General features: G+C 40.4%; 8 protein-coding genes and 1 long non-coding RNA gene across 13 annotated transcripts; 5 read left to right on the top strand and 4 right to left on the bottom strand.

Annotated features, from left to right (window-relative positions):
* Positions 1-4,133: 4,133 nt before the first annotated feature.
* LOC135633921 (putative invertase inhibitor) lies at positions 4,134-5,280 on the bottom strand. The gene is made up of 2 exons (XM_065143926.1): positions 5,179-5,280; positions 4,134-4,635 (listed from the first exon to the last, which is right to left on the bottom strand). The coding sequence occupies exons 1-2, from the start codon at positions 5,278-5,280 to the stop codon at positions 4,135-4,137; spliced, it is 603 nt and encodes a 200-aa protein (XP_064999998.1). The 3' UTR covers position 4,134.
* A 4,588-nt stretch (positions 5,281-9,868) lies between these two features.
* On the top strand, positions 9,869-15,878 carry LOC135632872 (uncharacterized). Its single transcript, XM_065141710.1, has 8 exons — positions 9,869-10,241; positions 10,338-11,184; positions 11,325-11,389; positions 11,517-11,572; positions 13,422-13,525; positions 14,565-14,637; positions 14,720-14,900; positions 15,398-15,878. The coding sequence occupies exons 1-8, from the start codon at positions 10,028-10,030 to the stop codon at positions 15,481-15,483; spliced, it is 1,626 nt and encodes a 541-aa protein (XP_064997782.1). The 5' UTR covers positions 9,869-10,027; the 3' UTR covers positions 15,484-15,878.
* A 931-nt stretch (positions 15,879-16,809) lies between these two features.
* LOC135632873 (uncharacterized) lies at positions 16,810-21,780 on the top strand. Its single transcript, XR_010494843.1, has 2 exons — positions 16,810-17,928; positions 21,062-21,780. It is a non-coding gene; the product is annotated as an uncharacterized LOC135632873 (long non-coding RNA).
* On the bottom strand, positions 19,174-20,167 carry LOC135633145 (haloacid dehalogenase-like hydrolase domain-containing protein Sgpp). The gene is made up of 4 exons (XM_065142267.1): positions 20,108-20,167; positions 19,889-20,020; positions 19,651-19,805; positions 19,174-19,531 (listed from the first exon to the last, which is right to left on the bottom strand). The coding sequence occupies exons 1-4, from the start codon at positions 20,165-20,167 to the stop codon at positions 19,174-19,176; spliced, it is 705 nt and encodes a 234-aa protein (XP_064998339.1).
* On the bottom strand, positions 20,844-27,196 carry LOC103973089 (phragmoplastin DRP1E). Of its 2 annotated transcripts, none has more exons than XM_009387556.3 (15): positions 26,931-27,196; positions 26,785-26,848; positions 26,585-26,692; positions 26,088-26,189; positions 24,987-25,037; positions 24,844-24,905; positions 23,990-24,080; positions 23,722-23,786; positions 23,445-23,639; positions 23,234-23,353; positions 23,093-23,163; positions 21,954-22,179; positions 21,767-21,817; positions 21,267-21,680; positions 20,844-21,177 (listed from the first exon to the last, which is right to left on the bottom strand). In XM_009387556.3, exons 1-15 carry the CDS (start codon positions 27,069-27,071, stop codon positions 21,049-21,051), a joined length of 1,890 nt encoding a protein of 629 aa, XP_009385831.2. In that variant the 5' UTR covers positions 27,072-27,196; the 3' UTR covers positions 20,844-21,048. The 2 variants fall into 2 exon arrangements, with proteins under 2 accessions (XP_009385831.2, XP_064997783.1); XM_065141711.1 differs by having other exon boundaries at positions 26,785-26,853; positions 26,931-27,082.
* Positions 27,197-29,467: 2,271 nt separating this feature from the next.
* On the top strand, positions 29,468-33,927 carry LOC135633359 (vesicle transport protein GOT1-like). 3 transcript variants are annotated; one of them, XM_065142740.1, is made up of 7 exons: positions 29,468-29,533; positions 30,809-30,869; positions 32,702-32,793; positions 32,888-32,968; positions 33,043-33,140; positions 33,240-33,321; positions 33,413-33,927. In XM_065142740.1, exons 2-7 carry the CDS (start codon positions 30,839-30,841, stop codon positions 33,449-33,451), a joined length of 423 nt encoding a protein of 140 aa, XP_064998812.1. In that variant the 5' UTR covers positions 29,468-29,533; positions 30,809-30,838; the 3' UTR covers positions 33,452-33,927. The 3 variants fall into 3 exon arrangements, with proteins under 3 accessions (XP_064998812.1, XP_064998811.1, XP_064998813.1); XM_065142739.1 differs by lacking the exon at positions 29,468-29,533 and adding an exon at positions 29,614-29,727; XM_065142741.1 differs by lacking the exon at positions 29,468-29,533 and adding an exon at positions 29,778-30,083.
* Positions 33,928-34,328: 401 nt separating this feature from the next.
* Positions 34,329-35,120, bottom strand: LOC103973091 (putative invertase inhibitor). Its single transcript, XM_009387561.3, has one exon. The coding sequence runs from the start codon at positions 34,974-34,976 to the stop codon at positions 34,419-34,421; it is 558 nt and encodes a 185-aa protein (XP_009385836.2). The 5' UTR covers positions 34,977-35,120; the 3' UTR covers positions 34,329-34,418.
* Positions 35,121-59,912: 24,792 nt separating this feature from the next.
* LOC135632477 (peroxidase 60-like) lies at positions 59,913-61,394 on the top strand. The gene is made up of 4 exons (XM_065141080.1): positions 59,913-60,167; positions 60,244-60,423; positions 60,495-60,666; positions 60,748-61,394. Exons 1-4 carry the CDS (start codon positions 59,949-59,951, stop codon positions 61,155-61,157), a joined length of 981 nt encoding a protein of 326 aa, XP_064997152.1. The 5' UTR covers positions 59,913-59,948; the 3' UTR covers positions 61,158-61,394.
* Positions 61,395-62,525: 1,131 nt separating this feature from the next.
* Positions 62,526-65,938, top strand: LOC135634122 (protein NTM1-like 9). Of its 2 annotated transcripts, none has more exons than XM_065144354.1 (7): positions 62,526-62,960; positions 63,079-63,365; positions 63,763-64,116; positions 64,199-64,555; positions 64,639-65,298; positions 65,380-65,470; positions 65,575-65,938. In XM_065144354.1, exons 1-7 carry the CDS (start codon positions 62,792-62,794, stop codon positions 65,811-65,813), a joined length of 2,157 nt encoding a protein of 718 aa, XP_065000426.1. In that variant the 5' UTR covers positions 62,526-62,791; the 3' UTR covers positions 65,814-65,938. The 2 variants fall into 2 exon arrangements, with proteins under 2 accessions (XP_065000426.1, XP_065000427.1); XM_065144355.1 differs by having other exon boundaries at positions 62,650-62,960; positions 65,581-65,938.
* Positions 65,939-68,916: the final 2,978 nt, after the last annotated feature.

Here is a 68,916-nt window from a genome sequence, read left to right as displayed (position 1 = left end):
TATGATCATTTGAATTCAATTTTCTCATAATATTTTAAAATGACATATAGATAGGTGAAGTTTGGTTAAAACTCTATCATCAATTGATTATCGTCATAAAAAAGTAGATTATTAAATATCATATTTTAATGATGAAATCAATTGATTAGTTTATGAACTAATATGCTTTTAAGATAAGTAACGTAGAAGATACTTCATTCACAGACTCGAACTATCTAAAGGCAAATTGTCGAAGCAAGAGAATCAAATGTGCCGGGAAAAATATCGTGTCAAAAATTGGGCATTGAGCTAGAGGATTGGTCGACCTATTAAAGATTATACTTTATGCTATAAGTTCGAGCATTATGCTAGAAGAATCAAGTATTTTATTAAAATATAGGATGTCATGCAAAAGTCAACATGTCGATAGATTAGACGATATACCGAAGGAAAGGATAATGTGCTGAAGGTTTGGATGAAGTGCCAAAAGATCGAATGATATACCAAAATAACATACAATGTGTTGAAAGCTTTATAATTATGCAGGATATGTGGTTGGATTTTAAAAGTCTTGATCAAGATCTTTTTAGGTCAAATTGAGTTGGTATTGGGTTGAAACCATGCCAACTTGTCAAAAAACTCATTGGGCTTAAATCAAGGTTGAATTGGGCCTATTAGAAGGCTAAATTAATGACCTAAGATAGGCCTAGGCAATGGTACCGCTAGGCACTGTTTGTGCTTTTTTTGGTGGTTTTAATGGTAGTACCACCCTGGTCGATAGTAGTACCACCAGAGCCTTTATTTGTGGTCCCATTACAGTAGTAGTACTGCCCAATGCTGACGGTAGTACTGCTATTACCTTGAAAATTCAGGGATTTAAATTTTTGGCTTAATTCTTGAAACCTTTTGGGGACTATAAATACCCCACTCATGCTTGCTTGATGGATCATAAATTCTTGAGTACAAAAGTGTTATAAACTATTTTTTTGAGATGTATTTGAGTATCTTCCTTCTTGAGTTTAGAGGTGATTTCAAGTTGTCGGAGGTGAAAGATCTTGTAAAAGAGAGAGCGTAAAGGTTTTCTCCTAAGCCTATTAAAAGGAGAAAAGCTATTACAAGGGTAGTTGATCTTCACCTATTAGAAAGAAGATCAATAGTGAAAGTCGGTGGCTTTATGGGAAGAAGAATCATGGGTGGACATAGGTCAGGAATACCGAACCATTGTAAATCGGTTTGCATCTCTTTTCTTGCCTTTGTTTTGTTATTGCTTACTGATTTACTTCACTCGCTACCTTTACTGACACTTTTGATTAAACATATTTTTGATATGGATTTATTGATCTAAACTTAAAATTGCTATAGTACTATTTCACCCCCCACCCCACCCCCCCCTCATTGTGTCATTACGATCCTAATAGTAAAAACATTATTAGTCTTACATCTCATGACAACTTAATTCCTTGAAGCTCCTAGTTGTTGATGTTTAGATTGTCTACTCTTGCCCTTCTTTGAAGGTCAATAATATAACCTCCATGTGTAGTTGGTGCAATACTAAAAAGCTACTTTTAGTCCGTTGCAATTCATTATCTAATTTTTTTACCATCAGAGCTTGATTAAATACTATAGCATATGTTAGTAAAATTAATACGATAATAGATTTTTTAATTAGTAGACAAATTCATCTCTCAAAGTGATGAGCTCTTTGATGTTCATTAAAGACAATATATAGAGAAAACTGAACCAACTTAGTAAAATAATGATCATACTCCATCACAATCCCACTTCCCTAGTGGATGCTAAAGAACTCCTATTGTTTCTAGAAGTAGATTGAATCAGGGAAAAAAATTATTCATATAATTCATTTTTAAATTGCTCTCAAGTCGCTACATTGCCTCTTGCATCCAACATCCTTTTTTTTGAGGTCTAATAAGTATTTGTCTTTTCTTTCAAAATGAAAGAAGCGAAGGACACCTTCTGATTTTCTCTACATTCAATAACTTCAAATATTTTGTCCACTTGATGGATCCAATATTTAACAAATATTAGATCTAGCTTGCCCTTAAAAATAAATGATTCCAAACTCTCAATTGGAATCTAGTCTAGTGCTACTAGGAGATTGTTTGAAAAATCAAAAATAAAATAAAAACTTTTAGCAATACTGAGTCGGAACTTTTATAATTTAATTATAAAATAAATATATATTCAAAGTCAATCATTTCGCTAGTGTATATCAAATAACTGAAAAAGCACTCCTCCAACAACAGATAAAGAGACTTTACCCTATAAGATGAGTTTATATTCTCTCAACAATGGATAGAGACAAACCTATATCACACTCCCAACAACACATAGTGTAATTTCCCTCACTCGTCAAAGTGATGATGTGTTTTTCCCAAGAGTGCCTTGAGGAATCATCTAGTCATCACATCTGATAGCACATTAATCCCCAAAGAGAATCGACCTACCTACCATCGATAGAAAAACAAAATCATCTCATTCAGATAATATATATATATCGGGATGAAATAATATAATGAAACATCTTAATTTGTTTTTGGAATATCATTATTCTCAAATAATATCAATTAGTAGTCAATTGACTTAAACTTAACTCAATCAATAAAATTGAACTCGATTTAACTAGAACTTAATTGAATTAATCTTTAATCCTCATTTAATCAATTTGGAACCATCATAGATTAGTATAATTTAAGCTAGATTAAAACATAATAAATAGTAGTTGATTAAAAAGATGAAATTACATAAGAAATAAAATAATATTTTTAATAACCTATTATTTAAATCTTATTAAAATTAAGTATTACAAATAGCATCATGCTTGCAAGATATTACTTAATAAATATTAATGGGTGAGGGATTTCACTTCATTCACTATTTATAGTGTGATATAGGTTTGTCTACATCCGCGCTTAGGAGAATATAAATTATTTCCGAAGGATAAAACTTCTTTATCCATTGTTACAGGAGTGTTCCTTTTGATATATACTAGTAGGATGATTAACTTTTGGATGTGTATTTGTTTTACAATTGACTTATATAAGTTTCTAACCAACATCGTTGAAATTTCTTGGTTTTATTTTTTATTTTCAAAACAGGCTCCTATTAATACTAAATTGGATTCCAATAAAGAGTAGACCTTCATTTACTAATGGGTTAGAGCTAGTTGAATTTTATTTTTGAGTTGATATCACTATGTTTCTCGAGGATTATTTTTTATTTATATTTTAATTAATAAATAATTTATAATAAATATTTATAATTTATTTATATTAATTATAATAAAAAAAATTATAATTAATTAAGTGATGTTTATTTACTTGACTCTTTATGCACTCATATATTATAATCTTATGAAAAAAAAAAAAAAAAAGGAGATGACAAGTCAAGCCTTTACCTCCATCTTCCCTCACTGTGTGTCTTTTTTCCGGTATTGATCTTGGGATTTTTTGTTTCTTTTTGCCGAACAATTTGCCATTCTTGAATGTAGGTGCAAGGGCGAAGAATGTAGGTGTGGCCTATTCATCTTGCCATTCATTTTCCCTCCATCTTGCCATTCATTTTTTTGGTCTATTCTTGAAAGGATTCAGTGGTGCAAGGGCGAAGAATGTAGGTGTGGCCATCAATTAAGCAACACCTTGATTCATTTGATCACTTCAATTGTGACATTGAAATAATCAACTAATGACATCATCATCTACCAGTACTAACATAGCTTTTTCTTAAGCAAGACATGAACTAACTCCTCTAAGCTTAGTTTATTTTACATGTAAGTTTTTAGTTTTTGAAACATTACCCTAAAACTATTAAAACTAAGGATAGCAATGGGTGTTCAAAATCTCTATGACCCACATAAGCATTATCATATATTTTTATTGGGTTTGAAATAGTTTTAGATAGAAACAGAAACTAATCATATTTAATTCACATATGAGAAACTAATCAATTCATCAGGTAAACAATTTTACTCTAAAATCAACATGATTTTATTTTATTTGATTGCATGTAATTAAAAAGAATCCTCTTCTTACAATATTACTAATAATTATACCACTCGAAAAAGAAAATTTTATTTTTTTTGGAAGAGGAGCTTCACATCAAAGCTATAACTAACGGAAAGGCGTAACGGCAGGAAAGTCACCCCAGCATATTGGTGAAGGCTAAAGCAATAGTGCACATCTGCGTCAAGTCGGAGTCCTCCTTGGTCAAGGGCGAGGGGACCTTCAGCTCCTTGAAACCGTCCTCGCAGGTGTCGGGCGCGTCCACAGCGGCGCTAAGATAGGTCTTGGCGTCGACCAGGCGACCCTCCTTGATGGCCGGGATGGACGTGTTGAGGTCGGAGAACAGGTCCTCGTAGACGCTCCCGCAAGACTCCAAGCCCTGCTTCGTCTTTGGATCACTCGTTCTGGCTAGCAAACTCTTGACCTTAGCGCTGGCGCTGGTGGTTTTGTCCTTCGCCAAGGTAGCCGCGATCACCGTCAGCGACTTCTGGTCCGCCGACCCGCTCCCCGGGTACGGGAGGAGTTCCGCCACGCAGAAGTCATACTTGATATTGGGGCTGCTATTCGCCGCGTCCCTGCACGCCTTCTCAACCGATGCCTCCACCCCGGGGAGGAGGTGGTGGTGGAAAATTATGAGCTTTTTAATAGGTGGAAAACTTTATCTACGTGGAAATGCTAAAGAAACCAAGAATTCCAAATTCCCTACATCATATTCTACAAGAAAAATATATGTTATGACGAATGAATTTACTAAATATATGTGCAACGCAAAGAAATTTAAACAGAATAGTAATCCAAAGAAAATGACAAGGTGATCAGTCTCTTTCTTTTCTTCACGTGATAGTAAGCTCAGAAGAATTCCTTTAAACTCTGAAATCATCGTTTGTCATGCATCTAATTCGAAAGTTCAGGTAATTTGTTCAAGCTGCTACCAACCAAATGTTCTAACAAATCTCCTCTCATCTTTTGGTGAACTTAGATGCATTATCTACCTATCAGCCTGGGCAAGCTTATTTGCTTCTCATACCATTTATAATTTACCGATGTGGATTCTAAGATACCAAGAGCATAGAGCCTTCTTTTAAAAAAAATCTTATTACGAAGTAACTTGGCTTCATATAATGTTTGTTAAAGTATTCTAGATCTCCTTTATTGTTGTCTTTTCTATGATACTGTTTACCAAAGTATTCTGGATCTCCTTTAGTGTTATCTTTTCTACGATGCTGGATAGAACTTTATCCGCCGATATTAGGTGTAAGTTGGTGATTGCATTGTCATCCATTTTCTATAACTTTTTATTATTTATAAAATTTTAGAGTCTATCTCTAATTTACTAGTCAAAGATGTCTTGCAAGTCAATTATATGAGTGATAACACCTATGATATGATACATACTCTTTTTTCTTATTATTTATTTGATATTTTTTTTACTTTATATTGTCTATTACATATATTGTGATGTCCATGGATCTATACAATAAAAATTGGATCATGATAAGATCACGATAATGAGACCGATTCGTCCTTAAACACAGAACCTAAATAATCCTAGTCATAGGTCACTCTAGAGGGACATTGAGATGACCAGATAGATTAGTGTGTTGTATACTCATCCATATAATAGATGTGGCTGGTCTCATAGCTGCTCGTATAGGGACACTAGGGGTATCGCGTAGGTGCTTATTAAAGAATGAGTTCACTAATTGATCCGCTCACGGAATACTAGATGGTTGATGATACCTCATTGTCAAACATCGATTTCATCGTCCCAATAGTATATTTGATCCTTAGACTTGAGACACCAAAGATATTCTGTATGAGTACTCCACTCTTTGATATCGAACTTATAGACCTAAAAGTTCCAAATCTAGCATAACTGGTCATCGGGAGTGGTAGCCGACCTTACGAGGGCTATTGAGTATCGAAAGAGGATTATCCACTCTCAATATCATGAAAAGAATATCTCATGTGTTTTCGCTTAAGCAAATCCCTATCTAGGGTCATTCGGATTAAGAGAGAAAGAGTTCTCTAAGAGAATCTGATTAGAGTAAGACTTGAGTATATTTCTTATGAGCTTGATAGCACCATGCCCAGTAAATAAGCTTTGGGATATTAGATGGATGATGGACTATAAATATATAATAACTAATGATAAACAAGTCCAATGGATTATATTCCCCTGTATTGTCTGGGAACTACGACGTAATGACCTAGTACATCCATAGTCGATAAGTCAAGTAAATTATTATGGGGATAATAATTCACTAATCCATAAGAAGTTCTAATATGTATGACTTACAACCAACTCGATATTGGCCTATAGAATCACACACATATAGTTGGTGTTTCGACAAGTATATGTTCAGATATGAGATATCCGTTGGAGCCCCTTTCTTATTGGATATCCAATAAACCCCTAAATTATTAGATCCTATGGATAGGATCATATGGATGATATCCAATTAGAGTTAATAAGAGATTATTAAGTAGAGACTTACTAATCTAAGATGCTTGGATAGTTGGATAGAGATCCAATACCCAATATGGTAGGATTCATTAGGGTTAAGTTGATAGGGGGCCTCTATAAATAGGAGGGAACCAAAAGGTCATAGGCTAGAACCTCTTTTGGCTGTCATCTCCTATTCTCCTCTCTCCTTCTCCTCCTCAACCAACAACCTCTATTTGGGGCATGTGGACAACAAGAAGAACTGGCACCTTCTTAATTACAAGGTGCGCGTAGCAATGAGATTTGGACAGTAATTTGATAAGCATCTTTGCAGCTCCTACTATGTGGATCACCGTTAGAGAGGAGGACACTTGACCTCCCTCATCCTCTCCCACAGATCTATAGGATTTCAGGGATATACGATCTCCTTAGGGGACACACCCCTTAATATGCTTGGTTTTTAGTTTCGTGAGTTTTGCACACCAATATTCGCATAACGATAAAATCTTTTTTGTAAAAATATAAGATCTTCCTTTCTATTCCTCTAATGTCGCCCTAAGATTTTCCAATAGTGGTATCAGAGCTAGGTTAGTTCGTGTGAAAGATTGATTTTTAAATTGTATGTATTGTGTTTTAGAAAGGCTTTTGACATCAAAATTGTTGATGCAAAAGGCGAGAAAGTGCAGTAACTATTGCTGCCCTCATAAGTTGGCCAAAGGCTGCTTGTAGCCCTACAGTAGGCTACCTATGGGCAGGGGTTGCAGGCGGTCGACGACCATCTACCCATAGGCAAGCAGCTTGCATGCAGGGGTGACGCCCGTTAGCAGGCTGCCTGCACGCAGAGGTGGCCGCCCTTGGATAATGTGGTGGCCTATGCGTAAGATGGCAATTGCTTGAAAGGTGACGATTATATCGCCACGCTACCACAAGGGTGGCGCCTACAAGCCCAACGCCCATGGGCAAGCCACCTATGGGTAGAGGCGGTGGCCGACAGGTGGCAACGGTCGCAACGCAAGAGGGGTAGGTTTTTAGACAACAGATAATTTTACCCCTCTCGATTTTAGAAATTTCAATGTTTGTCCTTTCTATCCAAATTACATAAACACCCTTCATAAATCAAAAAATCCCTATATATCCTGAATTTTAGAAAAAATATTACTTAATTAAAAGATTTAATTAACTATTATTATTTATCTAGTAGTCTTATATAATGATATATACATATGATGTATAATGTAAACAGATGGTCATGGACCGTATGATATGATGTATATATGTGATGTGATTATTATTATTATTATTGAGGCCTATGAGCCCCCATTTTTTCTCATTTATTGTTAGGTATGCATACTTGTGATTATGTTATGATTACACGAGGAGGCGTGGTGGGAGCATGGAGTGACGACGAGACCCATAAGGCCGATGATTAAGACACATGGAGATGCCCAGAGATGCCGATGGAACCAATGATGATGAGATAGAGGATCACAGGGCATGGAGATACGCCATTACACATATAGATCGTGATGTGAGTGAATAAGCCCACTAGCTCGAGCCTGATCAATTAAGCTGTGGTTCATGAGCATCTGATGTGATTGCTCATATGACGTATGATTGACTATACACCTACTAGATATGTATATACATTTGTATGCGATATACATATATATTAAATATGTATATGTGTGATTAGGAGACCAAATCAAAATCCTCTCTCTATAATATTAAGTCGGTAAACGTGAGGTAATTAGATTGACCCACGTGGCCTTCCATCATTATGTTGAATCTCGGATTTTGATGATGAAACTAATTGATAGAGTTTATGATCTAAACGTAGGACTAGCTTCAATCATGAAAAGACAATTAAAGTATGCAGAATCAATATTGGGCCGGAGTGAAATATGTCAAAAGATTGGATGTCGAGCCGGAGAATCGGTTGATGTATCAGCAGAAGGCTTTGTGCCATAAGTTCGGGCATAGGGCCTAAAAGAGTGGACATTACGCCAAGGAGATCAAAATTGCGGAGGTCAACATGCCGATTAGGTAAAAGGTTGCAAAAGAGGACAATGCGCCGAAGGATTGGATGAAGCACCAATGAACTAATGACATGCCAAAAAATATTTTATTAATGCTTTATAATAATTGTTAATGAGTCAAGTGAACTATTATGGAGATAATAATTCATTAAGCTAAAAAGAGTTCTAATAGGTATAATTCATGGCCAGCTTTATATTGGGCCTAGAGGGTCACACATATACGGTAGGCATTGCGATAAGTGGATGTTCAGATTTGAGATATTCATCGGAGCCCCTATCTTATTGATCGCTAAGAGGAGGATGCTTGACCTCCTTCATCCTCTTTTACAAATTTGGAGTAATTCAGGGATATACGATCTTCTTAGGTAATACAACTATCTCTGGATTTAAGTTTCATAGGTTTTTGTGGATCAATCTTCGCACTAAAACGAACACCTTTTTGGGAAGTTTAGAGTTTTTATTTTCTATTTTTCCACTGTGCATGTGATGTCACCCCTAGATTTCCCAAATAGTCGAGTGAATTATTATAGAGATAATAATTCACTTATTTAGAAGGAGTTCTGACTGGTATGTCTCACGACTAGCTCGATATTAGGCCTAGAAGGTCACACACATATTGTAAATGTTACGACGAATATTTTTATAAGTATTTTATTTTTATAATTTAAAAAATAAAAAATAAATTTCTAAAAAATTTATAATACATCCACTTTTCAAAGTGAAACTTTAATCAAAATTTTCAAATAAAAAATAAATATTTTACTATTTAAAACTATTTTTAATTTAAAATTATTTTTTTAAAAAATATATACATAAGAAATTAGAATGAAACCAATAAGTTTGTTCTCCAAACATCTGAAACCGAAATCACTTGGCAATCAAATTTGATTTGAGTTTGCTCTTCAAAAATTTGAAATCGAAATCGTCGATTCTAAAATCGGAATCCCACCAATCAAAATCAACAAGTTTCTTCAAACATTTATTTGCCTTCGATTTAAACATGAAAACCGAAACATAGCCTAATTCTTGCCTCATCGTGGTGCACCGTCGCGATGCCAACGGCGATGGGGGAGGAGAGATCGGGGATTAGATTTTACCGTGAGAAGGGAGAAAGGTTTCGATTTCTTTCTCGGACCTATCGATCACTATGATCGAGAAATTGGATCTAAAGAAAAGATCCATGTCCAGAATTTGGGGTCTAAAATACGGACCGGTCTAGGCGGATCCGGTCTATAATGTAGGCCGATTCAATTTTGATCCGGTTAAGACCGGTGTTTAATTGGGCAGACATAGTTGCGATCCACATTCGATTATGATAGGATCCGATAACGGGTCGGGTCGGTCATCTCCTACCCGTTAATCAGTTAAGAACGCAGCCGACTTAAGTCCGAGGTAATTTGATGCCCCCTTACCAAATTCGAAGCACCATCCATGTCGTTGGAGCTCCGCCCTCATCCACGATTGGGGTTTCCTCTCGCATAGCCCCTGGTTGAGATCTTGTTCTTTGCTTGTTCCCCAGATCCAAAGCCCTCTCTGTCTCGGCTCGAATGGCGGCCGTGCCCACCTCGAAGTCTTCTGCGCTCTCCCTCAAAGATTACCTCAGGCGGTACGAAACCGGCGCCGACGACCAGAAGAAAAAGAGAAACAAGAAGAAGAAGGACAAGCCCCAGTCCCGTACGGTTGGAGGCATTCTTGTAGTGGACGAAGACCCCGTGTGGCAAAAGCCCGTCCAGATTGAACAAGAAGAGTCCGAGCCTTCTGGTAAACCTAGGAAATGATGTATCATCTCTAATTCGAACCTTTGTTTTTCTTATATTTGATTCTTGTCTTTTTATGGGTTGGGATTTTTGGGTGTAGGCGATGAAAAACCCCAAATCGAGGAGGATATCGAGGTCAAACGAATGAAGAGGTTGGACGCGATTCGAGCACGGAAGCCCTACCACGCCATTTCGGAAGATGGGAGCGGTTGGGTCTCGATCTCGGACCCATCGAAGACTTCGAAGTCTGCGGCAATCGGCCGTGATATTTGCCCGCCGCGTCAAGGCCGTGCACGGTTCGACACGCCTTCTCCAGAGCCCAAGGAGAAGCCTTCGGGTTCTCAAAACTCGGATCTCTCCCCGCCACGGCAGAGGCGTGCAGACACACCATCCCCGGAACCTGAGAAAGCGGTTGCTGGTGATGGAACAGCTGATATTTCGTCACCTTGGAGACGGTCGCGCGATGATAATTCCCCGCCAAGAAGAACCAGACGGACCCATAGCCCTGTCCCCGATCTTTCTCCCCCCAGGAGAAGCCAAAAGGACCTGTCCGATGATCCGAAGGTATCTAGCCGCCAACAAGATCCGGTCGACCTTTCTCCTCCAAGGAGGCGTCAGAGGGTTTCGTCCCCTGACATGTCCCTACCACGTCGGACCCGTCGCCTTTCCCCAGGTGCCGGGGGCCCACGAGCTTCTGACGATGCAGATCTTTCTCCCCCAAGAAAAAGCAGTAAGTGCCTGTCTGATGACCTTTCTCCACCACGGCGGATTCATCCACAGTCACCTGAAGCTATTAGACGTCAGAGTTCCCCTGTGGCTGACCTTTCTCCACCAAGGAAGAGCAGAAAGGAGGCACCTTCTGCAAAGGAGTCAAGAAGGGCTGGATTGTTTTCGGCTAAAGAAATTAAAGAAGAGATCGAAAAGAAGAAGAAAGAGGATACGTCTAGGTGATTATTGAACCATGAGAACTTCAAATTAAGAATGGCAATATTACCTTGCAAGTTCGATCTGATACATCTGAGTCTTTATTCAGCACATGAATTCTTCTGACAATATTGCTGACACGTTTAGTAAATTTTGCTTCCAGGTTTGCTTCTATGGATCCCTTTTTGAGTGGCAGAGGTGCAGAGCCAGTATTTCGTGACAAGGAAGGTTAGTTTCTCTTCCCCAATCATGATATTTGAATTGATTTTTAGCAGCATTTGGGAGTTCAGAATATGTTGCTTATTGAAATCACAGAGGTTTGCATGATGTTGAATGATTGGAAATATTTCTGTAGGAAAACGTATTTCAAAGGAGGAGATGTTGAAGACACAGGAAAAAGAGAAGCCTAAGGTACCTGTTTGCATTTCATGGTTGTTTTTGGAGAGTATTTTATCTTTTTGTTTCTTTGTTTTGTTTTATGTGCATTTTAGGCACTCACCCAGAGATATGTTTTTACTTTTTTTTTGGTTGGAGATCATGGTTTCACCATACCAACTGGTTTTTACTGGACCAAGCAAGGATATGGTTAGGTAGTGGATCACTAAGACACAAAAAATGTATACTTGGTAATTGGTATAAGGATCTGAGGCATAATGTATGAATAGAAGATATCCAGAAAGGCACCTTGCAAGTGTTACTGGTTGTGTTATCCTCCCTCTTCTCTTTTTTCAAAGTTTCCTAAGTACAAAATGCTTCCTTTGTCATTTGTCAAAGGTATAGATAATTTAGTAGCCAACAATTTACCATGTGGCTTAAGCTTTTTCTACAGTTCCTCTCTTCTGCTGCTTATTCAGATGACGAACTTATTAATTGGTAGGTACCAAATGACACTTGTAGGAGTGTCATTGCACCAATGGAAGGTGGTTCAAGAAAACATAGTAGACAACTGATCTCCTTGGTCATTAAATAATCACTTCATTATGCGCCTTAACACTGTTGGAAGTTAACAAAATAAAATACTTACAACAGAATCATTCAAATGGACCTTAGTAGTATAGAGTTTCCATATACTCAATAGAATTCATAATAGTAGAAGTCATGTTGATATATTGACCTTAATAAAGGTAAATGCCAGTTGTGTTTGGTTACTTCAATGAGGATCTGAGTGTCCAGAGGTGTGCATCAATGGGAAACATGATTAGAAGTTGAAGACATGTTTTTAGTGTTTACTGTTACTTTTAAAACCACAAGAGGCAAAGAATGCTATCTTACTGCTGTGAAACAGGGGGAAATTTTTGATGGGAAATGCATGCCTTCCCAGTTATGTTGGTTGAGATTTGTCATACAGGCCAAAAAAAGTAAAATGGAAGAATAAATACAAATGGTTAGTTGGATGAAGTGACGAAACAATATTCTCACATTTCAGTTTTTGTTATCTTCAATAATAATCCGAGTTAAAAAAGAAAATGTTCAGTGATTTAAAAAGGCGCTTGGGTGAGGGGAGGTGAGGCCTGAGTGCCTTGCACAATACTCGGACGATGTTCTTCAGTGAAGCGTCGCTTAGGCGCTCACCAGAACTCGGGCGCCTTGAGCGAGCACCCAGTTGAAGCAAATTAACCAAACCAGATGGTTAACACTGATGCAGTTGAGCAGTAGCTTAGTTGGTTTGATTGAATCAACTAATCAAATCACCCACTAGGGCATTGGCGCCTCTTGGCACCTAGCGCTTTTTAAAACACTGGTGTAGTTTAAACAAGGAACTAAACTAATTATATCCTTTGGTCAAGAGATATACATAGTTAAATCACAAGTACATCATCTATTTATATGACTTATAGTGTGGCCAAAGATGTATGTTAATTTGGCTACAATGATCAGAAAGCCCATAAACTTTATCCCCTATCAGTGAGTGTCATGTATCTGGGTTATCCAAACAGTAGTAATGATGAAATGTTTTCAGCCAATTAAATATGATGTAATGTGCATTAGCATTGTTACCTTTTATATGATTTGGTAATGCTATCTGCTCATTCTGTTTCTTACGAAAATTCGGAGTTCATTTCAGATTCAGTTTCTGTCATATGATTGCTTCTTATTGATGCTAGATGGTTATTTCTTTTATTTGCTGGGCTACTTCTATTGTTTCTTGCTGAATTTAAGTATTTACTTTCCTTCACTTATATGGTCTTTCGCAATATTGCAAGTGGCACTTCCTTTTGTGCCTGTTTTTTGAACTTAATATCTTTTTATGCATATTTAGGAAAAAAAGTTGGAATGGGGTAAAGGCTTAGCACAGAAGCGAGAAGCTGAAGCTAATGCAAAAGAGTTAGAACTTGAGAGAGAGAAACCTTTTGCTCGTACAAGGTATGTTCATCTTACTCACACAAGATTGTTCATAGTTACTCATGCATAGGATGATTTCTTTGTATTATGAATTTGATATTGAAAGGAAATATACGATTCACTTGCTTTTGATTGTCTGTTTTTGTCATGATCACTAAATTATGTTGGAATGGTTTCTTCCATGTTTTACATGTCAATATAAACTATTTGCTTTTGTTAGCATGTTCAGGGAGAATCTAAAAACTTGCATCAATAAAGTACTTAATGGTGTCATTGATTGTGTTGTAATTTTGTTAGTTTGTTGATCAAATAAACTGTTTTAAATTAATGAGAATGTGGTTATAGGAATGATTTGTAGATACTGTCAGGAAAACACACTGCAGTACAGCGTTTGAGAAGGAGTTGAGATAATAGGCTGCTTGAATTTCAAATGTTTTATTCAGATTAGAATATTTATTAAATTCTAAATAATAATTAGTGACAATTTTTGTATAGAACTTGATGACGTGTATTTGTAATTCTAAGATGTGGCTTGTGCTTACATGTGTGGATGCAGCCAATAAATAACACCACATATATGCCACTTATGTGGCTGCCTTTGTGGAGTGAGCTGGTAGTCGAGCCAAGTTAATCTAGCGGATTGATTTCACTTGTGGCTCATGTGTTCGCAATTTTTCCCATTTGCAATGTCAACAATTATTACCCCATGATTTGTAATTTTAGTGCCATGGTTAGAGATTCAAAAGTTCTTATCTAATTCCTTCATCGAGCATGGCATGTTTTCTTTGACATTGTTTAAGCATTATGAAATAGGTAGGATGAGATGGCTAGTTGTTTCTTGTATGTTTTATATATTTGTGTAAACAGAGCCCTCACTTTCACATGCATTTAGCATATGCCCTAAGTGATGAATAGCTTTTCTTGCATTAAGCTGGATGCTTTATTCATTGTATTGTTAAATTTTTTGCTGATAAAAAACTCTTGTTCATGTGAACTTTCGTATATCCTGCATATAGGATTATCTATGAAATGTTATTCATTTGCTTATATCTGCTATCAGGGATGATCCCGAGCTTGATAAAATGTTAAAGGAGAGGATTAGATGGGGTGATCCAATGGCACATGTGGTCAAGGTATGCATAAAATCTAGAGCGAGAACATTTATTACCAGATGGTGACACTGAACTGAAATTTTTTCTTATGTGTATGGTTTAGAGGAAGAGCTCAGACCTAATTTTGGAAGATTTTGGTGACAATGAGAAAATGAAGGAGTCTGGATTTATAATCCCTCAGACAATTCCCAGTCACAGCTGGCTAAAACGAGGAATAGATTTTCCCCCAAATCGTTATGGGACCAAGCCTGGTCGGCATTGGGATGGAGTAGATCGTAGTAATGGTATGTTAGTCTTGATTTCTCCCCCTTTTTTACTTTCTATTTATTTTTTCTTCCTGATCAGTTGTTTTTTTTATTACATCCCAGTCACAATGTAGCGCATGATGATTTCTTGTTGTGTGCCTTTATCACCTTCATTTGATAGAGTGCCATTATTTTCTCATTTAATATGCATAGTTAGATTATGACTTTATTTTCTTCCAGTTGTTTGAACCTATAATTTTAGAATTTTCTTTTCTATGCTAGTCAGATCAACAAAAATGCTTCTGTTGAGTTGTCTAGTAGGTTCATCAATTTTGAGCGCAAGACTGGAGGATGACCTTTCTGCAATCTGATGATTGAAACACACTCATCTTGCCTCCCATTTGATAACCTTTCCATCATTCCGCTTCCTTTCTAAAACTCATTGCATCAATTGTCGTGTTGTTATAGCAGTCAATGAACATAAACATCTTGCAGTTAAGCAAGTATATATGTTTTGCTTTTGCTGGTGGTTGAAGGATTCGAGAAGGAATTGTTCAAGAGGCAGAATGAGAAGCGAGCCACAGAGCGAGAAGCGTATCTATGGTCGGTCTCTGACATGTGAAGACTTGTTTACTGATATGTAGCACACTAAATCTTTCCCATGTACACTAAGAGTTGCATATCCCCGACAGTGCACTGTGCCTGGCCAGTTGTCATGCAACAATCATCGCATTGTGTCCATGTGCAATGAGGAGGTTGTTTTTGTGTCCTGTGATGGGAGCGATGAACTCCTACAGGCAAGATAGTTGCAAGCTGCTTTGCTTCGAAAGTTTAGTTTCAGGGACATCCGATGGGCATACGTTGCAGGCGAATTTGGGCGAGAAGCCTGTTAAAAACTCTGAAACAAATAAATCCATTGTTGGTTGCTTGCAGAGTTTGCTATCGAGGTTAATGTGCGCCAAACTTGTACTTGAAATTTATTGACTCATCGATGATAAGTGTGGCAGGGTTGTGACATCTGGTGCTGCCATCGTTTTATTACCAAATCATTAGTACATAATTCAAGGGGTTAATTGTAAATTATTTTTTGTAGTTAGTTATTTTTAGTGTTTTAGTCGTTATGTTTTAAAATATTGTATTGATATTTTATAGTTACTAAAGTAAAATAATTAGGTTTATTTATTGATGAAAAAATAAAAATAAAAGATAAAAAGATAATTTTAATGTTTGGTGGTGGACGATGACATTGTTGGCATCGGTGGTGGTGGACCTCTCTTATTTTGTATATGTGTCGATATTGATGCAAATGTTGAGCGATCGTTTTCTGTCCATTAATGTTTCCTCAATAAGTTCTGTATTGTCTTCGTTCATCTCATTGGTGAGTGGTCACTATTGTTGGACGAGACCATCACCTTCTCGCATTGATAGAGTCACTTCTCTGCCTTGACCATTATGTATGCTATTTTGATGTTCAATAATGATGTTAGCTTCTCGTTGGATGCTTTGTTCCTAGATGACTTGGGGTCTTTACCAGAGTTCCGCTCCTCTTGCATGGAGCAAACATCTCGTTGGTGGAGTAGGGCTCCTCCTTTTGCACAGAGTAGATCCATCGAGGGATGTAGAAGGTGGTTTACTCCATGTAGGAGGAGTGGAATGACTCCAGCGAGGATCTCAAGTCGTCTGGGAACAAAGCATCTAAGGTGATGGTCTCATTCGACAACAATGACCATTCGTTGGGAAAGTGGTCGGACACGGTACAAAACTTATCGAGAGAATATAGATCGGAGGGTGACGGTTACTTGACATATGCATTAACGGTTACTTGACATATGCATTAACGTTGACACGTATGCAAAGTGGGAGGGGGTCGCTCATCACCAACGCCAATGGCGTCGTCATTCGCCACTGAACATTAAAATTTTTTTATAGTTTTTGATAAAATTAATATCGTTAATATAAATTAATCTAATTATTTTACTTTCATAATTATAAGTATGTGAATATAACTTTATAATTATTTTTTAAAATAATCATAGGGATATTAATATAATTAATTATAAAAGAGATAATATATAATTAGTCCTAATTCGAGTGCTTGAAATTGGCTCGATTACATATTTAAAGAAAAGGGCCAAAGTGCAGTTGGTCCCCTTTATAAAGAGATAATATATAAACTCTGTGATGATTAAGGGTGCTCAAACGAATGGATACTAGGTTTCACGAATTGACGATCAAATTAGATATATGTTGATTCAATTTACATGTCATAATTTCACAAGTGATGTAAGTTTAATTTCATAAATTTTATTATCTCGGTCAATTTTATAACTCTTTATCTATTAACTTAATTGGATCAAGATGACTCAATTGGATTGATTTACTTAAAAAATATATATTTTAAAATTGTTAAAGTCAAAGAGAAGCGATGAGTATAGAGTTAAAATAATTTAAAATTATAAATTAATTAATTGGTTAATTAAATTGAATTAAACTGACTAGATTAGATATGTTTGAATCGATTTGTTTCAGATTTATCTTATTTTAATCAAACTGAAAATCAATTCACTTCGATTGGAACCATCGTTAATGAGGGTAAACATAAACGATAAGTATTTAAAAATATGAAAAAGAAAGAAACACCGAGTATATCCAAAAGTATTAATGGGTGTTTTTATTTTTTTTTTCTCTTTTCTTTTCTTGGGCGCACGTTTATGTCGGTCCCCAGCAGAGGAGAGAGTTGGTCTTTTAAAAGAACTCGGTCGACGTACGGAACGGCGGAGGCCCCACGTGTTGTGGGTCCGGAACAAGTGGTGTCAACCCCCGGCAGTGGAAAAGAACACACCACGAGACAGAAGCCAGGAAGGAACGAACTTTCTTTCTTTGTAGCAGGCGACAACAGAAATCGAAGGGTCTTTGGGTCGCCTTTGATAGACGATCCCGTTAATAAGCGAGAGAGCGGTGAAAGGTGGGCAGCGATCCGACGAGGCGCCTCCACTCTCTCGTAGAATCGTCTTTCGGTTCCCCCAAGAAAGATGTCGATCTTTTCGAACTCCCACTCTCCTGAAAGGTGAGATTGCTTTCGATCCCCCTCTCTTTATTGTTCTTTACTTCTCTTTTGGGGGGAAATCGAGCATGTCTGGAGATGGAACATCCTTTTGTCCTTAGAAGAGGGATCCTTTGGTAAAGATGGTAGATACGAATTGATCGATGACTTCCTCGATCATCTATCCAACTACTATTTATTATCTGGCAAATTTTCAGAATGATTTGGTAAGCCGTTGTTTCCATAGTAGAAAGCAAAAAAATAAAAAGATGGAGAATGGGTCTTTAGATGCATTGGGGAAGAACAGCAGATGTTTGCAGCATGATTTTTGCTAATTTGATTAGGGGTTTTCCCACCAAACAGGAGATGATTGATAGAGCACAGCTACCAAATGCCGCCAGTGGTTCCATGTTCTTGCTGCAGAGTGTGTATGTTTCATTCTGCCAAGTTTAACTGGGGAGCAAAATTGAAAGACATATCTGTATCCACTCCCAATCATCAAACAAGGACACATTAGGTGGCTACTAATTTCTATAACCATGTTTGTTTGATGCAAAAATGAACATGAACCATATATAGTATGAATGCCAACTCGGAGAAGATTGTGATGGCTGTAGATGTAAACACCTGATTATTCCATGAATGAGATGTTCAACTAAGATATAGTCTAGACACTATATTAAAGCAAATGAAAAGAAGGGGGAAAAAAAGAAAAGAAAATAGTCTACGTTATATAGAGGACCAATCAAATTATGTTTTCTTCTTTTTGAGGTAACAATCTCCCTTGTATGAATATATTTAAATTTGTCACTTAAAGATAGATACTCTAAGATACTTGGATATGCTGGTATGGAATGACTTTGAACTGATATCCCAATTTGTATCCTGATATCAAATTTGGGATTAGAAATAGGGAGTAAAAGATTATTATTTGGTATATTGTAAAAATGTCATAACCCTAAGTGGCATGTATTGAGTCATTTGGCGTGTCCCCAGAGGATCTTGCTTAGCTGCTAAGAATTTTCTCAAATTACTGACTTTGATGTTTGCATAGGATATAAAATTGTCATTGTCGGAGATGAGGTTGGGAAAAAAAGTAAGAAGTCAGTAGTACATAACTAAATATCTTGGCTTGTGTATAAGTTATAGGAGTAGGAGAGATAAGCAACAAAGAGGTGCATGCTACATTCATTTAAGATAAAATGTAAAAGATCTAGAGAATATTAATAAAGAATGTAGTGAGTTGCCATTGAGGATTTGGAAAGATGACTAATGGAAGTAATTAAATTGGTTGCTCTTGCTGAACAAATGAACTATAAATGGCAATTTGCCATTATGATGTTTCTTTTTTCCCACTAGACCAACCTCGAAGATGAATGTATGTTCCACGGAGACGTTAAGCTTCTCGAGATCCTTCAAATATGGATCAGGGAACGGTTTGGCTCTTTGGCATTCGCTTCCAATTACTGCAGCATCAAAGAAATCAGTGAGACCAAGCATTGAAATCATAAGCTCTGCATTAGGCCTCGGGGCATTGGTGACTGCTGCATGCTTCAAGCCTCGATCTTTGACCCATTTGCATAGCTTGTGGAGACCTTCTATTGCCTTCAACTGTTTAGATACTAACCTATAAATACAAAAATAAAATCTTCCTTTGTAAACATCGCTAATTTATATGATATTGTGAAGACAGAGGTGTGTATGTATGTACACTCAGGTTGATGGAAGGTCTTCAAATTTCATGGCCTACGGAACATAGCTTCCTTATCGTCGACAAATTTCATGGCCTCCTCATGATCCCAGTCAGGAAATAACATTTTAGCAGTATCTTCACTGTGCCTTCCAGCAATATTTCTTACGAAGAATTCTTCGTCTATGGGGACTCCATTATTGTAACCGATCTGCGAGTCTTTTTTTTCTTAGTAGGAAGCTGAGATACCACAAGGATTAATTATCACAATGGAAAACATAAGGCACATCCTACCTCTTGCAGCATTTCCCGAAAGGCATAATAATGAAGAGGATCTGAATCGCACAGAGTTCCATCAACATCGAACAGAACAGCTTTGAGTGGAGCAAGTCTACCAAGAGAACTGCCAATATCGAGGAGACAAGTCTACCTTCCTTATAAACGACTATGAAGATCCAAAGCTTTGGCTGGCATTGGAAGAATTAGACAGGGTGGGTCGGTGCTGGAGAATACAGATATCGATATTGTTGCATCAGAAAAAGAGAGGTAACATGGAGTATTAGTTCTTGGCATGTATATGCACCTCTTTAAACGACCGTAGACATTTTTCTTTTGATCATACGTGGAGATCTGGGATGACGATCAAGAAATTTGCAATGATATTTATTCATTGAATAAGGAGAATATGATGAAGAAATCCGATTCCTTGATCTACTGATCCACTTGATGATTTTGAATGGTAACTTTCAATTACTTCATTAAATTCTTGTTTTCCTTCTCGTGTCCGCCTTTGGCTTTGCATCTTGTTGAGGCCATGTCTAATACTTCGAGAACATATCTATCTATCGTATTTTGTTTTTTCTGTTCCATACAAGCATACATGGGGAAATGATCTGGCAAATAAAAGGAATTTTAAAGATGAAATAACACAAAAACAAATTTATATAAGAGAAAATTAAGTTGTATGTAGTTGTGATCTCTGTACTCATCTCCAATTTTAAGGCTTACAGAAGTCTACTTTTGAGATCCATTCACCAATATCTCCTAATATCTAACTGTTACTGATGTATCGTATCCATTTACAAGGTTTTATAACCTATGAATATGTCAGTTAATTTAGTTCAGTTATAAAAATTTTAATGGTTGATAACAACATCTCGATAAAAAACTGCAAACCCATATGATCTAATCAATTTTTACGAACGCAAGGAACCGATGGGTACATTGCAATGGAAATCTGAATAACATATAAAGGAACAATTCAACACTATGTACTGCACTATGATAAAGAGTACAAAACATATTTAAGAGTTGCTGGAAGGCAACTACAGAAGCAAATGTGACCAAGAAATAAAATCAAAACAAATCGCAGCATGCTGCAAAGAAATTTAGTGAGTAGTTCTCAGATATGTAACATTTATACTACACGAGTGCCTAACAAGTTTTAAGTAATCTCATCTGTTCCAGGAGACGGAATCAATCTCGTCCCTTGCAGATTTGTACAATTCAAGCCTCTTTGCACACTGCATCCTGCGTTCCATCAAGGCTGGATTCTCATCCAAGATAGATGCGAGCTGCTTTCCCTGTACGGCAAACTAGCATTACAATCGTATCATAATAAAAGGACGCGAAAGACATGATCTCAAGTTATCAGTTGCAGAAACAAGCCAACCTCCTTTTTCCCCACTTGCGTATAGAAATGATTGAGCAGAGATCGCTTGGCTTCTTGAACTTGACAGTAGACCACAGCTTTTGGTATAGTGTTTCTGAGTGTGTCTGATACCATGCTAATGTACGCGGATACATTTGATCCTATCCTCCTGAAATGTCCCTCGCCATATCGATCAATTGTAGGACCAGCAGGATTACTGTCATCAGGTTTTTTGCCAGTAGGATTACTACCAGCAGGGTTATTGCCCCTTTCCACCTCTTGCGGGAGCTTGCGGAAGAATTCCACTGTCAAGTATGAGGCCTCCATGTCAACAAGTCGAAGTGCAGTCTTTCGACTGTCTTCGCGGAATCTTTCCAGGGCTTCATATGCGGCAGCGGCTAACTCTGTTTGCAGAGTGGGGAACCTTCTCAATTCCTGTCAGTTGAATAGACCGGCGACTGATTTGCTATTTCATGGGAACAAATAGTGCTTCATATGATGACAAATGCATAAATTTTTACCTGAGTCTCTCCTATTGACAGCCTTACAAGTTCCTTTAAGACATAATGTACCTGAAATAGGAGCAAGATGCTATCAACCGAAGAGAAAATATATCCTCTCCTCAAAAGCTTCCATTTAGGATGAGTGAGTTTGATGAGAGAGTGGCAAGTATATAAACAGTAATCAGGCTACAGAGAGGAAACATACAGCATCAACGGATGCCTCGGCTGGGCCTCTGAAGTAACCCAGTCCACCTTCAATTAGACGGCGATATCCTTGCTCAGGAGCAATTAAGTGAGGCTGATAACCATCTGCTTCAGAGACCACCTTCTTTACATTCTGCAGCGACAGGTACCGGTCGAACGGAAGTTTCTTCAGAGCAGCAGGGAGTTGATTGTCAAATACACCATAAATTCGATCACCACCAGGCCGCCTGTGCTTATGTAGTATAAATTTCAAAGAAAACAAATGTGATTGATTTGCCTATGTAGCTAGAAATCAAGACAATTAATGAAATGATATAAGTAGCAAAATTATCAAATCATTCACATTAAATGCAAATATTCTAGGAGTGGCTCATAAAGAATCGTCATTACATAAACGATAAGAAGTTCAAGACAAGACTAAGAAAAACAAGGCCTAGCGAAGCAAGTAATTAGATAGCATAGTATCTCTTCATGAATGAGATTAAAAAAAACGTGACCCTTAATATAACACAATGACAGGAAAAGAGATATTTGGGATTTGATGGTTGTTGCTGTGAATAAAATATAAAGAAAAGTATATATAAGTGCCATTGTCAACTGTCAGTGCCATAATTTATTTAATTGATATCTACAATGTATGAAAATATGAGAACCTGCACTATGCCTATCCTACCTTCAAAATTCCGGCTAATAAATGTGACAGACGATATGGTTCCATTTAATTGTAATAACCAGCACAAAGTAAAAGGAAATAAGTTTTACTTAAAAATGAGTAAAGGGGTAAATGTTAGTTTTGTGATAGTAAACGGTGATGTTTGCATGTGTTTGAAGAAATTATCAATACATCACATTTCATATATTGCAATAGTATGTGATTCATCAAATTCAATCACGTTTCTCCCTATTCTGACTTGGGTGTCAAGGGTTTGAGGCTGAATCCTCATGCACCCCATGCAAACCTTATGCAACGCACTACAGAATATGTCATCCTATGCGGTAGCATCACACTTTTTAGATACCCATTAAAAAGAAAGAAGAGATTTTTAATGTTCAAGAGCAACATATACATAGCTTTGGTAGTTGCATCAATATAAATACACAAGGAAAATTGGTCTGCGATAAAAGAAACAACAAACTCACCCTCCATCTAGATGTTCTTTGAAGACTCGATCAAATGCTCGGCACATTTCCAATATGGTGTACAATTGAGCCTGATTCAAACTACAGTTAGTTTTCAATTTCTCTTCAAGAAAACTCAAAAATAAGGATATGGGTACTTACCCCTGCGTCAACAGCAATGGGTCTACCGAGATGGTTCATCTCTGCCTCAAGTTCATCTATGGTTTTATTTATTAAAGATGTGATGCTTGGAATACGAGACCTAATCACAGACTCTAAATGCTGAAACCATTTTGCAACAGTTTTAGAGTAAGTACATTTCCAAAATCATCACACAAGGGAAGCTTCTGATTTTGTAGTCAAAATAATTTACCTTTGACAGAAGCTTAGCCAGGTATTCAGAGCCCATTCTACTGGCTACATGTGAATAATCAGGACTAGTTGCAAAATATTCCCGTTCTTTTCTTCTGGCAACAATCATATCAACATTCTTGTTAATATCTGCCTGTGAACGGTTAACCACACCGACCCATGGATATTGTAGTCGATATGATCTTCCTTCAAGAACCTGAGAACAGGAGGGAAAAAAATAATTCATCACTTGAAAGGAATATATTGTTTGGAACAAAGCAAAGGGTTTAAATTCTTACATCTAGGGCATTTGTTCCCTTGTCCATCAGATCTAGCTTTGTTAAAACTCCAAATGTCCTTTCCCCTATCCCATTGTTTAAATAAATATTCATTAAATGAGAAAATTATCCTAGATAAAAAACATGATGCATAATGATTACAATGATACCAGCATCATCATTAATATTAACAATAACAACAACCAGATAGTAGGCAATAAGTTTTAACCCAACCATCTGACTCATTTGTTTGATATCGTTGCTGAAACAGCTTAAGCTATGTTCTTACCTGTCGGATCAACTTCTTTTGCAAGCTTCATTGCATCAGAAGTTGCAATATCTTGATTGGCAGGTGATATAGCTAGTATTATGCAGTTTGGCTGCAAAACAGAAATATTATAATTTTGCAATATATGGGATAACAAGTAAACTCATCTACTCTGTAAAAGGAAAGGAACAGATTAAAACCATCTAAAATAGCAAACAAGCAAATTTGACAAGGATGACCAGGAGTACACACAAAAAAAAGGTTTACACAAGAAAGAGAGGCATAATTACTGATATGTTAAAGAGATACCATTTACTGATATAACAAAAAAATGTGTACAAACACAAAGAGCCAATTAGAATGGTCATTGTTCAAGGTAGTAGTATGGTTACAAAACCACCATGATTTAAGCTTCACTTACTATTTAGCATTATATTTTGTATGTTTATAAACCTAGTTATTTAGTGTAAGGACAACTACAAATTTGTCTAAGGGGTCCTATTTGGACCAATACACCTCACAGATTGAGTGCAGATTCAAATATGAATCTCGATCAATTGAGCAGGATTTTGTTAACTATCCTTACTTGAAAAAAATGATTCCAGTTTTAGTTAACTAATTTTAACACAAAGAAGTTCAGTAAGAGTCTTCCCCCATGTACATTCAAAGTTTTAAAAAGTAACTGTGCTTTTGATTACCAACAAAAGATTAAACTTGTAGGTTGTTTACAAAATGATGAAATGCATAAAATACCAGTGAATAAATTTAATATTCATTTTGTCCAACAGAATAACTTTCAGTGTCGATATTGAAATTTAACATTTGCAATTTAAAGGCTAACAAATTGCATAACTACTTGCTGCAAAATTGAATACCTTAGCAACATATGATCGAACCATAGTTTCAATATCCTGAACAATACTATCTGGCTGACCCTCTGTAGAATCAGTCATATACCAAAGTTAGATATTGATGATCAGTTATTTAAATAGGTCAGAGATTCAAAAATGATACATACCAACAGCAACCTTAGTGAGTCCAGGTAGATCAATCAATGTTAAATTCACAACTGCATAAGAATTAGAAATCAATGATTTGGAAGAGTGAAAAATTGTTCAAGCAGGTTTAGTGCGAAAACACAAGTAAAGCATATATAAACAATAAAAGGGTGAACAAGCCTTGATCTTGGCACATTGTTGACATACTTGTCAACAAAAAACCATCAGAAGTTAATAAAAGATTAGGGCCTTACATGTCAAACTTTAACTAGCCCTAGTAATATGGTCACAATGTTCAATCTTTTTTTTTTTTTGTTGGCAAACACAATGTTCAATCTCAAAGTTGCACATTTTGATATGTTTAAACAATTTGTTAGAAATGACAATTAAGAATCAAATATGTACCAATGTATTTGGTAATTATCCATGGAAGTTGTGATAGCATCAAAGTAGGGAAGGGCTGTAAGGTAATTGTACTGTAGGAACATAGCGACAGCTATACAACATTAAATCTCAAGCTAATATTCTTATGTAGTAGCTATACAACATTGATGAGAAGAAACTTTCTTACAGGTTGGTCTCCATCTACAATTTGGCTCAAGATCGATGGGTAGTTCTTTGATGCTTCAACTATATTACTTTGATAGACCCTATAAAGCATATATTTCAAAGTACTTTCCTTGTCATGGGTGACTTGGCTAATGCCAAGGCAATAAACACAGCTCAAGATGTCAAAGAAACTTTCGAATTATCTGCAATATCTGTATTCATCACATGTCAGATACAGTAGTTTTTGGATACTCCTACAAAGCATTTCGAATACTCATATTTAAATTGTATTTTTCAGTTTAATTTATTCATGTCATGTCATATATCTTGTTATTTGTATCAATGTCATATCGTATCAATGATATCATGTATCCATCCATGAAAATAATGAGAAAATATATGCTTGCAACAAATAAACGACTGCAGTGTAGGTCTGTCACCTAGGTCTTAACCCTATTTAACAACATAGCATAGAATTTATTAACCAAACAAATGTGAAAGAGATTACACCAAAAATAATAGTAGAAGTCATAAGGCAATTGAAAGAAAAATTAAGCAAACCCTCTAAGTACCATTTGGTGAGTAAATGCTGAGATGAATTGGATGGGTAGAAATTTGTTTTGTTTTTCCTGTCAACCTCTCCGTTTCATCTTCAATTTCCTTGCGCACAAGAGCTGCATGAAGAAATTATGGAGTGTCATCATTAAGAGGCAACTTAATTAAATCTTACAAAGACACTAAAGCACATGGATAGTGTTGCTCAGGGTCGATCATGTCAAAAAATATATAATTCCATAGGCATAAATCAAGAGAATATACATAGCCATGAATCAACCATGTCATAAATATGCATATCCATGACCGTCTCCACTGTATTACCCAATAGATCAGTGAAGACAAGAGATTCTGATGTGCTCCTTTTTAAAAAACGACTATAAGTTATAATAATGATAGATCAATCATAAATCCATAGTTCAAGAAATCAACGATTCATAAAAGAAGAACAGGGTTACACGAAAGAAGAACTTGAAAGTGATAACATAACATAATTAAGGAGAGAGTAACAGACAGAAGTCGGTGAATCTCCTCCTAGGAAGATGGAGGAACTCGGCGTACTCCACCTTTCCTTCATCAACCTTGTGCAGCTGTAGCACCAAGGGCCTCCTCGTGACGATCCCTTCAGATCAGAAAGCAGAGAAAGGAACGATCAAACATCAAGAAAAGACATGGAAACACAATAACCGAGACCCTAGAGCCACAGAGGCATACCAGAACCACGGGGAAGGAAGTCTCTCCCGACGATGCTCTCCAGGACCGAAGACTTTCCCGAACTCTGCTCTTAAACCGACATCAGGAACGACGCTTAAGAGAAACCACGACAAAGACACGAATAAATCGAAGGACGGGGAAGTCACCTGTCCTCCGACGACAACGACGGAGGGGAGCGCCTCCCACAGGGTGGGCAACCCGATGCCGCTCTCCTCGGCATCGCCGTGGTCGCCGAGCGCCGTGCACGCTCTTTGGATCCTGTTCACCAGTCCGATCAAGCTCTCCATCGCCACCCAAACCCTAAAGCCTCCGCGATCGAGGGAGCGAGAAATAGCGAGAGAGGAGACTTGGAGGAAAAGGCTTTCTAACCGAATCGACAGGGCGAGGGCGGCAGCGTGAGCGTTCGGAGTTGAAGACCACGGAACGAGTCATATCACGATCTCGCACGGAGAACCGTATGCGAGACGAACGGATCAGCCGTCCGAATCATCGACCGAGCGAATCCCATCCGTCCAAATCAGACGCCGTTGCTTCTGCGTCGGTTCCTATGCGCCCGCCTGAAGAAGAAATCGGGGGAGTGGGTTGGTTGGTTGGTCGACTAAGAAGAATTAATCCGTGACGCGTGCAAACCCGCTGGCGTTTGAAGAAGATCGTGCGTGGGATTTCTCACGTGGCGATATAATCCATCGTCCGTTCTGCTTGATGAGAAGACGTGGACGTGGACGGCGACGCGTGAGAGTGTTTATGTGGGACGATGAGAAGTAAAAGGCTGCGACGGCCGTGACGCGTCTTTGGGTTTTGAAGTCAGAGGTCCGCCACGTCAGCCATTGTAGTTCTAGAAGGCTATGGGGACGCCGTTATTCCATTTGGCGGCGAGCTTTTATTTAATATCTTGATTTTGTTTTAAATCTCCCATCTCGACAATCTTAGCGGAGATAAAGACGGCTTTCAGCTGGTGAAACAAAGATTTCTAATATTTAAAATAATTAAATTAATAAAATATGGATCGATCTTAACAAAGTGTTTTTATCTTTATAAAAAAGGTTATTATGATGCTTTTATTTGTAAATGTATACAAAACATCTTGATAAGCTTAAAATTAATGTCACCAAAGTGAATAGTTTTAACTATTCTGGACTCATATGATGGAAGAATGTTTACAAATAGAAGAAATAATTTTGAGGTGGAAGATGCTCGTGCCCCATGTAGTATTAATTTTGTTTTTTGTGTTAAGTTTTGATTGATTAAAAATAATGATCATGTTATTTATTCTTGATTTACACATAATGATCATTTTAGAATCTCAATCATTATAATCTATGTTTAAAAAATAGTTAAATTATATTTTGATAATTTTTTTAATTTATATGGATGTATTATAGATAAAAGAAATGTTTTGAGATACGTCGGGTGATTCATATGCATCTTTGTCATAGCGGACAAAGTATGCATAAAGAGAATGCTTTAGGTTATGTTCTGGGATGTTCTTCGGTCTTAGATGAATATATTATGTGCAAAGGGGATGTTTGTGGAGTGCTTCATATGCTTTTTTGGTACTTAATGAATATATCATTAGTGATGGGACACTTGGGATATATTAAGTGCTTTGGATTTCTTTTTTAATTTTAAGTAAATTCATTGTTTGCAAAAGAGGATGTCTTAGGGGTGCAACAAGCGTTTTGAATGCTTTTCGATCTTGGATGTATGTATCATTTATAAAATGAATGACATGGGGTATACCAAATGCTTCAGAAGATATATATTTATATATATCTTTTCGATCTTTTTTCATTCATCGTAAGATCCATCCTATATACAGTATATATATTTTGTTAAAAAAATTATAATTTTTGGCACCAATTGCCTCCTAGGATGACTCAAGAATATGAAATTATGAAGGCTAAAATTATGTAAATTACTCTTCTAAATATTTATGGAGAGTTCCTCGGATACATTTGGGTGAAACCAAAGAAAACCTAAACAAGAAAAATAACTTGAGCCGGATTTTTGATTGGGAAAAAAAAAAATCATGATCACTCAAGATGTTGTTGTGATAATGTGGATTTGAGATTAATCCATATTTCTATAAACGAAAGATAAAGACTCATTACCGAGATAGATATGATATCATGGGACTTCTTATGTTTGATTTTTCTATGACAATTATCTCGAAGATCAAAACTCAAATAAATTTTATTGGAAGTGAGAAATGTGGTATCTTATTTTATCATACTTCAATGAGCAGAAGATATCTTCTCGTGTCTCATAATTATTTAATTGGGTTTCATGTGATAGGTTTCGATCGATTGAAATATCATGTGATTATATAATTTTTTTTTATTAGTAAGCTCGATAATAAAATTGATTCAGATTAAAATATATAATAATAATAATAATTACTAATTAAGTTTCATATGTCAAGTCTCGATCGATTAAAAACAATAATAATAATAATTATTATTATTATTATCACAGGTGTACTTTGGTAGCATAGCCGATAGACTCGCTCGCCATTTTAAAAAATTGTATAATAATAATAATAATAATATTATTATTATTATTATTATTAAAAGCATGCTTCTGTTTTCATGCTCTATTGGCCCATTGGGTTTCTTTCACGGGAAGGAAAGAGGCCTCATTGGGTCGGTGCTACGGATGAGACACACGAGACCCAATAAAATCCGAGATCGACGCCGCTCTGCGAACCCGGCCATTTCCTCGCTGCCTCTCTATCTGGGATCCCAAATAGGTTGAGATCTCTTCCCTTTTCAGTTGCTGTGGAGTTTATCTCATTAATGTCCCTCACGCGTTTTCTTGATCAGTTGTTTGATGCATATTACTGTATATTTGGGTCAATTTGTTTTTCTTCCCCTTCTTTACCTTCTTTGGATCCAGTTGCTGCTAGGTATCTGTGAGTCACTTGGTTGGAGACAGACATTGGAAGTACGATTTAATCTCCTCTAAAATCGCTTTAGTTGCAGTGATGGGAATCTCAAATATTTCCCTCATCTAACAGTCAGTTTATCACAATTTCATTTTACATGTATTGCTACGAGTATAGCTTTTTATTACAGGTTGTCACTGCCCGTTGATGGGATTTACATGCCTCAGTGAATTATGAGTAAACGTCTGACACCATAGATCAATATATTCTTAGTGTTTTATGTCGTGAAAGGAATTAAATAGTTGGCAGGAAAAAATACTGGAAGTAGGTTGTATAGCAGTTCCACCATATGTAAAAGAGTACACCTTCAAGAATATGGAGAAGAATATACGAGTCAGGACAAGATAATCTGGAAGTAAGTAGGCAGTATTACAGTGGTATCATACTTTTAATTTAGTAACCATTCCGGTTGATTGACACTATGTACTCTCTGTCATTGCCCGTGATATTATGAATGCAATGTGGTGTCTCGGAAAAGATCCTTATATTGCATAATATCAAGCATAAACCTACTGCTTTTCTGTCCCGTGTCACATCATATTCTTCTCCTCTGTGCTCGTTTCATGAATCCCCTGCTTTGTAGTGTTTTCCGAATATATTACTACTATAGAGCATCGGGGCTAGACGAGCTTCTTTTGAGTGTTGGTGCGACAGGCAGAGCTATTGCTCCTAGATTTTTTTATGATTCTATTAATGTTATATTTTAGATAAATAGTTGTTGATGTTTTATTTATTATTAGATAATTGTTTTAGTTTCATATTAGAATTTTAAATTTGTACTTAAAAATATTTGGTTATTTTTGAAATTTCAATTTGGTTTATTTCTTGCTCTATGGTATTGTTGGTCGTGTTTGCATGTTCTTGTATCTCCACTCTGTTATCTATCTGCATGTAATGGGGCATGAACTCAGCACCACCATGTCATAGATATGATCATTCTGTCATGACGGGCACTGTTCTAAAGATTTATTTAATTTCCTATTTAGTTTCTTTTGTTGTTCATCAATTATCTTTTTTTTTTTTCTGATGAAACGCACAGATGCAATAAAGTCTGATTCTTACAAGTTGTTTCTGTTGCAGGTTTTTCCCCATAGGCTATAACTTGGCGGGATGGTTTCTTTTGAGATGAATGACCAAAAAAGTATGATCTCTGTGCTTTATGCATGCTTGTGACTTGTGATTTAGTTATCAAATGATTGTAGCTAAAGAATCCAACATTCTATGCAAAACTACAGTTGGGTGAATTACTGGACAAGTTAGCATAACATACACTACTACTTGTGACAAGTAAATTAAAATCATAGGACTTTGAACCTTATTGTCATGGCTCAAACCGCTTGAGTTGTTGCATTGACTTGTTGATCCTTTGAATAAAAAAATTTATGGAATTTGGTTGAATGCTTTTTAATTGAATTAAAGGATTAGTACAACAATATGGATCTACAACAATTTGGATGCTCCAGATCAAAATTTTCTTGTGCTGATCCTATCCTTAATCAGGGTCCTTTATGATCATAACATGTGGGTCTGTAGCACGGATGATACTATACCTTGATAAATAATATGTGTATGTTACTCTCTTTAGATACTGCTTAATTGCTTTTGACTCTTCTTTGAAGTTTTCCGAACCTTCTTTTGAATGTGAACTATTATGATAAGCTTATAAAAAATATGATTATCCTTAGTTTTGCAACTTTTGAGAATAACAAATGGATATTACGATAATTTTAATGATATAGTTAGAGGTAGTTTTAGTCGAAATGTTATATATAGAGTGTTTTATGATATTTGGCCAATAAAACATTATACTGCACTATGAAAATTAAATTGATTAAAGATGCATTGATATTTTGTTACTTGGATCTGCTAGAGTGGGCTTAACGATGAGCATATGGGTTAGTTTTAGTGTTTGGTGCTTGTTTTGTTAATTTTTTTGGTATTTTTTACAGTAGTTTTTATATGACCCATGTTTCAAATTTTTTTATCGTTATCTTATTTTTAAGTTTTTAAAAGTAATTTGAAGACTCTTACAAGCCATTTTTTAGTCCGTGGTCCAATCTAACGTAAGATTTATATGATTTGCCATATGTTCATAGTTCAAAAAACATGTTCAGAGTCAATCTTAAGTGGCATCTAAAAGTTGAGATGGTTGATAGGGCATGACATAAGCTTATTGTATAGTGTCTATAGACAATTGTCTTAAGTATGTCGTGTCATACTTGACAGGTTAAAATTCTAACTTCTGATATTGTAAACAACATTTGAGTCATTTTGAATTGAAATGGTTTTCTTAATGTAAAAAAACTGTTTCAGTGCTAGTAAGGTCTCTTTGTCTGATGGTTTAGCATGATAAACTAATCACTGATATTTTTCATTCATTTTCTTTTCTAAGCCCATGCAAGTGGATGAGACCAAAATTTGTAGAAAGCTAAATTGTCCAAAGTTTAGTATGCGAAAGAAGTTGCAAAAAGCTGACATTTTGAAATTAAATTGCAAGTATCATGGAAACCAGTTCTGTCACATTCTTGAAGCGGCAGATCATCAATGGACTGCTTATCATAGTTAACATTCGAGAGATCCTTCGCCTGACCACATTGAAGGTCTTTTTTCTTATCATAGTTGATATTGGAGACCTTTGGCCAGGGCTCTTGAAGGGTCTGCAATGGCATCATTTAATCATGCTTTGTTGTAATTTTTCACACAAATTAGAAAATATATAATGTTGAACATCAATTAGCAATATGCTTTTGTTGATCCTTATATCTGTGAATTCTTGAGTTCATCTATTCAGTCAAAAGGGTAAACTTCTTGTGCTACATTGCACCCACCTACTATTTTGCCATGACATTCCAAATTTTCTTTTGCATTCACCTGAAGTTGGACTTTTTATGCTGTTGCAAGGACACCTGTCATCTTACTGTCCGCTAGTATCTTCTTTGATGTCTCATAATCTATATTTTCCATCTGGCACAGAGATTGGGCTGGGATTGACTGGGTTTGGGATATTTTTCTCATTCCTTGGAATCATTTTTTTCTTTGATAAGGCACTTCTAGCAATGGGCAATGTAAGTTTGAACTCGTACTTCACTGGGTTCTCTTCTATTTTTCTTTTTTTCTTAAATTGTGAAGCTAAATATTAATTTTTTTGTGGACCATCAGATTCTCTTTCTTTCAGGTCTGATGTTGACCATTGGGCTAAAATCGACACTACAATTCTTTGCCAAACCTAAGAACTACAAGGTTTCACTATCAGTCAAACTGAATTTAAAGCATTTGCTTTTTATAACTGATTGAACCCTTTGCTCATTTTACAGGGGACAATCTCATTTGGAGCTGGCTTCTTTCTAGTCCTGGTCGGATGGCCTGTAATTGGCATGATCTTGGAATCATATGGTTTCATTGTTCTCTTCAGGTTTAACCCCTATCATCGCTCTTTGTACTTTGTTGGGTGTTGTTATCTTAACTAGTAAGCTTGTCATCTTTCGGGCTTCTGACTTGGTTTATTTGGCAGTGGCTTTTGGTCAATCCTTGCAGTTTTCTTGCAGAAGATCCCTATTCTTGGATGGATATTCCAACAACCATTTGTCACATCAGTGAGCACATATACTGAACCTATCCGATCAAATTTGTCTCTAAATCTAAACTTGGTGATATCTAATGTTTATTTCAATATTCCCTTTTCAGTTCTTTGATCGCCATGGAGGCAAAAGGGTGCCAGTGTAACAACAATTTGGCCAGATTAAAGTACTTACGTCAAATATTATTATTTTTATTATTTTATCGAACAATTGATAGTAAGCAGATCTGCCGAATTATATGAGGGTTCCTTCTGTTCATCCTTAATCCAATTGAGTACAGAGTTGTTTGTGGATTAGTGATCAAGACCCTGTCGGAAGATTTATGTTGCTTTGAATTAGGTCAGGAAAAAACCGAGGCAATATTGATGGGTGGAAGAAAAAATGACAGCTCTGATCTGTTGATTTTTGTTTAACTACCTTTCTGTCCTTTTATTTCATTGTATCATTCAATTTTTAGCCAATATATTTGATTTCACTCGTCACTACCAGCTTAATTGTTTGCTCATTTGTAAATACTACCTTTCTGTGAGATTGTGCCTGTAATGCTGGAACAAAATACTTTTGCCCGATATCTTCAGGTTATTTCATCAATATCTTATTGCTATACTAGTTATTGTTTCATCAATATCTTTTGGCGGATATCTTGTTGTTTCATCAATATCTTAGGGCTTGGCATATTCAGGAACATCGGCGAATTGGGTAAAGCGATTGTTTTCACATACGAAGAGTTCTTGTCGGCCCATGTTACTTGAGGTAATGTGAAGCTTGCGTAGCACAAGGCTTTTTGCCCAGCTAATTTGCTTGCGCTCTTCAACCTAATCCTTACTGCGGCTACTGTGGCATGGCCTTCTCTTGGTTCGTACTTCACTAACCCATCTAAACGATGCGAGCACTCACAGCGTTCTCTCGAGTAACTTTGCTGCCTTCTCCCAGCTGGTCTTGGGTAAGTTGGATCCGGTTACCTTTCAGCTGGAGGAGGAAAAGAACAAGAGAAGACTAAACAAGCACGTGAAGATTCTATATTGAATTCGATCATGACTTGATCCATATCAACCCGCTACAAGTCGGAACCGAGAACCAGTGTGGTAGTGTATACGACAAGGAAATAGACATCATCCCAGGCGAGCGGTGATGGCGAGGGCGATGACGGCGAGCTGGAACAGGTCGTAGTTCACCTTGGTGAGCGGCGACGTGATATCCCCCTCTTGGAAGCTATCCTCGCACTCGCCGGGTGCGTCCACAGCGCTGCTTATGTACACCTTGGCATCAGCATACCGACCCGACTTGATTTGCTTGACGGAGTTCCTGAAGCTGGACGCCGCGTCGGAGTATAGCTCTCGGCAGGTCTGCAGGCAGGACTTCCGGTACGTGCTCAGCTGCTTCTCCTTCAACAGCCCCTTCACCCTGGACTTGGCGTGCGTCGCGTTGGCCTTCGCCAGCTTCAGCGATATGATGGCCAACCCCCGAATGTCGGCGCGCTTGCTCTTGGAAACCGACCTCAGGGCCTGCGTGCAGAAGGTGTAGTTCACGTTGGGGTCGTCGTCCGCGATCCGCCTGCAGGTCTCATCGACAATGTCGGGGTGGGTGGCGGCCGTGGCCTTTGGAGAAGAGCCTTGGTGGAGGAGAAGGAAGAGAAAAAGGGTGAGGAGGACGGAGGTGAATCTCATCATCCTTTCAGATGATAAATGAATACGAGGGAGGAAGAAGAATAACAACAACAACAAAGAAGACGTGAGGCTGAGGAGATAGCAGCCATCAAAGGAGAAGTTATATAGTGGAGCAGTGAGATTTATGCGGAGGAAGAGGAGAGCGCGTTCTATAGACAAGTTAAGGTCCCGAACACTGTCTTCCTTCACCGTGTGATCTACGAATATCCAACTTGCGAGGCTCCGAAAACGGGCCTGCCCACTCGATGGATTGTGCTACACGATGTTGTCCAAATAAGCAATGCATGCTTTCGATGGAAGGGTAGAACGAAGGGTGGGCGCGCTTACACCGCAGGAAAACACTAATCAAGTGTGCAAGCCACGTTATTATCGTTTGGTAAGTGTCAAATAGTGATGCTTTATAGGCACCCGATAGCCCATATCTTTTTTTCTAAATTTTTGAATAATATTTATTAAGTCTATTTAATCTAGTTATTTATTGAGTCGATTTAATTTATTTAATATTTATTTATTATTAAGAGTTAAAGTTTTAGTAGACCCTATGTGAAACTCTATAAATAATGATATAACTTTTTCTATGTGAATTTTTATCTAATGAGTCTAATTCTTTTTGTGAAGAAAATGGTATTCATAGAAAATTGATAGCACCATATACATCGGAGCAAAATGGTGCAGATTGATAGCACCATATACATCGGAGCAAAATGGTGCAGCTGAATGTAAGAATCGAACTGTTGTTGAAATGACAAGAAATTTGTTTAAAGGAAAATACCTTCCAAATGAGTAGAAGTAGTTGCAACAATAGTTTATTTGTTGAATAATTCATCAAGACTATTACGAATCAAACTCCTTTTAAGACTTAGTATGGTATGAAACCAAGTGTAAGTTATCTAAGAATTTTTTATTGTATTACTTATGCTTTAGTGAATTCACAAAACCATCACAAGCTTGATAAAAAATATAAAAAATACATCTTAATTGATTATTCCTTACGATCCAAAGCATATTGATTATATAATCCTATTAGTGGTAAAGTTATTATTAACAAAAATATTATGTCTGATGAAAGGGTAGGTTAGAATTGAGAGACCAATAAAGGTGGAACACAAATTCAGATTCCAATAGAACTAACACTCCATAGAATCAAATGATAGATCCTACTCCAACAAGTTCATCGTCAACGTCACCCAATAGTAGTTTAAATTCTAATTTCTCGGATGAAACCCTCTAGGAAATTTCATCACTAATAGAAATTTATGACTCAATATTTTCTTTGTTTATTTCAGATCCTATAACTTTTGAGGAAGCAGTTGAAAAAGAGGAATAGTGAAAAGCAACGAAGGAGGAAATAAAGTTAATTGAGAAAAATGGAACTTGAGAGCTAATGGATCTACCAAAAGAAAGAAAACTATTAGATTAAAATGAGTGTTCAAAACAAAATTAATATAGATGGAAGTATTCAAAAGTTTAAGGCTCGACTTGTAGCAAAAGGATATTCGTAGCAACAAAGTATTGATTTTGATGATACTTTTTCTCTAGTTGCTAGATTTCAAACCATGAGAACTTTCTTGGCTTTAGCTGCTCACATGAGTTGGCCTATTTATCAATTTGATATGAAATCTACGTTTTTAAATGGAGATTTACCTGAAGAGATTTTTGTTACTCAACCTGAAGGTTTTTTGGTTAAAGGACATGAAGAAAATGTATATAAGCTAAAGAAAACTCTTTATGAGCTTACACAAGCTCCAAAGGTATGGTACAGTAAAATTGATTACTATTTTCATTAAAATAAATTTAAGAGAAGAAATAATGAACCTACTTTTTATCTAAAGAAGAAAGATGAACATAATATTCTAATGGTTTGCTTTTATGTTGATAATATTATATATATGGGTTCATCTAACTCTTTTGTAGCAGAATTTAAAAAATACATGATGAATAAGTTTAAAATGTTAGATCTAGGCTTACTGTACTATTTTCTTAGGTTGGAACCGAAGTAAGGATCGGATGAAATTTTTATTTCACAAAGAAAGTATGCAATGGATCTGCTCAAAAAATCTAGCATGATTAATTGTAAAGCTACAGCAACACCCATGAATGTAAATGAGAAATTGAAACTTGAAGATGGTACATGTCTGACAAATACAAGGTTTATGCATAACCTAAGCAAACATCATCTCGGGGCTGTTAAAAGAATTCTACGTTATATTACTGGAACTACAGATTATGGTATTTAGTATTCTCATAATTTTAAATGTAAATTATTTGGTTTCACTGATAGTGATTGGGTAGGAGCTTTAGATGATTGAAAGAGTACTTCATGTAATATTTTTAGTCTCGAATCAGGAGCTATATCTTGGAGTTCAAAAAATCAAGTAACAATTGTATTATCGACATCAAAAGTAGAATATTTAGCTGCAACATTAGCAACTTGTCAAGCAATATAGCTTAGAAGACTTTTTGAATATCTTCATCAAGAACAAAAAGAAGCAACGAAAATATTTTGTGACAATAAAGCTACAATTATAATGACGAAGAATCTAACATTTTATGGAAGAACGAAGCACATAGAGATACGCTATCATTTCATCCGAGATCTTGTAGTAAGTGGAACCATAGCAATGAAGTATTGTGGAATAGATGAACAAGTTATGAATATCCTCACCAAGTCGCTTCCAGTTCAAAGGCATGTTTATTTAATATCACAAATCAATGTATGTAACTATGAATAAAGGGGGAGTATTGAGAATTGATTCATAGTAGTTATCTAGGTAGTTACTATGTTCTAGGTAGTTATAGGAATATGTTAAGAAGTAGCCCATGATCTAGAAGTTATAGGGTAGTTCGTACACCTAACTCAATCATGGGTGACCTGATAGAGTAAGGTAGTTATCACTAGGTCTTATAAATAAGACCATAGTTCATAAAGCAAGATAAGGAGAATACATTTGAGAATATCTTGTAAGTGTTCTATGTCAATCCTCTTGTTTTAAATGCTACATCGATTTTTTTGATCGAAAAGATTCTTTTTAATTGCATCATAGTATTCTATTTTTATCGTTTCTTTGCTCCTCCATCCCCAACACATTCATCCTCCAATTTTATTTCTTTTCTTTAGATTTTTCCTTCCTGTTCTTTCACCTGTTCCATTGTTTTAGTTGGTCGCGTGTCCTTTGTTGATCTTCGATAGCTTTTAGATATCTATTTGTGTTTCCATGATAGATTTATATTATTCCAAACTGTTCCACATTCTCTCTCTTTTTCTATCTAACTATTTCGTAAATGGATGCGCAGATAGTAAGTTTGTTATGTTCCAATACTGCCGCTGACTTAAAAAAGTTATATTTGGCATCCATCTCTGAATGTAAGCTTCATATGTTGGCACACAAGACATGTTTACATAAAAGTAGGGTCAACAGGATAAGTGACAGTGGCAAATTAATCATAAATGCAGATATGGATTTGAGTTGTAAGAGAAGAAATCTCATTATGTTGCTCCAGAAGAAATTCAAGAAGATGGCCTGGAAAAAATAGATGCTCACTTAGACAAATGGTCAGCTCCAGCATCTGTGAATGGTGTACCAACTGATCTCTGACATTGTAAAATGGCAAGTTTACAGAGATTTGAATTCTTTTGCTACCCCAATGCATAATCTAATCCTTCAACAGCAGGTATATCTTCTTACTCACATCATTTCACTAACAAAAAGGACCACCACTATGTTGTTAAACCAATTTTAGCTTGTTATATAAAGAATCATAGTAATTGGAGAGCACTCTCGATTCCCCCATCTGGAAACCTCATGCTTCTCCTTGATGATGAAGAGCTTGGGTTGAGATATACTCTAGGAAAATGCTTTCCTTTCTCTTGAGAGGAAAGAAGGGACTGAGCCTTCTTGAGATTTAGAGTCTAATTATAACATAGCTAATTCAGTGCCACACCAGAAGTGAGAGAATGAACTGGGTTGGTTGGCAAGGGCTGAATGAGTGTTCTTTCTTGTGAACTTGGGCTTAAGCATATGGCATATAATTTGGGTTTCAGATAATTTCATATAATTTTTTATTGCTAGTCACAGCCATATGTTGAGGGATTATGACAACCTTTCTGCAAACATCTTCAGACTAAAGCAGGAGAAACGTTTACGATGTGTTAGAGATCAATCTGAGCCCGAACGGTATGCTAGAAAATAACAATGATTATGCTTTTTCAACGTCAGCTGTTATTAATCCTTTCTTATTCCATAGGCTTAGCCTTGCTTATAGTATGAGCATCTTCTTATGTACTTATAGATCATATCCTTTGTTTCTAATGTCAAATTTAGTTGTGTGGTGGAAATGTTCATTCTCTTCCTTCGGTTAAGAAATTATTTTCTGAATTTTTAATTCCAGAGAATGTGCTATTTCATGCTTGCATTATATTTTTGCATATAGAACTGCCATGGCGTTTGATTCATGCCTGCAATCTGTTTCTTGGAGATCGTCAAGGGGCACCCATCAACGTGTTATTGCTTGTGCATCTTAACTTGTGCTCTTGATTCATCTTCTTGTACAGCTGGGATTTTATCGTGGTGGACTCCCAATGTTCTTGCAATTTTGACTATTTCTTGAGCATCTCAAGTCAGCATTTTGATATTTGCTATTGCATGTGCAAGTGAATGTTCGTTGGTGGCGAGAATAATCGATTATCATTTGATACGCAACATTAATATAATATCCGGAATAAAAAAAAAGAAAACATATGATAAGACCCTAAAGTCTTATCGTGAAAGAAAAGGGGAGAAATGGGGATGATAATGATCGCTTCGAGGGGATCGGCCTCCTTGATCGCTTCGAGGGGATCGGCCCTCCTTGATCGTTTCGACGGGATCGGCCTCCTAGGGTTTGTCCAAGGACATAATAGTATTTTTCATAGATTATTGAAAAGAAGCAGTTACATCCCTATTTATAGAGTTCCACCCAGAGTCCATCAGGACTTGAACTCTAATAATAAATAAATATTAAATAAACCTGATTGTAATTGAACCAAATCGACTCAATAAATAATTGGACTAAACAGACTCAATAAACATTATTCAAAAGCTCAGAAAAAGGGTCCTAACAGTTACTCCCTCTTCAAATCAACCTTGTCCTCAAGGCTGAGCAGCATCAATCTCTGGGAGCTTCTCTTTCAGCACTTTAGCCATAGACTATCTGTAACGCATCACAACCCGTTGATCAAGTAAGTATGATCTCCACTTTTTAATAGTGTAAGCAACAAGTCGGTCTTTCAATGTAGCAATCGTTGCATGAAACTTCTGGCCCTGTATAATCAATTTTATCTTTGAACCTTTGCTATCACAAATGAAAATCCGTCCATCAACGATCTTTACTTCGAATCTGTCATAGTCTTCAATGTGGTGGGCCAATCGGTCAACAGTCTCACTGTCCATAAAATTGTTAGTGCTACCAGTATCAATCAAAACTATAACATGCTGATGTTCTAGAGTTTCACCAACTTTCATAGTTTGTGGGTTAGAGTAGTCGGCTAATGCATGCATTATATATATAGTAGGTCCAACATCTTCATTAGAATTTATACCTTCATGATCGGAGTCCACATTCTTAGCTTTCGGTTCCTCTCCAATTGGTTCAATCATCAGAAGTTGCCCTTGTTTACATCAGTGCTCCATACTCCATTTTTCATCATAATACAAACCCCTTGCTGATCTTTCCTTGCTAATTTTTTTTCTCATGTAGATTTGCAAATGAGATCGCAACTATCATAGTACGGGGTTGACGAGCCTTAACTTCACACCGGATCTCTGGAATAAGCCCTTCAATAAATGTATCCAGAAGTTGTCGGTTCGACCAATCTCTAGCTTGATTTGATAATCTTTCAAACCTACTCGGATATTCTAACATTGTAGAAGTTTGATGAATTTTGGCAAGATGACAATCAACATTCTCATATTCGGATGGGCCAAAGCGAACAAGAAGCCCTCTTTTGAACTGCTCCCACGAAGGAACTCCGTGAAAAGTTTGATACCAATCGTACCACCGGAGTGCATCTCCCTCGAGTTGGATTGAGGCCACTTCTACCTTGGATTCTTCTAGGGTTCTGTGAAAACGGAAAATATTTTTTGCCTTAGAGATCCAATTGGTCGGATCTTCATCTGTCCATCTCGGAAATTTCATCTTCATGTGTGAGTAATTTGTGTCATAATCTTGGGGCTCTTTTCTTGTATTTTGTGCAACGTAGAACTTAAGCTCCCACCTTGTTGAAATTTACTAAGGCTCCCTGATAAGTCCTTTTTGAAATCATTAAGTACTTCTTGTAACTGGTTCTCAATTCTAATTTTCAATGCATCCATTTGTGCTTTCACTGAGTTATCGGTGGCCATTGCGTAAGATTATAAATCTGTAATCTCAACTCCTGTTTTTGGTGTCGGACAAGGGCATCAACACTGTATATGCGAAGTTACCGAGGAGGTGGACGCCAAGGGCAGTGCTGCGATCGCTGCGTTGGAGGAAGAATAGCTGCCCTATTTCTATCGAGGCGTGGGGTGAGAGCGCCGAGGTTGGAAGGCGACTGCGTTGATGTGGCTGCAGCTGGGGCAGCGTCGCCAAAGGCCTATCGCTGCGGTGGTTGCGACGGTGCGGATGGAAGGCAGCGTTGCTCCGTCTCTACCGCACTACGAAGGCGTTGGTGACATCGATGGATCGCGTGCGGTTGAGGATACAACGGTGTCGTTGAAGCGACCGAGGTTGAGAAAAGGAGTCGGTGCGTGCGTTGCCGAGGTTGAAGCGGCCGCACAAGAGCTTGCTGCGTGTGCTGTTGGAGGGCGGCTGCAGTGGCGTCGCCGAGGTTGAGGCTGCAGTGGAAAATAGGAATCGACGGTGGCAGGCTGGGCGGCGAGCGGCGTCGTCGCTGGCTGGGCAGCAGCGGCGACGGTGGTGGCAACCGGCGTTCGCAGCAGCAAGAGGATTGCCCTGTTTCGGTCACAAGGGGGCAGAGCAAGGGGGAGTGGCGGCGGTCGTTCTCGCCCGAGCCAGGGGGAGCGGCGGCTGGGAGGCGAGCAGCGGTCACCGCACGGTGGCTGGCAGTGGTGGTGGGTCGGCTGGAAGGCAACGGCGCTCGAGGCGCGGCTGCGATCGACGAGGGGCTGCGGCAACCGGCGGCTGCGGCTGCGGCTGCGACCCATGGGGGGGGGCGCGGTCGGTTAGGGTTGCGGCTGGGAAGCAGCGGCGGCGGTGGGGAAGAAGTTGCCTTGCAGCGGCAGTGGGGCAGAAGGGAAGCGGAGCTGCGGCAGGATGAGACGCTGGCAGCGTCGTCTCCTAGCAGCGATGGTGGCTCGAGTGGGAGGCTACGGCCACGGTGGACTCTGGCCGGAAGCGGGGAAGGGACGGTCGCTTGCCGGAGAGCAGCGACGGCCGGCGGTGGGCTGGCCGCAAGCAGGGGAAGCAGGGGTGCGTGGCTTCGGCTTCTTCTTCTTCTCTCTCTTCTCTCTTTCTTTCTCTTTTTTTTTTCTTTTTTTTCCGACGATGAACTGCAACGAGAACGCCGAGGATCGTCGCTCTAATACCAAATGATAAGATCATGAAGGTTTTAACGTCGCTCTGATACCAAATGATAAGACTCTAAAGTCATGGGATCTCGGTTCGAGGGGATCGGAGCCTCCTAGGGTTTGTCCAAAGACATAATAGTATTTTTCATAGATTATTGATAAAAAGCAGTTACATCCCTATTTATAGAGTTCCACCCAGAGTCTATCAGGACTTGAATTCTAATAATAAATAAACATTAAATAAATCTTTATTTGACTCTAATTGAACCAAATCGACTCAATAAACAACTGGACTAAACAGACTCAATAAACATTATTCAAAAGCTCAGAAAAAGGGTCTTAACAGGATTATTTCTTATCTATTGATCATTACATTTATCTTCCTTAGGTTACTAATTTAAGCATCAGAAGGATTGCTCTTTGTACGGGTGGCATATCGAGAGCTCATTGTTCCACTTCAAAGGTATCTCGGATATTCTTACGCATATAGTTTAAAACTATGTTGGGCTGACCAAGATGCCAACGATATCTTTTCATAATATTTCTAGCACTAAAAGAAGGGTCCAATGTCGCAAGAACACTCATTTATCGATCTTTTTATTGAATACTCGAGCAAAAATATTTTGTCCTTGACCCATAGTATTTTCATTTAATAGAGGCTGCAACCATTATCTTTACACAATAGTATATCCACCTCGATGCAAACACCAATGAGATCCGAGAGCCTATTCAAAGACCTAGGTCTCTAACTATAGAGACGACCTTGAGCCACCTACTCGTCCTTGTCGTCTCACTCAGCAAAAGCATATGCTAATAGGTATGATATAGGTCGTTGCTCTGCTTTTGTATTAGTTGGTCCAACAAGCAATACCACTAGCTTACTTGCGCTCCCCAAATCTATCGATATTGACACTCATTGAGGTTCCTTGACCCGACGTGATGTCAACATCCAATGAGCACCTAAGACATGTGGAACTATTAGCTAAGGGGGCATTTAAGTCTATGACTATAGAATTTAACAAACTACACCACCCTTAGTTTGCTCCACCCTTATGTCACGACCTTAGCTGGTTTTGCCTAAGGCGTGCGGCACCCTCGCGCGTCCGTCCGCAAAGGTCAGCCTCCCCGAAGCCTCCCATTGTCCCTTAGGACCAACAAAAGAGAGAACGGGTTAAAGAGAACGCCTCAATCGGGATCCACAAGCAAACATGTCCGAAATACACTTCATAGACAATGCAAATTACAAACAGACTTTACAAGCTCTGAATAGTTGCACAACAAAGGGTAAAATGGTCCATTACAGACCGAAAAGCTCTCGCACGTGTCCACATGACACAACCTTTATTTACAAGCCTAAAGAGGCCACCAACCCAACTAACATGGGACTATTTAGCCTTCGATCGCCCCTCTACCTGCTGTACAAGGCATGAACATGCCAAAAGACAATGGACAGACATAAGCATTACATCCAACATCTTGTTTAGAAGTTTGTCCGTTACATTCTCCCCCACTTATCCCTTCGACGTCCTCGTCGAAGCCTTTGTGAACACTGCAACTCTTCGCCTTTGCTGAGTCTTCAATCTTCTGCTCTAGCTGCAATGCGCCTCCTGGCTCCCAGCTGCTCTCCGCTGCTGTTTCTGAGTAGTCGAACCTTTGATCCGCCATGCTGCTTCAACTCGCCAATGACTCTGACTCTAGTGTGGGGTTGGCTGAGTTGTATTGATCCTCGTTGATTCCTGCGGATCCACTAAATGAAGGAAAAGACCATCCTTACTGCGCCAGTCTCTCAAAATTTCCACATGCTGCTTGAACTGGGTGGATGCTTGTTGGAGCTTTAACGAGCATCGCCTCTCAAACTTCTAAAGTTTTGGGTCCTTCCTCCACAAAATCTGCTCATTGACTCTTCTTTCAGTTAGTTGTCACATCCAAGTAGGTTCGCATCACTTCCGCTTTCGATTGGCATTTCGTTGGGAAATGAGGCGGACAATCTACTCTCAGTAGCACTAATCACCGTTGGTGAGGATTTGACAACTATTGTCTTCCATTATCTTCGAAGGGTCTTTGAACTTGTGCAGCACTCCTCTGCTGGATAGATAAGAGAATTGGGGTACTCGGTTTCGCCCATTCTCTTAAGAGTTGAGAAGGCAAAAGTTACTTGACTTCGCCCGCCTCCTCGAGTTTGTACTTCATGCATCGAGCTGGTTACTGGCCTTCGCCTGCTCTTTGCTCACACTTCTAAAGCACTTGAAGTGTTTGCACTCCTTGCGTTGAGTTAGCTACTGTGATTCACCTTCTCAATGCCATTGAACTTCTGGAATGCAGGAAGTTTTCACCCCAACTTGGAGTAATTCTCTGATAGATGAGGTCGCCTCTGGGATTGTACCGTCTTCTCCATCAACCCTGCCGCCTACTCCACTGAGTAGCAAAGGTACAGCACCGCGTACTGCCTGCTTCGTTCCTTGGTCGTGCACTCTTGCATGACCCGAAGTCCTTCACTTATGGCTATCTTGATGAGAAACTTGTTGACACCGGTCTTACGAAGTTTCTTGGCCTCTGCCCTTCAGCCTTGTCTCGGTACTTGAGATTGCCTCTGCATGCTCCACCTCCTCGACCCCTTTCACGACCAAGCGCTCTCCCTCCATGAGAGCAAGGGATCAATGACTTGCACGGAAGTCCCGCCTCTGCGGTACCATGGCGCTGCCATGCCCATGGCCCTACTATCCGTCGCCTCACCTCTGTATCCCTTTTCTTCACAATCAGTAGAGATGTCTCCGTGGCACTCCTCTGAGTCCACCTCCATTCTAACTGATGCTTGATTTTGGGTAGCTAAGTCCCTCTGGACTCATCGTCGCTTCCTCGCCCCTTTCGACCCCCTGCTTCAACACCTCTGTGTTCTCCAAGCAGTCCGTTTGGTCGATGGAAAGACAGACTGCAACTTGCTAGTCATAAGTGCCCAGCAAGCCAATCACGTGAGTGATGGCACGTGTGACTTGATACAGAATCTTTTTGCTTATTATATTTTGGCGTATATCACTTTATAACTATTGCATAAATGCATATATATTGTGATGTCCTTGGATTTGTGCAATGGGAATCGGATCGTGATGAGATCACGATAATGAGATCGATTCATCTTTAAACACATATCCTAAATAATCCCGGTCATAGGTTACTCGAGAGGGACATCGTGATAACCGGATAGACTGGTGTGCTGTATACCCGTCCATATGATGGATGCAGCTGGTCTCATAGCTGCTCGTGTAGGGACACTAGGGATACAGTACAGGTGCTCATTGGAGAATGAGTTCACTGATTGATCCGCTTACGGAATGCTGGATGGTTGATGATGCCTTATTGTCAGACAACGATTCCGTAGTCCTAGTGGTGTATCTGGTTCTTAGACTTGAGACACCAAGGATGTCCTGTATGAGTGCTCCACTCTTTGATACCAGACTTATAGGTTTGGCTGTTCCCAGATCTAGTACAGCTGGTCATTGGGAGTGGTAGTCGACCTTACGAGGGCCATTGAGTGTCGATAGAGGATCATCCACTCTCGGTATCATGAGAGGAATATCTCATGTGTTCTTGCTCAGACAAATCCCTGGCCAGGGTCATTCGGGTTGAGAGAGAAAGAGTTCTCCGGGAGAATCCGATTAGAGCGAGACTCGAGTAGAAACCGTATGGGTCTGACAGCACCATGCTCGATATACGGTCTCTGGGATATTAGATGGATGAGGGACTATAGGTACATGGTAACTGAGGACAGACAGGTCCAATGGATTGGATTCCCCTGTATCGTCTGGGGACTACGGCGTAGTGGCCTAGTACTTCCGTAGTCGATGAGTCGAGTGAATTATTACAGAGATAATAATTCACTGAGTTAGAATGAGTTCTGATAGGTATGACTCACGGCCAGCTCGATATTGGGCCTAGAGGGTCACACACATATGGTAGGCATTGCGATGAGTAGAGGTTCGGATATGAGATATCCGACGGAGCCCTTGTCTTATTGGATGCAGATCCAATACCCACTAGGGAAAGGACCCATTAGGGTTTTGACACGGGATCTCTATAAATAGGAGGGATTCACAGCCTCATAGGCTAGAGTCTTTGCTTGCCCTTCCTATTCTCCTCTCCCTCTCCACCTCAGAGTAGGCCTGGAGTTTTGAGGAGCGTCGTCGCAACCCTGCTGTGTGGATCACCGCTAGAGAGGAGGACGCTTGACCTCCTTCACCCTCTCCTAAGGATCTGCAAGGAAACAGGGATATACGATCTCCCTAGGTAACACAATCTCTATACGCAGTTTTGTGTTTTTGCGGATTTTGCGCACCAATCTTCGCACGACGATGAACATCTTCATGGGAATCGGGGATTTTTGTTTTCTTGTTCTTCCGCTGCGCATATGATGTCGCCCCCTATGATTTCCCAACAGTGGTATCAGAGCCAGGTTGTTCGTGCGAATGATTGGTTTTGAACTGCGTGTATTGTGTTTAGGAAGAATATTGACGTCAAAATCGTTGACGCAAAAGCGAGGAAGGGCAGCAACAGTTGCTGCCCTCGATCTGCATGCCTGCAGCCACCTACAGCGGCAGCCGCAGTCGCAGCCAGGCAGCACAGCGCCGGCGCATGCGCAAGCGCTGTGTCTGCAGCAGCCGGCCGGCGGCCTGCTTGCAGCAGGCTTGCTGCCGGCGGGGCTGGCAGCCCGCGGGTAGAGGCGCCTGCGGCCGCTGAGCCCGCGGGTAGAGGCGCCGCGGGGCAGCAGCGCGGGCTGAGGCACTGTAGGGCAACGGCGCCTGTGGCCGCTACTCCCACGGGCAAAAACCCCGCAGGGGCGGCCGCCAGCGAGGCAGCACCGCCTGCGGGCGCTGCCTCGCCGGCAGAACTGCCCGCGGAGGCGGCGACGCCCGCGGGGGCCAGCGGGCGTGCCGCCCGCAGGCGAGGGCAGCGCCCCGCCCCTCGCCGCACAGGCCGCCGCCGGCAGGGTGGCGGCGGCGGCAGCAGCGAAAAGGGGAAAGGGCATTAGGGTTTTCTGGGAAAAAGATAGTTTTGCCCCTCGGAATTTGAGAAATTCCAGTTTCTGTCTTTTGTCCAAATTACGAAAATACCCTTAGGAATTGAGAAATTCCCTATATATCCCTGATTTCAGAAAATATTAATTAATTAAAAGGTTTAGTTGATTATTATTTTTATTATTATCTAGTAGTCCTACATGATGATGATTATTTATACATGTGATGTATGATGAGTGGACGGATGATCATGGACCGTGTGATGTGTGTACTTGTGATTATTATTATTGAGGTCTGCGAACCTCCATTATATTTCTCGTTTATTGTCGGGCCTGCGTGCCTATGATTAAGTTGTAATCACATGAGGAGGCGCAGCGGGAGCGTGGATGCCATAGCGGGACCCACGAGACGGACGATCGTGATGCATGGAGATGCATCAAGATGTCGACGGAACCGACGAGGACGAGATGGACGATCACAAGGCATGGAGATGCACCGTTGCACACATAGATCTTGATGTGAGTGATTAGGCCTACTGGCTCGGGCCTAATCATATTAGGTTGTGGTCCATGATCATCTGGTGTGATTGCTTATACACATACTAGATATGTATATATATTTGCATGCGATGTAGATATATATTAAATATGCATATGTGTGACATGTCATATTAGGAGACCAAATCATAGAAACATCTCTCGATAATATTAAGTTGGTAAACGTGAGGCAATTAAATTGACCCACGTGGCCTTCCATCGTTATGAGTAGGAACCGAATCCCGGTGTAGGTTGAGTTGGTCGAGTCCCTCGAGACTCACCTATATCGCGATTCGCTATCTTGCTTACGACATAGAGATGTCACCGGTGACCTGAGGGCATGATATGCTTGGTCGAGTCCCTCGAGGGTATATCATCAAATCAGACTCATCTTGTAACGAAGGTGTTGACTTAACCGAGCATCATGGTTGATCGAGTCCCTCGAGGCCATGGTGATTCGGAGGCCGAACAGGACGGGAATCACAAGGAGTTGTGATCGGCAAGAGTTGTCTACCTTTTAGGCTTAGTGTGATTGGTCGAGTCCCTCGAGGTTACACTAAGACGCTGATTGGATCCTGATCCCCACTAGAAGTCTGCCGGAGACTTCCGTTTCACGTGCTGAGGGTGTCGCGTGACTCGTTAGTAAAATAGTGGGAGCATATTAAGATAGAAGTCCATATCTTGATAGTTTATTTCTTGCAAAATCTGCATGTTATTCATTTTTGCTACATCTTTATTTTCAGAAAATGTCGCTTTCAAATCCCTTACGTGGCATACTTGATGTCAACCGCCTCACTGGTCCAAATTATACGGATTGGCTCCGTAACTTGAGAATTATTCTCACAGCGGAGAAAATCGTGTACGTCCTTGATACAGTGATGCCTACGCCCGAAGAAGGGGCAAGCGAGGATGAGATCGCTCGCTACGTGAAGTACATTGATGACTCCACTCTTGCTCAGTGCTATATGTTGGGCTCTATGACTCCAGAGTTACAGAGACAACATGAAAAGATGGATGCCAGATCCATTCTCCTACATGTCCGTAAATTGTTTGAGGAACAGGGAAGGACTCAACGATATGAGATATCCAAGAGCCTTTTCCGCGCTAGGATGACTGAGGGGACACCGGTTCAGAACCATGTCCTAAAGATGATTGAGTGGATAGAGAAACTCACAGGTCTAGGAATGGTCCTAGAGGATAACTTGTGTGTGGACATTGTGCTTCAGTCCCTACCAGATTCCTTTTCACAGTTCATAATGAATTTTAATATGAACAAGCTTGAGGTGACTCTCCCAGAGCTCCTCAATATGTTGAGGGAGGCAGAGAGTACTATTAAGAAAGAGAAGCCAGTTCTCTACACTGGTGAGACCAGAAAGAAAAGGAAAGCAGAAAGGTCCCTTAAGAAGGGAAAGGGCAAGGGCAAACAAGGTAAAGCAAAGGTTGCTAAGAAAGACCCAACAAAGGACAAAGGCCAGTGCTTCCACTGTGGTAAAGATGGGCACTGGAAGAGAAACTGCAAAGAGTACCTTGCAGAAAGGGCGAAACAAAAGCTTGATGAAGCTTCAGGTACATTCATGATCAGTCTCCATTTGTCAGACTCTTATGATAACACATGGGTATTAGATACCGGTAGTGCTTATCATATATGCAATTCGTTGCAGGTTCTGGCAAGGCCTAGGAGACTAGAGAGAGGCGAGATGGACCTCAAGATGGGTAATGGAGCAAAAGTTGCTGTATTAGCTGTTGGCGAGGTCGCCCTACATCTGCCTAGTGGAGCTTTTATTGCATTAGATGCATGTTATTTTGTTCCTTCTATTATCAAAAACATTATCTCCATTTCATGTTTAACAGTTAGTGGATATAAATTTGTTTTTGAGAACAATGGTTGTTCGATATTATTAGATGATAAGATCATCACGAAAGGAACATTGCATAATGGTTTATTTATGTTAGACACCACTCCACATATCATGAATATAAATGTGTCCAAAAGGAAACGAGATGAGTTGAACAGTGCATACCTGTGGCATTGTAGGCTAGGTCACATCCATGAAAGAATGATTCAAAAGTTGCTAAATGATGGATATCTAGATCCATTCGACTATGTGTCATATGCAACTTGTGAGCCTTGCATTCGTGGAAAACTGACCAACTCTCCATTTAGTGGAACTGGAGAGAGAGCCACTGAGTTGTTGGAACTCATACATAGTGATGTATGTGGACCCATGTCAACTCATGCCATTGGAGGTTACTCCTACTTCATTACATTTACTGATGATTTCTCAAGGTATGGATATGTGTACTTAATGAAGTACAAGTCCGAGGCCTTTGAGAAATTCAGAGAGTATAAGAATGAGGTGGAGAACCAGACTGGAAAGAGTATCAAAACTCTTCGATCAGATCGAGGAGGTGAGTACTTAAGTACAGAGTTTACTCAGTTCCTCAAGGACCATGAGATATTATCCCAATGGACACCTCCTTATACACCTCAGCTCAATGGTGTCTCTGAAAGGAGAAATCGTACATTATTAGATATGGTACGGTCCATGATGAGTTTCGCTGACCTACCCATCTCATTCTGGGGATATGCCCTAGAAACCGCAGCTTACCTTCTGAACAGAGTTCCAACTAAGTCGGTGGTGTCTACACCATATGAGATATGGAAAGGGAAGAAGCCTGATCTTAAGGTTGTTAAGATTTGGGGCTGTTCTGCCCATGTTAAAAGACACAACCCCGATAAGTTAGAATCAAGGACAGGGCGATGTAAATTTGTGGGATACCCCAAGGAAACTTGTGGGTATTACTTCTATCATCTCGAGGACCAAAAGGTCTTTGTAGCTAAGAGAGCAGTGTTCCTTGAGAAGGAACACATTCTTGACGGATACAGTGGGAGAATGATAGAATTGAGCGAGGTTGGAGAACCAAGCTCAAGCACCACTCTACAGCCCGAGTCTGTTCAGGTATCTAATACACAAGTTTCAACTTTACGCAGGTCTGATAGAGTATCCCATCCTCCTGAGAGATATGTGGGACATATTAGAGCAGAGGATGTAGAGGATATTGATCCTCAGACCTACGAGGAGGCTATTATGAGTATAGACTCCGGGAAGTGGAAAGAAGCCATGAATTCTGAGATGGATTCTATGTACTCCAATAAGGTTTGTAACCTAGTTGATGCACCCGAAGGTATTGTACCCATCGGTTGCAAGTGGATCTTTAAGAAAAAGATCGGAGTAGATGGAAAGGTAGAGACCTATAAAGCAAGGCTAGTGGCTAAGGGGTATCGTCAAAGGCAAGGTGTTGACTACGACGAAACTTTCTCACCCGTAGCAATGCTAAAATCCATCAGAATTCTATCGGCTATTGCAGCACACTATGATTATGAGATCTGGCAGATGGATGTGAAAACCGCATTCCTCAACGGGAACCTCGAGGAGGAGGTGTATATGATGCAACCTGAGGGATTCGTGTCCAAGAACTGCCCAGATAAGGTGTGTAGGTTGCTTAGATCCATTTATGGACTAAAGCAAGCTTCCCGAAGTTGGAACATAAGATTTGATGAGGCAATCAGATCTTATGACTTCGTTAAGAACGAAGATGAGCCTTGTGTATACAGAAAGGTAAGTGGGAGCGCTATTAGCTTTTTGGTGTTATATGTGGATGACATCCTCATCATTGGGAATGACATAGGAATGCTATCCACAATAAAGGCTTGGTTATCTAGACACTTCTCCATGAAGGACTTAGGAGAAGCATCTTATATCTTGGGGATTAGAATCTATAGAGATAGATCCAAGAGGATGCTTGGCTTGTCCCAGTCCAGGTACATAGAAACCATTGTCAAAATGTTTGGCATTGAAAATTCTAAGAAAGGGCGAACATGGATATGATACCTTATGCCTCAGCAATATGGTATATCATGTATGCCATGCTATGTACTAGGCCTGATATAGCGCATGCTCTGAGTGTCACGAGCAGGTATCAGGCGGATCCAGGCTTGGAGCACTGGAAAGCAGTAAAGTGTATCCTTAAGTGCTTGAGAAGGACTAAGGATCTTTTACTAGTATATGGAGGTAATAGCCTTAAGGTTGAAGGCTTCACTGACTCAAGTTTTCAGTCTGATGTCGATGATAGCAAGTCGAATTCAGGGTATGTGTACACCTTGAATGGAGGAGCAGTGTGCTGGAAGAGTTCCAAGCAAGATACCACTTCTGACTCGACCACAGAGGCGGAGTACATTGCTGCATCGGATGCAGCAAAGGAGGGAGTCTGGGTGAAGAAGTTCATCACAGATTTGGGAGTCGATACAGATAGCGACAAGTCGACTTCCTTATATTGCGACAACTATGGGGTGATTACTCAAATAAGGGAACTCGGGTCTTATCAGAAGTGTTCTGAGGAGGTTCCAGCTTATAAGAGAGATCGTAACCCGAGGAGATGTAGCAGTGGAAAGAGTTCCATCCGAAGATAACATTGCAGATCCACTGACAAAGCCGTTGTCTCATTTTGTCTTTGAGCGTCACAGGGGTCTGATGGGGATCAGACACATAGGTGATTGGCTTTAGGTCAAGTGGGAGATTGCTAGTCATAAGTGCCCAGCAAGCCAATCACGTGAGTGATGGCACGTGTGACTTGATACAGAATCTTTTTGCTTATTATATTTTGGCGTATATCACTTTATAACTATTGCATAAATGCATATATATTGTGATGTCCTTGGATTTGTGCAATGGGAATCGGATCTTGATGAGATCACGATAATGAGATCGATTCACCTTTAAACACATATCCTAAATAATCCCGGTCATAGGTTACTCGAGAGGGACATCGTGATAACCGGATAGACTGGTGTGCTGTATACCCGTCCATATGATGGATGCAGCTGGTCTCATAGCTGCTCGTGTAGGGACACTAGGGATACAGTACAGGTGCTCATTGGAGAATGAGTTCACTGATTGATCCGCTTACGGAATGCTGGATGGTTGATGATGCCTTATTGTCAGACAACGATTCCGTAGTCCTAGTGGTGTATCTGGTTCTTAGACTTGAGACACCAAGGATGTCCTGTATGAGTGCTCCACTCTTTGATACCAGACTTATAGGTTTGGCTGTTCCCAGATCTAGTACAGCTGGTCATTGGGAGTGGTAGTCGACCTTACGAGGGCCATTGAGTGTCGATAGAGGATCATCCACTCTCGGTATCATGAGAGGAATATCCCATGTGTTCTTGCTCAGACAAATCCCTGGCCAGGGTCATTCGGGTTGAGAGAGAAAGAGTTCTCCGGGAGAATCCGATTAGAGCGAGACTCGAGTAGAAACCGTATGGGTCTGACAGCACCATGCTCGATATACGGTCTCTGGGATATTAGATGGATGAGGGACTATAGGTACATGGTAACTGAAGACAGACAGGTCCAATGGATTGGATTCCCCTGTATCGTCTGGGGACTACGGCGTAGTGACCTAGTACTTCCGTAGTCGATGAGTCGAGTGAATTATTACAGAGATAATAATTCACTAAGTTAGAATGAGTTCTGACAGGTATGACTCACGGCCAGCTCGATATTGGGCCTAGAGTGTCACACACATATGGTAGGCATTGCGATGAGTAGAGGTTCGGATATGAGATATCCGACGGAGCCCTTGTCTTATTGGATGCAGATCCAATACCCACTAGGGAAAGGACCCATTAGGGTTTTGACACGGGATCTCTATAAATAGGAGGGATTCACAGCCTCATAGGCTAGAGTCTTTGCTTGCCCTTCCTATTCTCCTCTCCCTCTCCACCTCATAGTAGGCCTGGAGTTTTGAGGAGCGTCGTCGCAACCCTGCTGTGTGGATCACCGCTAGAGAGGAGGACGCTTGACCTCCTTCACCCTCTCCTAAGGATCTGCAAGGAAACAGGGATATACGATCTCCCTAGGTAACACAATCTCTATACGCAGTTTTGTGTTTTTTGCGGATTTTGCGCACCAATCTTCGCACGACGATGAACATCTTCATGGGAATCGGGGATTTTTGTTTTCTTGTTCTTCCGCTGCGCATATGATGTCGCCCCCTATGATTTCCCAACACAACTCTCATGCATGGCCTCTGCCATCACGTTGTAGAGTTTGCACCGATTCTGTTCTCCTTAGCTTCCTTGGTAGCAACGTTCGCTTACTCGACCTTGTCCTCTGACTTGTCGGGCTCCCTTAAGCGAATATGAGCTTTGGAGCAGTCCAACTCTCTAGTTGCTTCGATCATACCTCTGCATGATCCAGTCCCTCCCATGGAACTCACTGGTACTTGCATTCGAACTTTTCCCTTGGTGGAACCCAGCCCCCATATGCTGATGACCAAGGTTTTCATCCGATGCAAAATTCGGTGCACGCCCGGAAGACCCGCCTCTGCGGTACCATGGCCTTCACTCCTTGAATCCATAGCCCTTCTTGCCGTCGTGTTGTTCACCAAAGCGGAGCTCCCAGTAGCTCCCGATCATACCTCCATATGATCTCATCCCTCACGGGACGGATTGTGTGTATCGCATTGCCACGAACTGTTCCACCACGATCCGCTGCACCATGTCGCCTCCTGGTGACATCTCCATTGCATTCTGATCCTTGTGGAATAAACTCGAATTGTGAACCCTCCATGTGTGGCCTCTGCCAATACATCGCAGGGTCCCTTTCACCTTCGATTTTGTTCGCTCCTCTAGCAATCGACCTTCATCCACTCACTCCTGGGTCACACCTAGATGAAGCACCGCTCTAGGACAGTCCGTCGCCTAGTAGCTCTCGAAGTCCACCGACTTCACTATAATCTGTGCACCTTTGTTTGGATCCTGGGCCTCTGCCCCTACCAGCACAATCTCCGCTGCGCACTGCTTCCTTCATAGCAACTCAAATGGCAACACTGTGGCATATTCTTCAAGAGTACCCGCCTCTGCGTCCCCTTGCCCCGTGCTAAGGCCCTTCTGAACCCAACTTCGCCTCCGCAAATTGAGTCGCCTTAGTTCCTCCATCAAATGCTTCTCCGAGTTAAGGTGCATGTGCCGCGAAGCTCCCTTCGTCTTTGGCACCATGCAAGATGAGTCCGCTCCGTCAGAAAGAAGGACCCATGGAACAACATGATCCTACTCTTGCCTCTGCAAGAGTTCATGTCCTTGACCTCTGTCTAAGGAAAGCACTGTGCCTCTGCTCCATGTTCCAACTTCTATGCTGGCTCCCTTCATGCGGCTTGGGTACTTCGCCAAGTTACACCCAAGTTGCTCCGCTCCTCGTTTTTGCATTGAGTCGATGGTGGCCCTCGCGCCCACCATTCCACGGGTCAGCCCTCCCTTGAGTCCGATCTCCACATCGACTCCAAGTGTACATTCATAAGTTGCTTTATGTCGCTCCCCCACTTGATCTCGCAATGCATCCACCAATGCATTCTCTCGAGCGAGATCATGCGGCAACTCCTCGCTGCTTGCTCGGTCCATTGAGCTTCGTGGAGTTGTTGTTTGTGAGGTACTCCTCCTCAACATGTGAAGTCCGTCTCACATGGTTCTCCCTCTGGAGTGCCGAGACTTATCCCTCCTGGATAACTGTCCCGTTGGAGCAACATCTCTCTTCGTTTCGGAGACCACCATCCCCTTGGACTACTCCGATCTGCTGAACAAACTGTGCATTGTTCTGCCTCCTGCAGACGCACTTGCTAGATTGCGCCTCCACGTCAATACAACCACCGCTGCACCCCTCAAGGCCTAGCAACATGCTGAACTCGTTGCACACTTCAGCCTCCTCCGGACGTATCCTTCGCATGCCGAAGAGAAAGTTTCAATGCTCCATGGCGCCGAGTCTCGATCGCCTTGGGATGGCCACGAACATTCCATCGTCCGCATACAAGCCCATGCATGAGTACCGAATTCTTCGAGTTAGCAATTCCCCTCACCTCTGGGAGCTTTGCACAACTCTTTCGGTCGCTGAGCAACTCATTCCACTTTGCATGGTCTCATCCTTTGCCAAGCGCCTCGCTTGCCTTGAGCACCATCAAGTAAAGTTGTCAACGTTGAGCCGTAGCTCAAACTCAGCCATCCCAGCCTTTGTGCGCTCTGGATTCATCCAAGCTTGCCTGTTCTCGTGGTGCCTTTTGCGCGAAGGGTTGGCCACTCCTCTGAATGCCAATGTTAGATGCCCGCTCCTCTGAGCGACTCTTTTCCCTACATCTCCATGCCCGTTTTCCCTCAAACGGTCGCGCGTGCTGACTGCCCTCAACGCAGCCCCGCTAGGTCCCCCACGTTTGCATGTCAAGTGTTTCTATGAGTGCTTGTCCCGCTCTGATACCATAATGTCACGACCTTAGCTGGTTTTACCTAAGGCGTGCGGCACCCTCGCGCGTCCGTCCGCAAAGGTCAGCCTCCCCGAAGCCTCCCATTGTCCCTTAGGACCAACAAAAGAGAGAACGGGTTAAAGAGAACGCCTCAATCGGGATCCACAAGCAAACATGTCCGAAATACACTTCATAGACAATGCAAATTACAAACAGACTTTACAAGCTCTGAATAGTTACACAACAAAGGGTAAAATGGTCCATTACAGACCGAAAAGCTCTCGCACGTGTCCACATGACACAACCTTTATTTACAAGCCTAAAGAGGCCACCAACCCAACTAACATGAGACTATTTAGCCTTCGACCGCCCCTCTACCTGCTGTACAAGGCATGAACATGCCAAAAGACAACGGACAGACATAAGCATTACATCCAACATCTTGTTTAGAAGTTTGTCCGTTACACTTAGTCAAAGGGGAAGCAAATCTATTGATCTTTTGGATGAGACCCAATAAGACCAAATAGTGATTATTGGATAGAGATCTATTAATCCAAGAGACTATGGTAGTTAGATAAAGATCCAGTATCCAATAGAGTATGATTTTTTAAGGTTAAGTTGATAGTGACCTCTATAAATAAGAGGGGATCAAAGGGGTTATAGGCTAGATCTAATTGGCTACCACCTTCTATTCTCTCCCCTCCCTCTCCTCAGTCGAAAGCCCTCTTAGTGGTGCAAGAGGACGGCAAGAAGGGTAGAGGGGACCAAAGGGGTCATAGGCTAGATCTAATTGGCTACCACCTTCTATTCTCTCCTCTCCCTCTCCTCCTCGGTCGAAAGCCCTCTTGGTGGTGCAAGAGGATGGCAAGAAGGGGTCTACCCTTCTTGATCACTGCTACAAGGTGGTGCGTGAAGACTACGAGGATTTGTGCTGCAAAAGGAGTGTTCCTACTTCATCTACCATATGGATCACCACTAGAGAGGATGACATCTGACTTCCTTCATCCACACATTGGATCTATGTCTTCGAGGATACACAATCTCCCCTAGGTAATACATCTCACATATGTTATGCAGTTTTTTAGTTTTATAATTTTTCACGCACTAACCATCACGACAACCAAATATTGTTCTTTGGAAAACTACTTTAGTTTTCTATTCTTCCATTGTGCATGTGATGTCTCTCCAAGATTTCCTAATATCACACACATATGATAGACAACGTGACGAATAGATGATTAGATATGGTATATCCGATAAGTCCCTATTTTAATGGATCTTTGGGAGAGACCAAATAGAGCTTAGGATGATTATTGGATAAAAATCTAATATCCATTAAGTTAGGGCTTATTGGACAGAGATCCAATGCACAAAAAGAATGATCCATTAGAGTTAGTTAAAGGAGGATCTCTATAAATAGGAGTTGGGACTAAAATAGATCATAGGCTAGACCCATGCTGTCGTCACCTCCTATATCTCCTCCCTACCCTTTCCTCCAACCGACTGCCCCCTCTCTAGTGTGAGAGGTTAGTAAGAGGGACTGATCCCTCATTGGTTGCTGCGGTGTGGTGATACACGAACGTAAGGAAAGAAAGTGCTACACAAGGAGGTGTGTCATCACCACATCCGCTATATGGATCACTGCTAGAGAGGAGTTTGCGAGATCTCCTTCATTCATAGATTGGGATCTACATAGTAGGGGATATACAATCTCCCCTATGTGAGAATGTCTCAACTACTATATGCAGTTATGCGGTTTTTATCGCTTTCGAGTTTTTCGCCTCTGATCTTTACACGATAATTTGATAAATATGTTTTTAGGAAACCAGTTTTTGTTTTTATTTTTCACTATACATATGATGCTCTCTGTGATTTCCTAACATGTATGAGTCAAGAAAACATGATCGTATAAGAAGAAATTGATCATAATTGGGAAGGCACAATATAAAATGTGTTTAAGGCACAAGAATCGAAAAAAAAAAAACCTGAATCACATATGAAGAAATTTGTTATGGTAGGAAGCATAAAGCAAAATATGTCTAAGGCACGTGAGTTAGAAAAATCATCCTATATGAGAAGAAGTCTACCATGGTGAAAGGCACAAGACAAAATTTCTGAGACGTATTAGTTAGGAAAACCCGACTCGTGTAAGATGAAGCTGGCCATGGTGAGTGATGTAAAGGAAGAAGTGCTCAAGACATACTGGTTGAGAAAGCCAGTCCCACCTATCGAGGTTTGGAGGTTAGGCACCTCGACCCCCATTATTATCGATGCACATAAGTTAAGTACCCCAACCCCCCTTATTATCGAGATACGGAGGTAGGGAAACTCGATACCCTCTCGCTACTAAGGTGAAGAAACAACAACCCACCTCAGCTTGCCATAGCCGTCCTAAGGTCGAAGCATAGGTCTCTCCCATAGTTCACCTCGGTGACGAGCAAAGGAGGAGCTCACCTTGACTCCTCCCATGATTAGCCTTAGCGACAAGTAGGAGAGGAACCCACCCCGACAATAAGTGAAAAAGGAGCCCACTATAGCCTGCCTTAATGACAAGCAATAGAGAGCCATGCCTTGGCTCCTACAAAAAGTCGATCGAGTGTAAGTATCCTTTGCCCGAAGTTGGTCTCTCAATAAATTGAGTATACTTTAGGATCTCAATGACTCCTTCCCCCACCTCTACATAACGCACATGTCGGATAATATGACAATTATACTTTGGGACCTCTCTGGAAGAGTTCCCAAAGCATACCTTCAAATAAGACAAATGATACGAAGAATATTTTTGAACAATCATCATCTAACACATTAAGGGTTGTCTCTCCGTTGAATGTTCCATAGAATATTTTGCCTCTTAAGATTAGATATAAAAGTTTATTTTTAGTGCAATTACCAAGCGGGGTTTACCTTTTACCATTGACCACTATATTCACCTTTATTATATTAGTAACTTAGGCATTAGAAGAATAAGATGGAGAAACCTCTCTAGACCTTCTTCTTCTTATAGGTGGTTCATTTTGAAGGTGGTTCAAATATTCCTACACATATGGGTTAGAACCATGTTGAATCGATAAGAATGCTAAAAATATCTTTTCAAAAGAGTCATCAAATGATTAGTTCCATCGATTTTTTTATTTTAACTAATGCCTAATTTCCCTTATTAACATTTATCATTTGTTCATGTAATTTTGGGTGTGCTTTCGCATCATAATGTGTGATTAGAACTTAGAGTTGCAAAAAGTATCCTTGTGTTTTCAAGAATAGGATTATATAAGTTGACTTTCCTTATTTAATTGCTTTTTTCCAGTCCACATTTCTGCTAGTTTTGAAGGCTTTATAAATCTGACTTCATTCTTTTTTAATCAGAGCTTATCATTTGTTTGAATCAGTCTCCGGAAGTGAAACCACGACGGATCCCAAGTGTTCGACACAATGACATGCAACTTGCAGAAAACAAAGGAAGCAACCCTCTTCATGCAAGATTACTGGGCAGCACGTCCGTCTTAAACTAGGCAGTGCAATCGCGAGTTCCTTCCTATATAATAGGCAGCGCCGCGGCTCCGGTCTTCACCACCCTCCACCATCACCCAACACAAGATGGCTGTGGTCCTCGGTGCCTCCGTGCTCCTCCTTGCTCTGTTGTGCATTGCCTTCGTCCCCAGCCACGGGGCGCTGCAAGTTGGGTTCTACAGTGGGAAATGCAACGGCACCGATGTAGAGGCGGCCATCAGAAGTGTCGTCGCTGCGCGCTTTGGTCGGGACAGCAGCATCGTCCCCGCCCTCCTCCGCTTGCACTTCCATGATTGCTTCGTCAGGGTAATCTCGAGTTCTCGACTTACCATATAATCTTCCTCGTTTGATATCGTAGTAATCGACTGCTTCTGTGTCAAAGGGATGCGACGCTTCGATACTGTTGGATGGGAGCGGAACCGAGAAGACTGCACCCCCCAACTTGAGCGTGAGAGGCTACGACCTCATCGATCAGGCGAAGACTGCACTGGAGAGTCGATGCCCGGGCGTCGTCTCCTGCGCCGATATCATTGCCGTAGCCACAAGAGATGCTGTCGTGCTGGTAAGCGTCCGTCTGCACAAGCTGTTCTTCACAGTTTCAACGATCTTATGTTCTCTCTTCGGTCATCGCAGGGTGGTGGGAGTCAATACACGTACGCGGTTCAAACGGGGAGGAGGGATGGCGTCGTCTCGCTGGCTTCCGAGGCGATTAGCAATCTCCCCGGCGCTTCCTTCTCCGCGTCGCAAGCTATCGCCGCGTTCGGGGCGAAGGGGCTTGGCGCTTCCGACATGGTTTTGCTGCTTGGTAACCTACTCTTCCACGGATGCTCGACCACATCTAGATCAACTGTAGTGGATCGTTAGCAACTCCTTTTGTGATCCGCAGGAGGTCACACTGTTGGCGTCACGCATTGCTCCTTCATCCGCAATCGTCTGTACAACTACAACGGGTCCGGAAAACCTGATCCGACCATGGATCCCGCTCTCGTCAACTTGCTTCGGTCGAGGTGCCCGCAGAGTTCGACGGTGGACAACACGGTCTTCCTCGACCACTCTACGCCCAGCACGGTGGACAACGGCTACTACAAGCAGATCCTAGCGAAGCGGGGGGTTCTCAAGGTCGACCAGAACATAGCCATGGACGGTGCCACCAACGCCACCGTCAGGTCGCTGGCCAACGGCGGATCCAGCTTCCCCAGCCTCTTCGGCAGGGCCATGGTGAAGATGGGCGCCATCCAGGTGCTCACCGGGACTCAGGGACAGATCCGGAAGTCTTGCCGCGTCGTCAAGAAATGAAAGCTACAACTCCACTGTAGCTCGGTGTTTCCTCTCGTTGGGTTTCGGAATTGCTCTTTGTCGGTGATAATAAACGATGTCTGCAACGATCGGCTTCTTAGGAGGGAGATGAGGTTGTGTTGATTGACAACATGCGTGTTTTGTGATGCGTGCCGTCTCATTATTTCTTTGATGAGGAATTTGTCGTTGTTATATTCACTGTTAAAGTTTACAAATATATTAAATGTTTTTCTTTAAGATTAAGTTTTTGGAATTATTGATCACTCCATTGTCTTGTGTCTTCTATGTTTTGAAAACTGGAAGCTATATGCATTTCCACGATGGAAAACGAAGGAAACATGATGGCATCTTTTCCTGCTGCAATGGATGCTCAAGGTGGTGTGTGTCTTCCGACACAGACGAGGACAGAATCCCATGGCAGCAGAATGCTTTACCAAAAGCCGGTCTTTAAGTCATTAACTCCAACTCCTTAGCATGGCAAACACACCAACCAGAAACATCTGTTCTTCCCCTCAGGGCATCTCAGTTGTCCATAACCACACGATAAATCACCAGAAATACGTCCTTACAATACATATGTCGATTTACCCGAAATTGGAGTTGCAAGCAAAATCGAAGAGGTGCACCGAAATGCTTCCTTTTACCCCTTTGTGTTTGCAGCCTCAGATCTGCAAATGGTGGAGTGAAAAGCAGCCTCGAGCCAACCGAGGCTTTCTTTTTCTCCCCATCGTGAGAGATTGGTGGCGTCTCTGCCATCTTTTCCATTCACGTAACCCCTCCCCACCACACTGCCTTCTTTTTCCCAGCCCCCCTCATTATTCTCTCTGTTTCCGAGCACTGCACTGTGATGAGCTTTAAGGAAGGAAGGACCTAATTGGCTTCGCCAACTGGAGTAACCTTTGGTGCCTTCGAACAGCTGCCCGGAACACCTCCAGTTGCCCGGGGGCGCACCAACCTCACGAGGAAGGCACGCGATTGGATGAGCGATATCCAGCAGGGAAAGTAAATACATATATGGTGTTTCGAATCGTGGACACCTTATCGATCGTCGGATCTTCATCGGACGGTCGTGCGTCCCGCGTAGCCTCAATCGAATACTGGTCCTGCTAGGTGTGGGCCCGCGGCGCCGACCATGTTACGTGTCGCGACTCGGTTGGGCGTAAGAGGACACCGCGTCCCTCACAGGGCCTTTTCCGATTGAATTTACCAGAAGGCCCACCACGATTCTTCGCTGCCGGGGTTATTTGCACGAGGAGGAAAGGGTATTTTCGTGAAAGAGAGGATATACTGGCATATATCGTAATTTTCTCAAGATATCGGGGACAGGTATATCCTGAGGATTTAAGTGGAACGTGAGGCCAACGGCTGCTCTCTGTGTCTTTCTCTCTCTACGCCTCTGACCGTATCTCTATCTCGCTCTCGGCCGCTCCACCAAAGAAGCTTCTTTTTGGCCAAACCCCCAACCCTAGAGGGATTGGAGTGATCAATCGCCCTAACTCTTGTAGGGTTCTTGGAGATCCATCGATTCCTCCTTCACTCATGCGAGATTTGACGCCAAAGAGATCTTAATTCCATCTACAACGGTGGTAATCTTTGGGTAGGTACCGAGGGAAACAAAAAGAGAGATTGACGCGATGACGTTAATTGCCCTGGATTCGCTCCCCTTGGGGTTCCGATTCCAGCCCACGGATGAGGAGCTGGTTAATTACTACCTCAAGCCCAAGATCACTGGCCGGATCAGGTCCCAGATGGAGGTCATCCCCGAGATCGATGTCTGCAAGTGTGAACCGTGGGATCTTCCTGGTACTACCCTCTTTCTCCCGGTTCTTGTTCGTTCGTTTGTTTGTGGTGGGAACATTTGTGGTACAAGTGGAGATCTTGGTGTGGTTTATGATCGAGTTTGGTGGGCGTTCCGATGCAGATAAATCCGTTATTAAGTCGGACGATCCTGAGTGGTTCTTCTTTGCGCCCAAGGATCGCAAGTACCCGAACGGCCATCGGTCCAACCGAGCTACTGAGGCTGGTTACTGGAAGGCCACGGGGAAGGACCGGATCATACGGTCCAAGTCTTCCGCGGCGAAGAGTACCATTATCGGCATGAAGAAGACGCTGGTTTTTCATCGCGGGCGAGCTCCCAAGGGCGTCCGAACCCACTGGATTATGCACGAGTACCGAACTACTGAGCCCGAGTTCGAGTCTGGCGATCAGGTAGGGATTCCCTTGTTCCTACATAGACCGTACCTGATCAGAGAGTCATTGCCTTCTTTTTTACGCTATGAGATAGAGCAAGATTGATTCTTATGTCGAGAAAAAGAGTCTTTTTCTTGAGCTGCCATTGAGGTGCTATGTAAATATGCTTGATTTCTATTAGGCAAATTGCTGCAGCTGTAACGTAGTTCCTTTTTGAGGGATCTACGGTATACGGGTTCATCAGTGGCAGCGAGAAGGTGCTATCGACAAAAAATATTGGGAAGTTTATTGCGAGTGATATGTTGGACTTAATAGTCCATTTGGACATAGCTCAAGTTCGAATTTATTAGGTTGTTCCTGATCTATCATTAGTGCCTTTTTTTTCTGTGTATTTACAGTATTTTCATTTGTGCAGGGTGGTTACATTATTTATCGCTTATTCAGAAAGCTAGAAGAGAGGATTTCAACCTCGAAGGCAGATGAAATGGAGACAAATGGTTTCTCTCCGAGCCCAATTAAGTCCTCTCCTGGTGATACACAGCATGAAGCAGATGTGATGGATGACACTGAGACTCTGTTGAATGACTCTCCAAAGTCAGACTTGAAGGAAGAGCCAAAATCCTCGTCTGATTCTGTTCATAAGCAGCCCGCTGGTATCAAGAGACGAATGGTTGATAAAGTTGACTGTTCAACTAATGTATCCGTAAAACCTGGGAGGAGTTATTGCAAATTGGATTCACCTGATGAAGAGATTGAAGTGGGAGAAAAGGTGCGGTTGAAATGACTATTTGTAAGTTTTTCTTTTTCTTGTCTTATTTTCTCGTCGCTCATGGTAAAACACAAAATTGCAGGCTGATCCTCTGCAGGATGCCTTAGCCAAGTTTTTTGACCCAGGGAATGAGCAAATAGATTGTGATGTTTTTCCCAACATCAGTTCCATAGAACTACCGGACACAAACTATACTTGCATGGGCAATGAAAACCAGGAATTTCAGATAGGATCCCTTCCGGTTGATAATGGTGATGAAGACCTTCTGAACGAATTCTTAATTTCAGCACTCAATCCTGACGATCTTCCTTCTGGTGCATCAATCTTTTCAAAAGATTCAGTTGCTGGAAATTTGCTAAAACCCAGTTTGTGGGACTCAGCATCATGCAAGGATAGCGGCACAAGCAGTGATATAGAAACTGAACCAGGTTTACCGCAGGTAAGGATGCTTACATCATAATCTGTCACCTGTATCAAATAACCAGTATAATCCCTTATTTGTCATTTCCTTTTGTAATTCAGGGTGGTGCAGGTTTGGAAGCTTCTGAGTGGTTCTGCGGATCATCTCTTCTGCCAACCGATTCATCTCTTCTGCCAACCCAATTGAGCACTCTATACGAAAATGCAACTCTGCTACCTTATGACTTTACTGGAACAGATATGTATTCCATTGATTCTGGTGCAGACTCGTTGCAAGATTTGTTTAATGGAATGTGGGAATTGAATAACCAGAAAACAGTATCAGATAGTAAGGATGATTCTGAGGGGACTGGAATCAAGATCGTGAGTCATCAAATGCAGCCTGTTCAGCCAAATTCAGACAATTTCTTTGTTCAGGGCACTGCAGCGAGAAGGATTCGTTTGCAATCCTCAATTTTGAAGGTGCCGTTTGCTGAACCTCTCAGTAGGAGTAATGATGAAGACGAAGCATCAACGACAAAAGCAAAAGGAGATATCTTGGGTAGCATGGAGGAAGCAACTTCCAAGAAGAATACCATGAGAAACAGAGATGGTCCTGTGGAGACTGGACTTAAGATCAGGGATCAGCAATCTCCAAATGAGTTATTCGCACAGCAGGGTGAAACATCAATAAATGTCACTTGGTGTTATGAACTTCCATCAGGTTTTGATCATGAACCAAGTATCAGTAGTGACTATGGGATCAGATCAGGCAGAACAGAGGTGAGGAATCTTTGTCATTATGCATAAGGAAATGGCTGGCTTATCCATCTTTAATTACAATCCAAACACTATTATCTGCAGGTTGAAGAACACGTGGGTGACAACATTTCTGAAGGAGAGGAGAGTGCTGTGCCTGCCTTACCAGACAAGCTGGACCAATCATCCATACTTGGTAAAGAAGATCAGAATTGATGCTTTCTTCTTATTGCATTCCGGTTCAGTTGATAGACTCCTGCTAACTATATATATATTTTTTTTTCTTTTTTTTGGTATTAGATACAGATGAAAAACCAAGTGGTTCAAGTGAGTACCAAATGCCGGACTCTGTGCTCAGGTTGAGAACAAAATCGACAAGCGACAGTGAGAATATGCATAAACACTCGCCCTCATGTCCAAAATCATCTAGAGGCCATTCGGTCATAGTTTATATGATGTATTTGGTTCTCTCAGTGGTACTTTTGCTGCTGTGTTTTGGAATACGGAGGTGCATGAGCCCTCTTAGTGTTCAGCTATAAGGCAGCAGCTGCATAGTTGTTATTACATAGGTTTTGCTTGGTCTGGTCATGTAAAATTGCACCCTTGTGGTGTTCAGTTTGTATCATCCTAGTTTGTTTATGCTAACCTTTTTCTAGCTTGTTCATCACAGTGTTGTATTCCCTCGCTGGCTAATCAAATGCTACACGGTTGGAGATAGTATTGCTCGAGTAGATCCAAGTTAAATGGATAAACTCGGCAACCATTCTGATCCTTCTATTATGAATGGCTTCAAAATGCTTCCTACCTCTTGCGAGTGCCGTGCCCCTAGCAAGACTTGAGCAGCGAGTGTAGCAGCTCTCTGAAACTGATGCCTCTTGTTGTTTCGAGGTGCATATGTTATTATCCCGACCTACCTGATGGTCCTTACCACGTACGGCATCTCATTCTCACCAAAATTTCCTATTTCCCTTCCTCGAGATTATTAGGTTCATCGAGGATCCTGAAGCATCCATATCAAGTCATCTTTTATTTCCAACGTGGGGTTACGGTTTCCAACGTGGGGTTACGGGGTTAAATGGGAGGTCGTAATAGATGGCGACTGATTCCTAACACACTTTTATTAGTTACCGGTCGAGCAGATAGTTATTTCATTTTTCAATTATTATTCTTATCTTCTATTATTTCTATCATGGTACCAGAGCAGTGAGAAAAGTGAAACTTTGCTTTTGCCTTTCGCCAGCAACCAACGCCAAAAGTGAAGCTTTGCCCTTGTCTTCGGCCAGCGACCAACGCCGCACGTCGCTGAGAAAAGTGAAGCTTTGCCCTTGTCTTCGGCCAGCGACCAACGCCGCTGCAGCCCTACTCACGAAGCCTCTTATTTTAAATATTGGTATTTTTGTTAGGAGCATCATCTTGCGTTCCCAATTATATGAGGAAATCTCTCTATTCTGTTTATTCTATTGAGGGAAATCCTTCCTCCTATTCTGTATAAATAGGAGAGGGAACATGTTAATAGATTCAAGCTAAAGCTATTTCATTTCTACAATAAAGCTTCTTCAATTATTATTCTTATCTTCTATTATTTCTATCGGTTCGAGACTCTCATATGGCACGAGCAACTCTTTCTCCCTCATATGCTTTCCACCTGCTGCTGACATGCAACAACTCCTCCATAAGCCATTATTAGCGCAAATGCTTGCACAGAAGTAGTATTTCCAGCCCGTGATAAGAAACAATGCTTTGTTTTTGTTTTGTTTTGTGTTTTGAATCCATGAATGTTCTTCGATTATTTAGAGTAAGTATTTTGTATAATGCAATATCTTTAGTTACACAAAAATCATTCAAATATTCTTTTTTTTTTATTTTTTGATAAAGTATTATTAAATCTTCATTTGCCTCCTCTAGCACCAAAAACCTTAATCAATCTCACGTTAAAGATGGACAAAAATTTAGATTGATTTATAAGGGTTTGATATGTATATTATTGTTAACTTGAAATATTGAGACATATTTCAATAATGATTTATGTGTCCCCCAATACTAATTTAGTATCCACCTTACTTGATGAAATAATTGTAACCTAATAATTTGGTTAAATCTGAACCAATAAGTGTCCTCATCAAATCCTAAACATTAAGCCATCACGACAAACCACAGTAAGCACAGAATGTTCTCCAACATTCTTCAAGCTTTATGATTCAGTAAAAGAACTTTCAGGTCTAACTCATCACGGATGTTATTGTTCTTTCTGTGCATACTATGCTGGTCGACTAATCTTCGTACGATATTATGAGAAGATATACGATGACAATTTAGATTCAAGGAGAGCTGCAGCTGCTATAGCCACGTTCATGGAGCTCATGCAAGCATGCGATATAAAGGCGGACTCACTGCACAGAAACAGTCCTTTCCTTTGTTCCTGAGATGCCTAACTCTCTGCCTACCTTCTTTTTGGCCACTGCACAGTAACAAGGATGAAAGCCACCCTTGCATCTTCTTCTTCCTCCTGCAGAAAACATATGCAGAAAATAATCAATGACCATGCATGTCAATTTCACTTGTGCGTTGTAGCCATTGCACCACAGAGTTAGTGATGAGCATCAAAGCCAATCTCTCTCTCTCTCTCTCTCTCTCTCTCTCTCTCTCTACAGAAACCAATTCCAATCTTCCATTTTCTCCATCCTCATATGCATCAAAGACAATTCAGATGACAAGAGTATGCAGCATCAGAACTTTCTCAGATGGCATGACTGGGGATTAGTAAGTATAACATGATGAGACCAGCAGTAGTGGTCATAGTTGGCATGGATGCAAGTATTAACATGATATGACGATTGTTGCTATGATCTGATGCACCACATAGCAAGCAAAAAGCTGAGGATCTGTAAGATTAAATCTACAGTTAGTGCTCTTTGACCTCCTAAATTTGTATGGCCTAAACCTTGACATTAGTTTGAGAGATTGAGATGTTGATCAACATATGGACTTTTGATACTGCTAGATAAGCAAAGAACAAGCTTCAAAATGCATAGTGGATCTCCATGGATTAGGAGGATCATGCTTTGATGAATACTGTAGTTCATTCTTCCACCCTATACATGCTAATGGCTCCATTTTCTCCAACAACATGAAAGAACATTCAGTGGCACATTCACATTCTTTGTGGCCTAATCAATTGTCCAAAAAATGCAGACTTTGCCTCACATCTCAAGAAGTTTCAGTTATCATCTCAAGAAATCACATAGAGATATTGTATCTATCCTATATGGTTCAATAAATTTGGTGTTTACTCTCATTTAAGTAGAGTTGGATTGATGGAATACCTAGCAATGCTTATTAGATCTAAGAAAGTTGCAGTATTTAAGACTAGGATTTTGCATGATATCATAGTTTCCATAGGCCGTAGATATAATATGTTTATAATTGCATTAAGCATATAGGTTAGTAGAAGCTACATACAAATAATAATCAGATAATTAAGTAGCTTTAAGGCAAACAAAAGCAAAGTAGCTTACACTTGCTTGCAAAAGCTCCTAAACCTGTCATAATTCATAGCGGTTGATCCAATTGCAAATAATTACCTGATGCAGGCAAAATATCAAATATAGAAAATGAACTGAATAATCACAAAAGGGACATATA

Source organism: Musa acuminata, chromosome BXJ3-3 (assembly GCF_036884655.1).
Source record: "Musa acuminata AAA Group cultivar baxijiao chromosome BXJ3-3, Cavendish_Baxijiao_AAA, whole genome shotgun sequence".
Classification (NCBI taxonomy): Eukaryota; Viridiplantae; Streptophyta; class Magnoliopsida; order Zingiberales; family Musaceae; genus Musa; species Musa acuminata.
Note: the sequence above shows the minus strand (reverse complement) of the source record. Positions and strands in the feature narration are given on the sequence as shown.

What these genes read in the sequence shown, in the direction of transcription:
- LOC135634122 (XM_065144354.1), top strand. Translation starts at nt 62,792, where the DNA reads ATGACGTTAATTGCCCTGGATTCGCTCCCCTTGGGGTTCCGATTCCAG. An exon ending in CTGAACCAGGTTTACCGCAG is followed by an intron (nt 64,556 to 64,638) that starts GTAAGGATGCTT and finishes TTTGTAATTCAG; the next exon opens with GGTGGTGCAGGTTTGGAAGC. An exon ending in GGACCAATCATCCATACTTG is followed by an intron (nt 65,471 to 65,574) that starts GTAAAGAAGATC and finishes TTTTGGTATTAG; the next exon opens with ATACAGATGAAAAACCAAGT.
- LOC135633921 (XM_065143926.1), bottom strand. Translation starts at nt 5,280, where the DNA reads ATGGATGACAATGCAATCACCAACTTACACCTAATATCGGCGGATAAA. An exon ending in AGGAGATCCAGAATACTTTG is followed by an intron (nt 4,636 to 5,178) that starts GTAAACAGTATC and finishes CCTATTAAAAAG; the next exon opens with CTCATAATTTTCCACCACCA.
- LOC135633359 (XM_065142740.1), top strand. Translation starts at nt 30,839, where the DNA reads ATGGTTTCTTTTGAGATGAATGACCAAAAAA. An exon ending in CACTTCTAGCAATGGGCAAT is followed by an intron (nt 32,794 to 32,887) that starts GTAAGTTTGAAC and finishes GTGGACCATCAG; the next exon opens with ATTCTCTTTCTTTCAGGTCT. An exon ending in CCAAACCTAAGAACTACAAG is followed by an intron (nt 32,969 to 33,042) that starts GTTTCACTATCA and finishes CTCATTTTACAG; the next exon opens with GGGACAATCTCATTTGGAGC.
- LOC103973091 (XM_009387561.3), bottom strand. Translation starts at nt 34,976, where the DNA reads ATGATGAGATTCACCTCCGTCCTCCTCACCCTTTTTCTCTTCCTTCTC.
- LOC135633145 (XM_065142267.1), bottom strand. Translation starts at nt 20,167, where the DNA reads ATGCCAAGAACTAATACTCCATGTTACCTCTCTTTTTCTGATGCAACA. An exon ending in TTCGGGAAATGCTGCAAGAG is followed by an intron (nt 19,806 to 19,888) that starts GTAGGATGTGCC and finishes AAAGACTCGCAG; the next exon opens with ATCGGTTACAATAATGGAGT. An exon ending in AAGGAAGCTATGTTCCGTAG is followed by an intron (nt 19,532 to 19,650) that starts GCCATGAAATTT and finishes TTGTATTTATAG; the next exon opens with GTTAGTATCTAAACAGTTGA.
- LOC135632477 (XM_065141080.1), top strand. Translation starts at nt 59,949, where the DNA reads ATGGCTGTGGTCCTCGGTGCCTCCGTGCTCCTCCTTGCTCTGTTGTGC. An exon ending in TCCATGATTGCTTCGTCAGG is followed by an intron (nt 60,168 to 60,243) that starts GTAATCTCGAGT and finishes TCTGTGTCAAAG; the next exon opens with GGATGCGACGCTTCGATACT. An exon ending in CAAGAGATGCTGTCGTGCTG is followed by an intron (nt 60,424 to 60,494) that starts GTAAGCGTCCGT and finishes CGGTCATCGCAG; the next exon opens with GGTGGTGGGAGTCAATACAC.
- LOC103973089 (XM_009387556.3), bottom strand. Translation starts at nt 27,071, where the DNA reads ATGGAGAGCTTGATCGGACTGGTGAACAGGATCCAAAGAGCGTGCACG. An exon ending in CTTCCTTCCCCGTGGTTCTG is followed by an intron (nt 26,693 to 26,784) that starts GTATGCCTCTGT and finishes TCTGATCTGAAG; the next exon opens with GGATCGTCACGAGGAGGCCC. An exon ending in CCGAGGCATCCGTTGATGCT is followed by an intron (nt 21,818 to 21,953) that starts GTATGTTTCCTC and finishes CTCCTATTTCAG; the next exon opens with GTACATTATGTCTTAAAGGA.
- LOC135632872 (XM_065141710.1), top strand. Translation starts at nt 10,028, where the DNA reads ATGGCGGCCGTGCCCACCTCGAAGTCTTCTGCGCTCTCCCTCAAAGAT. An exon ending in AAACCTTTTGCTCGTACAAG is followed by an intron (nt 13,526 to 14,564) that starts GTATGTTCATCT and finishes ATCTGCTATCAG; the next exon opens with GGATGATCCCGAGCTTGATA. An exon ending in TGGAGTAGATCGTAGTAATG is followed by an intron (nt 14,901 to 15,397) that starts GTATGTTAGTCT and finishes TGGTGGTTGAAG; the next exon opens with GATTCGAGAAGGAATTGTTC.